This window comes from Scardinius erythrophthalmus, assembly GCF_964197995.2.
Source record: "Scardinius erythrophthalmus genome assembly, chromosome: 9".
Classification (NCBI taxonomy): Eukaryota; Metazoa; Chordata; class Actinopteri; order Cypriniformes; family Leuciscidae; genus Scardinius; species Scardinius erythrophthalmus.
Window position 1 is genome coordinate 37,168,209 of NC_138229.1, and position 72,089 is coordinate 37,240,297.

Genomic DNA, 72,089 nt, shown 5'->3' on the forward strand with positions numbered 1-72,089 from the left:
GACATCACTTTTTGAAGTAAACCTGTCAGATCAAGACACCTATAAGAGAGAACTAGAGACCAGGACCTTGTGCTTCTGGAGAGACTGGATCATTGATGTTGAAGGTATTTACAAAGGTGTTTTTTTTTTTTTTTTTTTTACATATTTTGTCCTATAAAGTTTTATACACGGCTTCTGTATTCACTATACATTTACATGTGATTAAATGTGTGATATTGCTTTTATAAAGTGGTTCATCCAACAGGTAAGTGACATTTCACACAAATATTGATAGATCTTACCTCTATCTCGGTTCCAAAAGAAGAGAGCCGTTAGAGATGTCATTGCTTGTCTTAAATAACAGTATTAATACTAAATTAGATTTCAGACACTATTGCAAATTTTGCATTTGTGCTCTGTCAATACTGAACCATTGCATTTCTCAAAACATTGCACAGTAGCATGGTTTCTCTCCTGAACGAATCACATTTTTAATGAGTTACATGGAAAATGATTACATTATTTATTTGTATATATACAATTATTTACTGAAAATGTGAATACCCACCACAAATACACTGTCAGCTTGTTTGGAATGGCACAAACAGTACAGTTGTTAGACTGAATTTCTACATGTGTTACAGATGAAGAATGTACACCATTGACGTTGGAGAATGTGCTGGAGTTTACTTCAGGGTCTTCAGCCATTCCACCCCATGGCTTTCTGCAGCAGCCCAAAATCGAATTTCTTCATGACGCACCAGAGAAAATATTTCCAGAGGCAAACACTTGCAACATTGTGTTAAAATTGCCCATCCATTACAATTACGAGTCATTCAAAACACACATGAGCAATGGCATACTGTGGGCACCAACATTTGGCGTAGCGTAGTTCAACACGTGCATTAAAGGGATACTCCACCCTCATGCCATCCTAGGTGTATGACGTTTTCCTTTCTTCAGCCAAACACAATTTGAGTAATAAATACAATTCTGACTGCTCATAGCTTTGTGATGGCACTGTTGTGATAAACAATTCAATATGAACTGCTAGGATTTTGTTAAATGTTACTCCACATGTGTTTGGCTGAAGAAAGGAAGATGTTGTACACCTAGGATGGCATGAGGGTGAGTAAATTATGGGGTAAATTTTATTCATGGTTTAACTATTCCTTTTTAAAGGGATACTCCACTTTAAGATGAAAATTCTGTCATCATAATCAAAATTCTCACCCTCATGTTGTTTCAAACCTGTATGAAATTCTTTCTTCTGCTGAACAGAAAGGAAGACATTTAGAAGAATGTCAGTAACCAGACAGTTTCTGGTCCAATTGACTTCCATAGTATATATTTTTTTCCTACAATGGAAGTCAATTGGACCAGAAACTGTCTGGTTACTGACATTCTTCTAAATGTGTTCCCTCTAGAGTGCGTTCTGACAAGGGGGGAGAAAATGTAATGGTTGCCCGCTTCATGATAAGAACCAGAGGAGCAAACAGACATTCACACATCACAGGAAGAAGTGTGCACAACCAGAGGTAGGCTTGTTAACTTGTAGCCACATGAATAGCGTTTTCCTTCGCTGAACTGTTTGAAGTTGAAGTTTTTTTTTTTTTTATGTAAGAATTGAGCGGTTGTGGAGAGATGTCTTTGACCAAGTAACAGACCTCTTGTCACATGTTACTCAGTTAGGACAGGTATCTCGCATGAAGCCCCTGTAAACACACACACACACACACAGGTATCTGACGCACATGTTACTCAGTTAGGACAGGTATCTCGCATGAAGCCCCTGTAAACACACACACACACACAGGTATCTGATGCACATGTTACTCAGTTAGGACAGGTATCTTGCATGAAGCCCCTGTAAACACACACACAGGTATCTGACGCACGTTACTCAGTTAGGACAGGTATCTCGCATGAAGCCCCTGTAAACACACACACACACACACAGGTATCTGATGCACATGTTACTCAGTTAGGACAGGTAGCGCACTGCCGCCTAGCGGTGAACTTCGAAACAGCAGCGCATTAAATACCGAATTGAGCAAAATTATGATATTGTACCGTTTGAAATATAATATATACCGGTATTTTTGCAGTACCGGTATACCGCGCATCCCTAACACACACACACAGGTATCTGATGCACATGTTACTCAGTAAGGACAGGTATCTCGCATGAAGCCCCTGTAAACACACACACACACAGGTATCTGACGCACATGTTACTCAGTAAGGACAGGTATCTCGCATGAAGCCCCTGTAAACACACACAGGTATCTGACGCACATGTTACTCAGTTAGGACAGGTATCTCGCATGAAGCCCCTGTAAACACACACACACACACACACACAGGTATCTGACGCACATGTTACTCAGTTAGGACAGGTATCTCGCATGAAGCCCCTGTAAACACACACACAGGTATCTGACGCACATGTTACTCAGTTAGGACAGGTATCTTGCATGAAGCCCCTGTAAACACACACACACACACACACACAGGTATCTGACGCACATGTTACTCAGTTAGGACAGGTATCTCGCATGAAGCCCCTGTAAACACACACACACACAGGTATCTGACGCACATGTTACTCAGTTAGGGCAGGTATCTCGCATGAAGCCCCTGTAAACACACACACAGGTATCTGACGCACGTTACTCAGTTAGGACAGGTATCTCGCATGAAGCCCCTGTAAACACACACACAGGTATCTGACGCACATGTTACTCAGTTAGGACAGGTATCTCGCATGAAGCCCCTGTAAACACACACACACACACACAGGTATCTGACGCACATGTTACTCAGTTAGGACAGGTATCTTGCATGAAGCCCCTGTAAACACACACACACACACACAGGTATCTGACGCACATGTTACTCAGTTAGGACAGGTATCTCGCATGAAGCCCCTGTAAACACACACACAGGTATCTGACGCACATGTTACTCAGTTAGGACAGGTATCTCGCATGAAGCCCCTGTAAACACACACACACAGGTATCTGACGCACATGTTACTCAGTTAGGACAGGTATCTTGCATGAAGCCCCTGTAAACACACACACACACAGGCATCTGACGCACATGTTACTCAGTTAGGACAGGTATCTTGCATGAAGCCCCTGTAAACACACACACAGGTATCTGACGCACATGTTACTCAGTTAGGACAGGTATCTCGCATGAAGCCCCTGTAAACACACACACAGGTATCTGACGCACATGTTACTCAGTTAGGACAGGTATCTCGCATGAAGCCCCTGTAAACACACACACAGGTATCTGACGCACATGTTACTCAGTTAGGACAGGTATCTCGCATGAAGCCCCTGTAAACACACACACACACACAGGTATCTGACGCACATGTTACTCAGTTAGGACAGGTATCTCGCATGAAGCCCCTGTAAACACACACACAGGTATCTGATGGACGTTACTCAGTTAGGACAGGTATCTTGCATGAAGCCCCTGTAAACACACACACAGGTATCTGACGCACATGTTACTCAGTTAGGACAGGTATCTCGCATGAAGCCCCTGTAAACACACACACAGGTATCTGACGCACATGTTACTCAGTTAGGACAGGTATCTCGCATGAAGCCCCTGTAAACACACACACACACACAGGTATCTGACGCACATGTTACTCAGTTAGGACAGGTATCTCGCATGAAGCCCCTGTAAACACACACACAGGTATCTGATGGACGTTACTCAGTTAGGACAGGTATCTTGCATGAAGCCCCTGTAAACACACACACAGGTATCTGACGCACATGTTACTCAGTTAGGACAGGTATCTCGCATGAAGCCCCTGTAAACACACACACAGGTATCTGATGGACGTTACTCAGTTAGGACAGGTATCTCGCATGAAGCCCCTGTTAACACACACACAGGTATCTGATGGACGTTACTCAGTTAGGACAGGTATCTCGCATGAAGCCCCTGTAAAAACACACACAGGTATCTGACGCACATGTTACTCAGTTAGGACAGGTATCTCGCATGAAGCCCCTGTAAAAACACACACAGGTATCTGACGCACATGTTACTCAGTTAGGACAGGTATCTCGCATGAAGCCCCTGTAAACACACACACACACACACAGGTATCTGACGCACATGTTACTCAGTTAGGACAGGTATCTCGCATGAAGCCCCTGTAAACACACACACACACACAGGTATCTGATGCACATGTTACTCAGTTAGGACAGGTATCTTGCATGAAGCCCCTGTAAACACACACACAGGTATCTGACGCACGTTACTCAGTTAGGACAGGTATCTCGCATGAAGCCCCTGTAAACACACACACACACACACAGGTATCTGATGCACATGTTACTCAGTTAGGACAGGTATCTCGCATGAAGCCCCTGTAAACACACACACACACACACACACACACACACACACACACACACACACACACACACACACACAGGTATCTGACGCACATGTTACTCAGTTAGGACAGGTATCTCGCATGAAGCCCCTGTAAACACACACACACACACAGGTATCTGATGCACATGTTACTCAGTTAGGACAGGTATCTCGCATGAAGCCCCTGTAAACACACACACACACAGGTATCTGACGCACATGTTACTCAGTTAGGACAGGTATCTTGCATGAAGCCCCTGTAAACACACACACAGGTATCTGACGCACATGTTACTCAGTTAGGACAGGTATCTCGCATGAAGCCCCTGTAAACACACACACACAGGTATCTGACGCACATGTTACTCAGTTAGGACAGGTATCTCGCATGAAGCCCCTTTAAATACACACAGGTTTCTGCACATGTATGCCATTTTAATAACTGACAGTAGCCTACATTATAGGCTTATAAGAATCATGCAATGAGTGTAAACAAGTGCAGCGCTTTTATTCATATTGTTAATAGATGGGTTGACAAATATTTCTGGTCAGTAGAGAAAGGTTAAGTTCATCCACTTTTCCTTTACTATAAGTTACAAAACAGTTTATATTATATTTTTGTTAAAAGTGTGACCGGGGATTTTGTTAAAAGTGTGACCATGGTGTATTCGAATATTTCAGATTGATTTAATGGCGCGATTGTGTAATATATTAGTGTGTGACTTTGAAATAATTCACTTTGACATGACATACATACTCAATTTGAACCTTGTTTCTATTAGCGGCAAAAAAGAAAACATCGACCGTTGGTGTATCCATAGAGACAGTATAAACAATGTATCCTCGTACACTTAGTGCGCATGACCGGTGACCTATGCAAATTCGGAATTAGAGGAACGCCTACTTTACAACGTCACAATTTTTACGCTGTACTGAAACCCCTGGAAATAAGTGAATCCCCTCTGACACACACACACATCCAGCATGCAATCTTGACATCGCAGCCTGTTCTTCTGCGCTCCCACCAAACGCGAATAGAGCGTCAAATTCGCGCGTATCCGCGTCTAGTTCGACGCTTGAACATTTTGAATCCAAAGCGAATAGGATGCGCGTATAAAGCGAGCGTTTGAAGCGAAATAGCACCAAACTATAACGTTTACACTGTGAAGTGTGAACTGTAAATCTTTGTTCTGGAGCTGAAGCTTATCGACCTTCTCAACAATAAAATTATTAATATAACCCTCCAATGCATATTTAAGGCCCTTTTGGTGACATCGAGATGATATATAATCTTTCTGTCTCTAAAAAATCATCAATTGCCTCCTGTGAAATGTCTCCGACTGTGACAGCTGCCATAGCGCCTGTTACCGAATGTTGACAGAGTGAGTGGAGGGGGCGTGGTTAGGCATTGGTCAATTAGCATACACGCGCAGGGAAAAATAAATGTAGAAATGTGGAAATACAGAAATAAATAAATGTAGAAATGTGGAAATACAGAAATAAATAAATGTAGAAATGTGGAAATACAGAAATAAATAAATGTAGGAATAAATAAATGTATAAATAAATACATATATAAATAAATAAATATATAAATACATAAATATATAAATAAATGTATAAATACATAAATAAATACATATAGAAATGCATAAATAAATAAATAAATACATGTAAAAATACAGAAATAGACATTTATATTACCAAAATGTATTTATTTTTACTATTATTTCTGCATTTATTTATTTATTTCTACTTTTATTTATTTATTTATTTATTTTTCGTTCTGTCATTTTTAGTCCTTCATAGCGTGCTGCTCACTCACCTTAATTCACAGAGCCCTGTGGTAAGATGGCCGCTGGTGATGCCGGAAGTGACTCCGCCTTAAAGTAACACTATGTAACTTTTCGACCTTCATAATATATTTCCAAGACCCTTGTGATGGTACATCGACTTACAATAGGTTGAATGACATGTCTGCCAAAGCCTAACGCGGTCTGTATAGCTTTTACTGGCACTATGTAACTTCGGGGTTCGGGTAGTAACCGAGCACAAAAAGAACTACAAAATTCGACTGCTTTACGGCATACGTCACTTCCCCCACCACTTTCTCAAATTCGCACGTGAGAGGCCAACCACCGTTTGTTTCATGCGTATGTTTTTGCCATGGCAGAAAGAGCAAAGAAACCTAAAAAGACAAAGGTTTTGTCGGAAGAGACACGAAAAAGGAAAAGGGAGAGTGACAAAATAAAAGGACGGACGAGGATCAATATTGGTCAAGCGTTTGCTCGCTGGCGTGAGCTAAAGGATGAGGAGGGGTTCCCGACCGATGCTAACTTGGCCGTCATGCTGTTGGACTAGTAAGTATATTGCTTGCATACTATCTCTATTTTTTCGAATTGTTGTCTGCCTGGCTATGTTACGGAAACTATCTGGTCCTCCATTTATCTTTATGAATCAAGTAATGCTAATAGAGGAGCGAATTATCTATCTGGTAGCTAGTAAACACTAAAATGCTAGTTTAGCATGCTATCGCTAGCATTTTCGTTTCGATTTGAGCATTGCAATCGATGACATGCAAATCGCAAATGTTTGAGCTAAAATGTTTAGTCTACTGAACATGTAGAAAGTTTGAAAGGAGGAAGTTTAGTAATATTATCATTGCCCATATGAAAAAAAAACCTGCATGCTTCATATACAGCAACCATATATCTCTACCGGTATTTGTTTTTTTGATTTTTTTATCAGCTACCAGCAACGGCAAGTGACATCGACACCTAGTAAAGCCACACATTCACAACTACCACAGCTGCTGGTGTCTAGTGTTACTGAGGATAGTGATAGGTAACGTATTTATTTTTCTGGACTGTTTAGCAAATATTTACGAATGTTGTTCATAAGTAATTTTCTTTTGTTGTTTAGAGATGACATCCCAGTCCAAGGTGTACAACCGCTGGACACACAAGAAGTGGGTGTGCTAGAAGCCAGGTGGGTTTGCCGAATAGTATGACTGATTTTTAGACTGTACTGGTGGCTTGTTGACTGGTTGTACATTTTCGTTTTCACTCGTTTATGTATGTTATACTATGGTTGTAGCATGCACTCCATGAGTATTGCAGAGGAGGAGCAGTTTGACTCTCCAGATGAAGAAGCAAGGAACGATTTGAGAAATAGCACGTAAGTCTTGCACATAAATTTGTTTGTTTTTTATATTTTATTAATATTTCATGAATATGTTCAATTCTTACTATCTGTTTATATGTGCAGCATTGACATGGATGAGCGGTGGACTAAACAAAGCTTCTGTGAAGATGGGGACAGTTCTGATGAAGATTATGTCCCTTTTCTTCAGATACGGTACGGTTGTGTAATGAAATTAGAGCTAGAACAGTATTTACAGTAATGGTAGTTATTAACTAGTCCATGTTTGTTTTTGATCTATCTGTTTATCCATATGCAGTCCTGGAGGTCAAGCTGTCATTGAACAGCTGCACGAGATCAGCGTGGATGAAGCCGTGATTGATGTTGCAATGCCTACTTTCCCAGAAGATGATGTGAGCGATATTCCAGACTCATACAAGGTTGTTTGTGAAGATGACATAGTTGGCAAGAATGCCAGTATCGTGTATCATGAAAATCTAAAGACGCTGGCCACCTACCTCCGATTGCCTATAGAGAGGTGCAGCAAATTCAACAAGGAAACAAGAACAGCATGCTCTGCTGGACCACCATTTCAAGTGAACTTGAAAACTAGGGGAACCGGAGTCATCTTAGAATGGGTAAGTCTTGTAACTTCTGCTGCTACACTATAATCTGTAATGAACATCCCCCAGCTCCATTTGTTATGTTAGACTACTGTATAAGTGTGTCATGATTTTTCAAACTGCAATTAGCAAGAATTTTAATTTTGTCTTCATGTGGAAAGTTTTTAACTTTGACAGTACTCTCCCATTATCTGCACAGTGGTGTTGATAAATGTGGCTGAGACTATTTTTATGGAATGCGGCTTCAGAGAATTTGTCAGATTAAACAGCTTGTCATAGTATATCCAAGATTTAACAACATGCCTGTATTTATGATGTGCGCTCAATGTGGGGGGATCTTTATTTACCCCCATCCATTTCTACAGATATGTCCCTTTGGACACACTTTGTGGCGGTGGAATTTGCAGCCCCTTTTGAAATACGGCATGCAGGGAGGTGATTTCATGCTGGCCATCAACATACTGCTATCCGGGAATAATTACAGGAAGATTGCCTTTCTGTTCAAGTTCATGCAAATGGGGATGGTGAATGAGTCTACCTTTTTCAAGATTCAAGACAACTACTGCATTGAACCAGTCCAACAGTTCTGGCAAGAGATAAGAGCCGATGTTCTAAACAGTTTGAAGGAAAAGGATGAAGTTGTTGTCCTAGGTGATTCTTTTATTTATTTATTTATTTTTTATTACAGTGACATGCCTCTGACTTGCCGTGAATGTCAAGAACACTTTTACAATTATAACTTTTATTTTTGTTTTGTTTACTCCATAGGTGATGGCAGAATGGATTCTCCAGGTATAATTGTGTGTGTGTGTGTGGTGGAGAGAGCACACTTGTGTGACATAGTTGGTTATGGTGCATATAGTTCACACTGTAACAACATTGGCTATCGAATCATTCGTCGTTGGTTTGAATTAACAAATTCAAATACTCTGTGTTGCTAAAAACATTTCTTCCTGAATACAAAAGCTGGTGCACTTTGAACTCGTGAGTGCAAATCAGGCTTTGGCTCCAGCTAGTCGGCGACCAATTGACTTTTACGACACTAATTTCACCTCAGAGACATTCCGAACCCCCCCCCTTTGCCCTCTCTGGACCACCGAGAGATAACGAAACTTGAAACTTTCTACACACAGACACACACACACACACAAACATCCTCCTATAGAAATATAGTTTTAATGTATGTAACTCAGATTTGGGTTTGACCTTCCTGTGTGCATGTTTTAGTAATTTGTTTGATCATATAATTATGATTTTCTAGAGGTGTGGTTTTGAAATGTATTCTTTAATCAATAGTGTTTTAGTTAGAGAAGGTTCACTAACATTCTCTGGCATTCCCTTCCCCCATGTGTTGAACTGTGTTTTATTGCCTAATGGAATGTCCAGAAACAGACATTTTTAGGAGTGGAGCAGAATTAACGTGGTAATCTTTACTCCTACTTAAATCCTACATTTTCTACTTAAATCCTAAATTTTCTATATGCATAACCACCGAAGAAATGTAAACATGGATGTAATTTCCCATCTCATAATTTTTCTTTTACGTGGTGTAGTTTGTGTATTCTGGTAAACTTTGGTAATAAGGTTAGACAAATCAGGTGTGTACCGTGTTTAGTTCCTCAAGCTTCATATCCATTTGTACCCTATAGGGTACAACACATTTTGGGTAAATCTTATTTCTAGACATGTAATGAACTTTAAAATGCTTGTAAATATGCATATCTTATGTAACTTGATTTTCTTAATCTTCATATGACGTGTGTGATATCGTTGAAATTCTCTCAATCTAACAGAGTCGAATTTCGATAGCAGAAGGAAGTAATATGCATTATTCTACACTTTTTCATATTTCGGGAGCCGAACAGCTCAAAGCTCATCTCCTCATGACTCATCCGAGTGGGCGTGGCCCCAGAGACAAAGACATTTTTCCCGCTTCAGACCTTTGGACGTTCATTGGTTGTTCGCGCGAACAGAGGCGTCAACCCATATTGTCCATCAAAGACCGACTCAGAAAATCCTCTCTCTCTCTCTCTCTCCTGCTTTTACGAACCCTCTTCTTCAGAAGACCAATGGCTCCCTTTTAGGGAGCATTCTTTCGTATTCGGACTCAGCGAAGCAAACGCAGCAAGCAACTTCAACTCAAAGAAAAGACTCTATTGAAAATCCCGCGGCCGCGCTCACCCGAAGACGCATGAGAGAACAAAGGCCCATGCGCGCGCGCCTGCCTCAGCACCACAACAGACCACATGCAAGTCTCGAAATCTAAATGCTGTTTAAGGTTGCTTTCACTTTCGCTCGCTCATCCTTTCCTACTCTCTCCTTCCTCCTCAAAAACCCAAGTCCGGACCGGCTTCGGCCTGCTTCTCTTTTCTTTTTATTTATTTCTTTTATGTTTTTCTATAGTCTAGTTTCGTTTTCCTCTTCGCCTCTGTTCATTCACGAGCTGAATGAACTTAGCCTGAATCATTCCCGGCAACTTCACCACAAAGAAAGAGACTCTTTGGAGCTCCCGCGCTCGCACGCGCGCCGGAAGACAGCACGCGCACGCCTCCCCTCAGACGACTCGCGCTGCTTTTAAAGACACGCAGAACCCTGCGGTCCTACACACCTCATACAAAGAGAACCATATGCCATGCAAGTATCGATTATTGAATTGAACTTATGATGTGATTTCTTTGTTGTGTCTTAAGGGTTACTGTCTGTGATTTTGCCATAGCCAACTGCGATCTCTGATCGCAGATTTTTGCTTTCACTTCCGATCTCGTCCCCCATCCTTCTCTCTCTCATCCACTCTCTCTTAACCCTTTTCTGGCATTCTATCTTTTTCTAACTCTGATCATTTTATTCTCTCTCACTGTTATTCGTTATCTTGTATTGTTTAACTGTATTATATGTACATAGACATATAATCCGTGTGTATTGTGTAGTTTGATATATTCCTTAGTTCGATGTATTGGTCCAATTATTAAATTCCATATGCCCTTGACTGACTCTGATTTAATTGCCCATGTTACTTAGTCCCTGAAATGTTCGATCTTAGCTATATGCTTTATCTTGTTAGGCTACGATTTAAGTAACCTAATTTTAGTCTACAAACATAGAAAGTTGTCTTTTCAAGGCCTGGAAAAGATACTCTTTCTCGTGTTTGTAAGAAGGATAATTTTCCTTGAGAATTAAGTTAATCTTACGTTCAATTCAATGTTTGCTGGACAAACAGATTGTCTGATAACTAAATTAATTCCATTAAAGTTATCCCATAACTTCGAGCTGAAATAAGACTATTTGATGTATTAATGACGAACCATAACCCGTTATGGTAATCATTCATATATCAATCTAGTTCAGCTGCGATAAATTAATTTAACTGTAATATTAATCATATTCATGATTAATTATTAAAATTCCCTATAGATCATTTGAGCTAATATTAATGTATTACCCATTGTTTTTACAACACGCTTACTAACTTTATCCTCATTCTACAGGCCACTGTGCACAATATTGCACATACACGACTATAGAGCAAGACACTCGCAACATTGTACATATTGTCTCTGTCGACATGCGGGAGACGAACAGAAATTCGGTAGATCCTGAACGTGGCAAATACAAGGCACAGGGTTTGAAGCATTCCCTAGATATTTGGCATGCAGCCAAGAACTTGGGGAAGAAGATCCGACGGGTATGCCATCTTATTTCACACACTCATTGGATAGTTGAATCTATTCATGCTGTGGCTGTGTAACATCTACATCTTTCTTTCAGGCTGGTACAGTGAGGGACCAGTCAGACCTCCTGCCTTGGATAAAGGATATTGTGAACCACTTCTGGTATTGTGCCAAACAAGCCTCTTCCGAAGAACAGTTCAAGGTATGTTTATGTGAAATGCAAAGTGGTAAACTCAAACAATGTTTTGGGTGTGTGAAAAAGGTGGGAGAAATGACATGTGTTTTTCGTTTTGTTTTTCAAGCTGAAGTGGCATGCACTCCTACATCATGTCCGCAACCAGCACACATGGTCAACAGGATGCTGTGAGCATGAACCTCTAGGGGACAGAACCCAGGAGAAACCTTGGTTAAAACAAGGTAATTGTAATGTGATTGTCATGCCATGTGTCTGACTATGCATGTACAATCAGCCTATTCAGAGTATGAATTTTTACAGGTTCGGCAGCTCACCAGGCTCTCCGCCAGTGTATAATAAGGTACAGAGAACCGCTGACACGAGAGACTGGTTTAGTCAAGCCTTTAATGGCGAAGGAAGTTAAACAACAACCGGACTTCACGCGCATGCGCCGCCTGGGTCAGCGCATCCCCGCTCTACGTCACAGAACACGTCACGATCCACGTAACACTCCACATCCTGGCGCCACCCGTTTTCCTCCGGATTCTACGCCCTCTTTTCCAGCTTGAGAAACACACAAACAGGGAAACAAAAAGGTGGAATGTGACAACACAAGATAAGATGACTGAACCATTCGTGCCGTAATACACACAGAATATCTCACGGAGCTGCATAGAACACCAATGCAACGTCTCAAAGAAAATACTTTTAAGCCAAAATAAGGATACAGGCAAAGGCAGCCCATCTACTGAAGCTCATAATCTTTCAACTTGTCAGGAGGCCGACGGAGACGAGCAGACCGCCGTGGGACCTGCACCGGGAAAGTTGATGGAGAGGCCAACTCGTGACATGGAACCTCCACAAAACAAGATGGGGACACTTGTCTATCCTCCTGACGTCCGCTACCATCAGACCCTGGAGGTGAAGCAGGCTCTGCTATCGCCAGGGGGATATCTGGATCACTTGAGGGAGCGCTAAGTGGCACTCCGCCCTCCTCTTCACACTCCTCTTCACTCTCAGATGCTGCACCGTCTTCACAATGACCTAGGACACTTGGGAAAGAGTCAACTTTATAACAATCAGATAAGCGGACCCTATAAGAAGCACGCCGCAGCTGGGAGCCTGTAAACTTGCGGATGTTGCACCACGTACCGTCAGATCTAAGCACGAGATATCGGCTTCGAGCTCGGGACTTATTGCGGTCACTATAGAGGTAAACAAGGTCGCCCGGGCTAATATCTGGTCTGGGTGCACCCCGACTTCGTGGTGCTTTTGCCTTAACACTATGGGGGTGGTTAGCGAGGCGTTGTGCATGCTGCATTGAAATCAGTTCCCGGTCACGCACTGGTAATTGCTCGAGAGAAAACTGATCACGCTGCAACAGCATTTCACGAGCGGACATACCACGAGACCGGACACGGCTATTTAACTGAGCAACAGCTACCGACAGCAACACGGGGGTGACGACCCCGCAGTGTGGTTCTAGACGTAAAATCTCGCCCTGTAGCTCCTGTATAGCCTTTTCCGCCACTGGATTTTTGTTGATATTTTTAGCATCGCCTACTTCAATGGCCAGCCTGTGTTGGGCAAGCATTGCGTCTTTGGCCAGTGCTGAGAAACCTGGTGCTGGGTCCGTTCTAACTACGGCAAAGGGGCCATCGAGCGGACGAAGGCTAATACACATACGTATGATACCATCCCGCAACGTTTCCTTCCGTTCGTCACCAATCAACAATGCAGCTGTGTAGGATGTCACACACTCACGAACGACTAGGATGAGCTGACGTTCACGTTTAAGCACGTCAGCTGCAAAGGTAGACCCGACCGTCTCAGGTGGATCGCAGCAGGACTGCTCTACTGCGAACACTGGGGACTGTGCCAGTGAAGCACATTGGTGACATCCCTTACTAGTAAGCCGGACGGCAGCCTCCAAATCCAGTGCATAGAAGTACCTGTCCATAACGAGTCTCAACTGGTGTGCCGAGGGGTGATCTAACCTAATATGCAATGACATAAGCAAACCATGCAACACTGACCTAGGAACGACGATGCACTCAGTGGTGGTCGACAGTGGTGTGTTGCGTCGTACGACTAAAAGCCCATCTCTTGCCAAGGTAACAGTGTTCAAATAACGTTTCACATCTTTAACATTAGTAACCCTCTTGGAAGGGCGCGTACCCTGCCGAAGATGCGCGTGCACTCTACGAAGGTCCGGACACTCTGCTTGAATGGACACCCACGTGGCTCTATTGGCAAAGGGTACCTTTTGAGCTCCACGCAAGATGTCAGCGACGTCAGTACGGCACACCACAGAGACCATAGATTCACGGACGAAGTTGCAAACTTGACATGAAGGACTATCACATTGAGCAGCATTACGACTAGCATAATCTGACGGGAGAATGGCAGCCCCAGCGACATGCCTAACAGAGACCTGGAAGCGGCTTGCAGTGGACAAGAAAGTGGTAACTCGCGGGCTTGCAGAGAATTCGCCCCTGCACAGCTTTTCAAAGGCCTGTACACATGGTTTACTGTCAGTGAGCACACATGCCTTCTGTGATGACTGAATAATGTATGGGCTGCAATGTTTGAGGGAGGCAGCTATAGCCAGGGCCTCAATCTCGCACGGAAGCCAATTAATCTGATTCTTACGAAGTTTAGCACTAAAATATCCAGCGATCAGCAGCTTTCCCCCCCGTGTAACGTACATTGTAGCGCCTAACCCTGGATCCCTGAGAGCACCATCAGTGACAATCCAAAGCTGATCATCAGGACGCGGTATCGTCACAGCGCAACTAGTAGATAACGCCTGCTGAGCCTTGTGAAAACACTGGAGAAGCTCATCTGACCACACAATCGCAGCCGTCGACTCACCCCCAGCGACCACATTGTCGAAGGGAGCAAGGATCGACGCACAACCCTTAAGAACACGTGCTAGGACTTTATATGCACCGATGAAGGACCGTAGGCCACGAACAGTCGCAGGGGGAGCACACGAAGCCAATGTTGCAATGCGGTGTGAACTAGCACGAATAGTACCCTGACTCCACACCCACCCCAATATGTCAGTCTGGACCGGGGCAACGACAGTCTTACTGGGAGCTAAGCACAGATTGCATGCCTGGAGAGCCACTAAGACCTTTTTCCACACTGCAAGAAGGCCCTCAAGAGTGTCAGCCCCACAATACAGGTCATCAGCAACCTTAGCCACCTGTCCCTGTTGAAGGAGATCACCGAGTACCCGACAGGTCAATTCTTCTAATGCAGTTTCTGAACCAGGCATGCCCATGGCACATCTGGCATACACCCGAACTCCTTTAAATGGCGTGACGACCCCGCAGTACTTCATGGAGGCTTTGGATAGTGGAATTTGGTAGAACGCCTTGGTGAGGTCAGTGGCGATAATATACCTCCACTGAGCAATCTGACGCAACGTGGCATCCACATTTGGCATAAGGGATGGCTGGGGTTTGCTGTAACGACCCACATCGGCGAAAGCTGTAACGAGACGGAAACCCGCCATTAGGTTTTTTGATAAGAAATGATGGGTTGACATATTCAACATCGATGTCAATGTCTTCAGGCTTTCGAAAAACGCCTAGTGATTCTAGTTCGTCGAATTGAGCCTGCAGCTCCTGTAATTGGCCCCTGGAGTACTGAGGAACTCTTCCCTTCCGTTGCGGTGGCTGGACAGGTCCCATGTTTACCCTCGCCTGGAAGGGGCCAGCAGCGCCATTATAGCCTCCAAACTGCGGATTGAAGACCTCATCAAATTTCCTATGAATCTCGTGAAATTTTTCTCTGATGTCTGCCGTCATAATACCATTGGGGTCTAATGAGATAAGGTCAGAGAATAGTGTTAAACTGGGCGAACTGGACTTGCACACAGTGGCCTGAGGAGTCTCCATTGGGGCCTGTTCAGTTAGGGGCTCCGGAACGTAGGTCATGCGAACACGGCATACATGGTCATGTTTCTTAATCCCCTGCGGTACGTCAGTCAAATTGGGAATCCTGATTTTTCCGGATACCCCTACGACTAATGATGGGGCAAACCAGTGTGTACGGCCCTCGTGCGGCTCAACAGCAAGCTTGTCGCTAATGTTTGCTAGTTCTGCTGGAAGCTCAAGTTCGACAAAATCCCCCGGCCACACAGTATGTGATGAGGTGGCACGGAGTACGTGAGCTCGCCGAATAGCATGTCTGTCTCCATACGTTTGACTGGCACCATACTCGTATGTGTCAGACCCCACACTGACCTGATGTCGAGCAGGGCGGATGGAGATGTCATTACATTCCATAAAGGGGATGCCAGCGAGAATGTCAGAATCCAGGTTCTCTACCACAAGTCCGTCGAAAAAGAGCTTGTGACCATCTCTCTGAAAGTGTGTGCGTGTCTCCCCCACTACCTTCAATGGTGAGGAGCCATCTGCCTGACGAGCTGACTGTGTACTACTATAGACTTTAAGGCCCAGTCTGCTCGCACATGCTGCCCTTATCATGTTACCTGTCGCCCCACTGTCAATGGTCAGCCTAATGGGGATGTGGCCATGGAAGGCTTCGATGCATGGTGACTGCATAATATGAACGCGCTGTACTGCCTTAAGGTTGGATGCACTGTCCTCGTTGTCGTCCTCAGACTCGCTGTCAGAGTGACTCAGTGAGCCAGCAACTTGCCGCGCCTTAGCAATGAAAGCTCTGTCAGGAGGGGGCAGAAAGGGGCACTTACTGAGAAAGTGATTGTCTGGTCTGCGAGCCTCTTTACATAGTGGGCAGGATTTCTTTAGTCGACCTAGTGAAGCCAGCTTCTGTCTTGGGGGGTTAGACACAGCCAAGCGCATTGCTCTAGCATCCTCTGAGGACTGCAGCTCGTCTAGTAATGAGCACAGGGCTTGAGATATCTCTGGTTTAATGGACGCCAGAGTGCGTGAACGTAACTCTGTGCCATTCCTCTGCTTTACAAGCTTCGGCAACTCGCTGTGTATAAGACGAAGCCAAGTGAGAACAACAAAGTTTTCTATCGTGGGGGAGAGCTCCTCATCCTCTGCGATGGGTTCACCTCCATGAGTAATACCAGAGTCTCTGCGTAGTAGATTATCCTCAACAAAAGCCATTAATCTCTGGTACAAATCCTCTGGTCCTTCATTAGACTCTAGTTTTATAGCAGAAAAATCTATAAAATGTGCACCAGTTGACTGGAATCCATAATGTAGTCTGATTGTCTGCCATATGTTATCAATGCATGTAGAGCTCTTAACAACAGTATTTCGGGAAATAACTGGGCAGTAGTTAGCGATCTGCCCCAGCATAAGCTCAAGCATGCTGACCTTTTGTTGGCGTGTGCGCCGTTGCGCCGCGGGAACATCTGCGTCCTCATCGGTAAAACCTCTGAATGGTGAAGCCCTCGTCTTTTTTTCCCAGCGCGCGCCGTCGACTAGAAACGGAGCGAACTCTGTGTCCAGAGATAAAGTGTAGACGAGGTTCTGACGCCAGTTCTCAAATGAATTTACAGTCTCAACTTTTGTGAGGCACCATTGTTTCGGTGCTCTGTGTGTATTCGCCATGCTTAAGTCTCGCGTTACACCAGCAGAGATAATCCACAACGCGGCTCGTTTATGCGCGTCGATAGTGTGAATTAATCTTGCATGAACTCACCAGGCTGTTTGGGGAGTGAGTGCGTTAAAGCTGCCACCACGCCAGTGTATAATAAGGTACAGAGAACCGCTGACACGAGAGACTGGTTTAGTCAAGCCTTTAATGGCGAAGGAAGTTAAACAACAACCGGACTTCACGCGCATGCGCCGCCTAGGTCAGCGCATCCCCGCTCCACGTCACAGAACACGTCACGATCCACGTAACACTCCACATCCTGGCGCTCACCGCTATCGTATTGGACAAGCGGTTTTTGAAGGATGTGGGGAAGTTCATTACCTTCAGGTAAGTTATTATTTCAGTTATCGGTTTTCAGATCAAAACATATTTATGTCAAGCCCTATTACAATATATAATTTCTTGGAATTATAACGTGTATGCAAAGCAGTGTCTTACACATGCCAATCTCGATGTCTGTACTGTTTGCTTGGCTGGCCTGTCAGCTTTTGGCACAAAGAAGCGATCCAAATGAAACAGGGTTCTCTTAGAGTGTGATGCTGTTTTGGTAAGTGAAAGCCAGTTTGTTTGTTTCTCACATCATACAGGACTACGTCAGATTTGGAGAATTTCCAGAATCACATCCTGATGTACGCTGGAAAACGGTTTGCCTACAGCCCAGCAGTGTATCGCACGCGGACCCTGCTGGCGGCGATCGACTACAACAGTCATAATGGTCGCCTTCCCGCGCGTAACAGAGATGGTCACAAGATGTAAGTGTTTATTATAATGCTTGTACGCTTTCCAGTACAAAACCATTTATTCAAAATAGTCAGATTTGCAAAGACAATACTGCAAACTGTGTTTTCTTTCAAGGTACAGGCGTTACTACAATAAGAAATCGAAATGTTGGAGCGTGTACGCCCTGAAGGAGAAAAAGGACTATGGGTACATTCCAGACCTGCAGAGGGCCATTGTTCGACACCGACTGAGAAGTGGAGCTGGTCTTCCAAAGAGACAGACTCTCCGGCTCGATGACCCCAGGCGCTTGGGTGTGTTGGCTGCTACATCACCACCATCCACCTCCGAACTGGTTCAGACTCACGTTACGCGTGGGGAGGGTGTCCCCCAAAGTGAGCGCTGAGTGCATTCATGGGTGGTGGTGTATCTCTATGTAATGTGTAAATAGTTATCTATGTAAATACAACAAAAATGTCCTTAATGTTTTAATTTTATTTTTATTTTTTCAAAAAATAACCTAATTTGAACTATAACAAATAAACATCACACCATAAAAAACACTTTTTACAATAAACATTCACAATAGCTGTTGCACCCAGAAATCTATTTTTTCATAAAATAACCAAACTTGAACTATAACAAATAACCATCACACCGTAAAAAAAAACACTTTTTACAATAAACATTCACAAGAGCCGACGCACCCTGAAACCAGTATACTGACCCATTGGGTCAGGAAAAGTCTCTCTGATCCTCCAGACACAACAGCTGGGAATCACCACTCTGTTTCCAACTCCAAGGCGACCATACTGCCATAGCACAAATTGCCGGTAGGCTGTGTGTCTGTATTGTCTTTGTTCAACACCGGGCTCCTGTGAATCATCAACTGCAAAGATATCATTCCAAGCTGCCCTCGCTAGCCTCAGAACACCCTCATCCAGGATGTAGTACTCCATGTAGGCCATACTACTAATGCAGTTCTGTGGGGCCTGGCGGCAGCAGAGCCTCTCCAAGTCAGTGTCCATTTCCCGGCAGTTTGTACAGATACACCAGTGTAGTCCACAGCCATCAGGTACTCTTGGCCTCTCTGTGTCTTCATGCAAGGTCAGCACATCGAACATCAGTCCTGGGAGCCTCAACATGACCTTTTGGAGGATGCGGTCCTTCTCTTGCGGTCCCAGAGAGTGGATCTGGGTCTGTATTTCTGTATTTCTCCTGTCCTGCAGATCCTGGAGTCTTCTCTGTCTGTCAGGGTCAATATCCTCCCTTCTCCCTCCTCTGCTTCTCTTCCCCCCTCTGCTTTTAGGCCTTGTATCTGCACTTGGTGAGAGTGTAAAGTCAGATGAGGCTGATGAATCCTGAAATAAATGAGAACAACCTTATTATGGTAACTGTATGAAGGTCAAACACTTGCAGGCATGAATTTAGAACTATAGTTGCTCAAAAAGCAAAAATTAGCAACATATAAGCTAAGGGTGAAGTAAGGAGATTTTTAGTAACTATAAATAATGTAGCAAAGCAGCCACTAAAACAGTGTCACCTTTGTCTGCAATATTTTTCAAATAAAATGCTCAAGATTTTCACAGACAATGCAAATGACTACTACATGCTAAACTGTTCTGCAAGTTTTTCCTTTTTTTCCTTGTGTAGACCTATCTTGCTGATATACCGTTTCAAGTTAACTGTTACACAAACTAAAAACTATATATAAAAAAATCAAGCAATGTCATTATTTAGTTTTAATTCGTTTGTGATGTCGCAATACATCTTACTTTCAAAAAATCTTGCATCATACTCTACCTTGTCTGTGGCCATTGTTGATTCCAAAGCCGGTGCTGGATAAACAGCGAGCGTGCGCGTGCGACAGTAGGATGCGGTATGCTAAATGATTTACGACAGCGGTAATGGACAATTCCACTTCCAACCTGTAGGGCGACCGCAGAGGAAAAGTTCCATAGTGTTGCTTTAAGACATCTAGCCTTTATATGATATCTATGACCAGAGGTTCCCAAACTTTTTTTGTCAGCCGAACACTCAGATTTAAAGCTAATATTTCAATATTTCCACACAAATTCGAATGTTAATGATTTTCAGATGTTAGGAACAGTCACAAGATGATATGCATGTAAACTGATGAAATTGAATCTTTTCTTTATTTTACTTGTTTAATTTTATTCGGTTTTATTTTAATATAGGGCTGTGAGTATAGGGCCTATTGATATTATTATGATAAAATTGTTTTAACTTTATAAAAATGAAGATATACAATGCATCTGGAAAGTATTCACAGCGCTTCACTTTTTCCACATTTTGTTATGTTACAGCCTTAGTCCAAAATGGATTAAATTCATTATTTTCCTCAAAATTTTACAAACAATACCCCGTAATGACAACATGAATGAAGTTTGTTTGAAATCTTTGCAAATTTATTAAAAATAAAAAGTGAAAAATTCACATTTATACCCTAATGATATTGAAAACTTATTGGCATTACTGAATGTATTGATGTCCTATTAAATGAAGATACAAAATTATTTGTCCATATTAATATAGTCGATAGAATAATGCTTCCATAAAGAAATGAGACATGGCCATTGTGTCACTATTGTCTACATGATCCATTGGGGCTTGAACTTTGATAATCGCCGCTTGTGTCTATATTGTATTTGTCATTTATAATTTCATTGAAAATAAGTGTATATGTATATATATATATATATATATATATATATATATATATATATATATATATATATATATATATATATATATATATATATAATTTTTTTTATTTTATTTTTTTATTTTTTGGTACGGTTTATAACTTATAATTTTTACACACATAATTTAGTTTGTCTGGAAAACATGTCTGGAAAACCAATTTATGCATGCTCTGTATTTTGGCTACATCTCTGTATAAGATGTTTGAGGGTCATAGCAATTCTGGAAATTCAGTAACATTAAATATGATATCCTCAATGTTTTTCAGCCCTATGATGAGCTCAGTAATATGGTCTATGATTGACCTGCATGTCTGCTCATTTAAAATCCAAGTCCATATAAAAATCCAAGTATTTTGGCTACATAGTAAAGCCATGGATGGGGACAGAGTGGACTTTATTTTTTCTTTATTTTTTTTATATTTTTTGTATTTTTTTATATTTCAACAACAAATTGGAGTAGAAAGAATTATTACATTTAAAATGTTTATATAAAATCTACATCGAATTCAGTTACCTTGATTTATACAGAAACTTAATTTTTGGTTACGATTTTAGCTAAATGAAAACATTAGTTTTTAGCCCTCCATACTGCAAGGTGGCGCCAATCCGCCATTAACTCAAAGAAGACGACGACGAAGAAGAAGAAGAAGAAGAAGAAGAAGAAGAAGAACAACAACAACGTACAAGCTCCGAAGCACAGATTGTAAATAAACGTTTAGTAAAGGTTTCTAAGTTTTACGGAGCCTTAATAAAACATAAGGTATATCGGTTTTTAAAAATTAATCATAATAAATTGTAGCTCGTGAACATGAGTGAGGAAGAACCCTGCAGAGTGAACACTGAAGAACAAAGAGGTTGGTGATCATTCTTGAGTCTCCTTTAATTACTGCTGGTAACATCAAAAACATAACATCCGATCACTAGACTTCTTTTTACAAATATGTGACCTGTGAAATAACATTAAAAAATGTACAGCTAATCTTTTTGCTAACTTTTAAGAGAAACTGTTCAAAATGGAATAACGTTACCAGCTAAAGTGGCCACCATTATCAAAAATGATATGACATTTTAATACATTCTCAATCATCTTTTATGGAATTGTGTTAAATTAAGTGTTAAATGTCCAACTAATTCAGTTATAAATAAAACTAATGAATGATGTTCAATTATTAACTTAATGTGCCATTATTATTATCTATTAATTAACAGTTAATTAAATGTAAGAAATTACATTCAATCGGTTTATTATGCATTAATGTGTTTTCATACACATTATATAGTAAGATATGTATTTTAAATCAATATCATTCGTATATACTTAGGATAATAATTAATTGACAGTTTGGGAAGACCCGATTTTGAGGGAGGACCCGATTTGTCAGGACACCTGTGCAACCAAACACAGCGAGAGATGCAGTGAAGAAAGCCGTTAAATTAATAACATTGCTGCGAGATATAGTGAGAAGCATTGAAATTCAGCGCATAATTCTCTAAGTCAGAGATATCAGATCAAACAGCGCTGACGTGGAAACCAGGAGAAATAAGAAGGCTTTCAGTCCAAAATTAAGTAAAGTTTCAAGATATAGGATATACACTTATTTAAAAATAAGAAAGGCATTAAATTACCATTGAAACCAGTAGGTGGTTACAGAGGAGCGCTTGTTAGCTATTTTCACTGCCTAATATATTTTTTTTTCACTTGTTTTTCTTTTGAATGAATATTTAGACATTATGAATGATAATAATTAAAGATAATTTTATCCACATCTCAACTCAACCTCAGTGTTTATTGTCAGCCCACCAGCGCTAGCGAATCAGGGGCTGGCGCAACTTTCTGGCTTCGGTGCTGCTGCCCTCAAATGAGAGCCATGTGAACTTAAAATAAAACTGCACATTGTAATTTCTGTAAGTTAAGTCTATTCCAAGTCATTTGTCAATAATACAGTAAAATGCGGGAAAATGTGAATAACTGCGTTGCAGGTTGATTTAAGGTGTGCCCCACTGATCTATATAATGTCATTCTATATAGATCAGTGGTATGCCCCTAAATTTTCTACTTGTGCTCCTAAAAATTTCAGTAAGGGGGTACATTGCTCCTAGTAAAAAAAATGTTAGTCTGAAGCCCTGATTGTGATATTCAGAGATATTAATAAGCTAATATACTTATCATTATTAAAGCCACTGAATTATTTGTTGGAGTGGCCAGGTATTTAGTATCTTTAGCATCCGATTTAACTTTTAAAGACAGAAAAATGATCATACTAGTATACAAATAAATGAATTAAATAAAATTACTATTACAATCTATTTTTCAGCCATTTTTTTTACTCTGACTTATTAATTGTTGGTTTAAATTAAAAATGTACATGGTTGCTGCACCTGATGAATATCAGCCACCTGACAACATTAATAATTACAGGGAATATATGGTGAATACTGAATTTTTTTTATTTCAATTACAAAAAAATAAAATACAAGTGAAGTAAAAGTAGTAAATTCATCAAAAACAGAATAAATCACATGCCATCACATTCGGAACCATTTTGTGAATGAATGACAAAGTCATGTTTTATATTGATACAAAAATAACAATCAACTTTCCATTGAGTTCACTGAGATTTTGCATTTAAAATATCAACACTATATAATAACTAGAACTACTAAACCAAACGGGTTGGCTTGAAATGTTAGTTCAGCATGGTTCAGGTGTGCATACAAAAGCAGTCCCAGTCTGCATGTTTTAGCCGTTTCTGATTGAAAACAGTTCAGCACATGTTCCAGTTTGTGCTTCTTTGACAAAATTGATACAGACTTTCAGCTGTTTGCAATGAGCAAATCAAACAAAAGTAATTGAAATAGCTCAACACAACAAATATTTCAAGTGCGTTCCCCAAATTCAACTGAAAATTCAACTTCAACTTCTGCAGTCTTAAAATTATTCAACCCCTTCATGGCAAGCATCTTTAGCACTTAGTAGAACACACTTTTGCTGTTATGACCTGCTGCAAACGAGATTTAAAACCAGGCACCAGCTTCTAAAGGAATCTTAGCCCGTTCCTCATGAGTAATGGCCTCCAGTTCAGTAATATTCTTGGGTTTGCGTGCTGCAATACCTTCTTCAAATCCCACCAGAGATTTTCTGTGGGGTTCAAGTCAGGTGACTGTGATGCCACTGTAGGATCTTCCAGGACTTCTGCAACCGAGCCTTGGTGCAATTTGAGGTATGCTTGGGATCATTGTCCTGTTGGAAGGTTCAATAGCCACGTTTCCACTGTTGGGCCAGTTTGAGCCAGGGCTTTAAACGGGATGTGCTGGGCTAATATCCTCGGACCTGTAACACAGAGCCCAAAACCATGCTGGGTTTCCACTGTCGGGCCAGAAGCTCTGCAGCGCTTCACTAAAACCCGCCCGTAACACGCCTCTCTGGAACAACGTCACACAAACCCATCATTTCATCAACAAATGGAAGTTTATCAGAAAACTAATCAGAAAGAAATCACTGGAAACTAGCGAGATCGCAAAACAAACATGATAAAAGCGTAAAATAAAAGCAATAAAAGTTTGTTTAAAGGGGACATATCATGAAAATCTGACTTTTTCTGTGTTTAAGTGCTATAATCGGGTCCCCGGTGCATCTACCAACCCAGAAAACGTGAAAAGTGACAACTCAGTAACTTTGTTTTGGTAAGCCTTTCTCTGCAAGCATGTCAAAAAATAAACCGATCAGATTTTTCTCCCCTTCTGATGTAGGAAGGGGATATTATTATAATATTACTGCCCCTTAATCTGCACGTTTCCACCCACAGCATCGCCATTTGGTTTTTGCAAGCAACAACAGTGTAACCAGTTCTAACGCAATGGCAAATGTTCGAGCAAAGCATGCAAACTGTTCTGTCGTTGCTGCACAGACGAGCACAGAACACTATTTGACCAAAAAATGTCACAGCTGTCTTATAAAGACTTCAGGGAACTTTGTCAACTTGTGTAAAAGTTAAACATGACGGTACATGCAAGTCGATGAGATGAATCAATGTAACTCCACAACAACTAGCAGGGTTGCCAACTCTCACGCATCTGGCGTGACAGTCACGCGCGTATTCAGCCTCAATCTCACGCTCTCACGCTTAACAAAGAAATCTCACGCTAAATTAGACATTCTTCTGTGCTGTATTTTTTTTTCACTCATGTGCACTAAATTTCAGAATTGCTATAAACAATTCAGTCTCTTAACTACTGGATGGACCACTAGTTATGGCGCAAATTAGTTAAAATCTCCCGGAATCTAGAGCGAGCACGCATGCGAGACAGAGACTGTGCTCCAAACCGATTAGTGATGGGCATTCCGGCTCTTTTTGACTCACAAACGGCTCTTTAAAAAATATGTTTTAACTCGCTGAAAGTCCACCGCAGAACTGTGCAACGTGAATATTCACATTTTTAATCGTCCATAACAACCCAAAAACTTGTCTGCTTGCCTTGCACATCTAATTAATGGGCAAAGGTATGACTGACTATTTTTCTTACCTTCTTTTTTATTTTTTATGTGGATGTTATTGAGCTTGTAGAAGTTTAGCTCTTGCGTTCTTCTGAACATATTGCGCTGCAATTGCCCGATGTCATTTCTGAGTCATATCAGACCATAATCTGTCTCTCTTTTAAATGCCTATTCCACGAGTGGTAGGCTACGACTGGCTGTTTTAAAATATAACTAATATCGAAAAAAAAAATAACAAAATAACCCAGGCAGTCTCATCTAAGAGACGTTTAGGCCTCCTCCAATAGTAGGCTACTGACAGCTGGGCATAGCTTGTTTGCTTAGTGGCAAACTTTTTTCATTTGACTGGTTTTTCATTTGTGTGGAAACACACACAAAAACGGCGTGTTTTTGTTCACACCCAAAAAGGGGCAAATTTCGACAAGGTATAATAAATGATCTGGGGGATATTTTGAGCTGAAATTTCACAGACACATTCTGTGGACTCTATAGATTTATATTACATCTTGTTAAAGGGGCTTAATATGTCACCTTTAAAGATTTAAAACCCAAGCATCGATGTTTTACCACAGGTTTACAGTAAAAAGTGATACATTGATCATAATGAATTAATTTGTGTAAAAATAAAGTGGTTAATAAATAAAAGTGTAATTAATAAAGTGGTTTACCATTATTTCACAAAAGAAAGCAAGTACACACGTACTTATTCAGTCATGTCTGTTTGTTTATTTGTAGTCACAGGAGTCAGGACAGTATGTTTATATCACATTTAGAAAGAATGATAATTTCTACAAATATGCCACCAAAAATATGATCTGAGGAGCTTTAGCACTCTCTTCCAATACAGTTATATTTTCAGTCAGAAAAACTTCTGTTACATACGAGAAACAGCAAACAAAACGATAGTGTAACGAAACTGCGCTATTCGTTTGAGCGGCGCTGCGCGGAACGTTTAGCGGTTTTAAATCGTGGGCCGATCTCAATCACGCTACACTGTTATTACACAGCGCGGGGAGATCCAGTGAGAAAGCGTTTGAATTCTCTAATAACATCACAGCGAGATCTAATTGGAAGCAAATTCGGCGCAGAATTCTGTTATAAACCACACGTCAGATCAAACAGCACTGAAGTGGAAACCAGGACAACCTTAAAAACTTCCACCCAACTCGAAAAAGGCAAAGCGAATAACAAACTCTGTCGCAATATTTATTGCCAAATCACCATTGTTCCATTTGTTTTAACATATTAATGGCAAAGGTGTAAATTCACTCTATAAAGCACAAACAGGGCTACCATAATATGTGAGCCACGTGTATGTACATGTTTTCATTTTTGAGAGAATAATGTTTATGCATGGTTATTGAAAAAACTAAAAACTAAAATTTCTGAAATAAGGCCACAAAACACATAGTAAATATGTGTCAATAAGACTTTTGAATAATGGATGTCCTCGCCTAGTGTTTTTTCTTCAAAATTATGTGAAAATAGTCTTGCTTTATCGTTCACATAAAACCATACATTGATTTAAATTGATGTAAAACAGGTTTTGCTTGGAAAGCCAATATGCGAGGAGGCGTGAACGAGGAGTGGTTTACAACAATGTCCCACCCACTCTGCATAATGACTCTGCATAATTAGCCATTCATTCAGGTGTGACACTGACTGAGCCACAATGCAAGGACAAAAGATATATTTAGAAGAAGACTTATATTGACCATTTAAGATTTTGCTTACATCTATCTTGTAAATATGTTTTGCCATTTTATTAAAAAGGTTACAATTACAACAATATTACAATTTCAACAATATTTCAAGTGTACTCTTTCTTTGTAAAAAAAAAAATGATTATAGGCCTACATTTTATCTATGTATTCATTACTTTCATATTTCGCCTGACTGTAACTTTGTTTTCATGAAATATTAGGGCATATTGTTAATTTGCAGTTTAATACGTTGCTTATACAAATAGCCTACATTTTATTTCAACATATTTCAGTCGATTTTTACTCATCTCAGTATAGCAATACAGCTTGCTGAAACATCATCATTCATTCACACACGCGATTTAAATTTAAACTGTCTTTGCCAGCTGTGGTAAACAGCGCGCATCTCTGCCGTTCATTCATTCATAAACAGAAACCCACGTGAAGAAATTCACGTGAGAAGGAAAAAACTTACTAGTATTCCTCAGCTCGCTCCTCGATATACCCGCACTTCTGGGGGACATTTTCCATTATTATTCCTCACAGCTGCAAGACGGTGTAAACAAGTAATGATCTGAATAAACTTGTGTTTTTTCTCGAGCTGATATGGGGGCGTTCACAGGATTGCGCGGATTGCCTCAGTCATTTGCGTTTGAATAGCGAGCGCTCTCCGTGGGCGGAGTCACATTACATCTGAATCAGATGTAATTAGCTCGACTGGAATCGCTCTCTTTTAATACAGATTTCACAAGATGAGAATATTTGTTTTTTATATAAATTACTTCATTAAAAAGAAGAGAATTAAAGCTTCATGCCTGTGTGACTGTATGCCTGTTTGACTGAGTATTCGCTGAGTTATTGTTCATTTTCGGACGCGTTTCAGAATGGACTACACTGGCAGAGAGAAGGCAGAACTCGCTTCGTGTTTATTTTTCTTTATTTGGCAAAAAGCACAGCACTTTGTTTTTATTGTGAGTATACACAAAAATAATACACATTTAACAGAATCGATTGATGTATGAAACTTGTTTTGTAAAATCAAAGTCAAAAGAGTATTTTGGGTCTCAATTCAACTCATAAGGAAAAAAGCGAGCAGATCACGCCGGCGTGATCTCCGACCTCTGAGGGTTAATTAATAAAATATATTGGAAGTAAATTCATTATGGATTATTACAAATACTTGCTTTAAAAGTACCAAGTAGTCTCTCAGTGAGAAAAAAAAGATCCGTCGATAATCATTTTATCATCGAATGGCAGCCCTCTGAATCATAATTGAATCAAATTGTGAGGTGCATAGAGATGCCCACCCCTATTATTTTATGACATATGCAGAGCTAAATATGGATATCAGACAGTCCGGTATAAAGAGAATTGACTACTGACAGATAAAATAAAAACATGATTGTGATAGCCTATATGATTTGTCTGATTTCTTCAAGCGGTCATATTTACCATGTTTACTATGGTAATGGTTAGCGCGCTTAGTCTTTTGCATCGCGTATAAATATTTCTGCCTTATATGGTGATCAGAATCCACATCGGGTCACAAACAGAAGTTATTTTAAACACTCGCTGCTGTCTGAAAGTGAGTTTTGAGTTCAAATATTTTAAAAGTCTTTAATGCTGATTATCTGGTATATGGAATCATCCGGCGCTGCCGTCTCCAGACTCAGGTAAACTCCACCTCTGTTCATGATCACTCCTCTAGCCCGAGTTGGCCCACTTTGGACCAAGGTATTCGGCGCGCCAAAAAACCCTGGTCGCTGGTCCAGAGGAAGCCCCGACGAGGCCCAATCAACCCCCGGAAGAGACAGTGGAAATGCGGCGGGCCCTAGCACGCACTAGCACGCCCGCTTTTGGCCCGACAGTGGAAACGTGGCTAATGACGCCCAAGCTTTAGCTTCCTCATTGATGGCATGATGTTTTCTCCAAGGATTTCCTGACACTTTAGTGAATCCATCTTGCCTTCCACACGTTCCAGGTTTCCAGTGCCGGAGGATGCAAAGCAGCCGCAGAGCATCACAGAGCCCCACCATGTTTATCTGTAGGCAGTTTTCTTTTCAGCATATGCTTTATTCTTCTTCCTCCAGACATACCGCTGATCCATAGGGCCGAAAAGATACAGTTTTGTTTCATCGCTCCACAGAACAGAATCCCAAAACCCAATTTTTTTTTGCATATCCAATTAAAATCCGATCAGATTTAGCAAGTGTGCATGGCAATTTGTTTTTACAAATCTGTTTCAAGCTACATTCATAAGTGTTTTGAAATCCTTTTCAAATCGCATTTCTGAAAATCCATTTCTGTCTGACTGCTCTGATCGGATTTTGCGTGGTTTATGTGAATTTCTCACGGCACGTAAAACATAAACGTCAGACGTTGTTATAGGAAACATGCTAAAAGTCGCTATCGAAACAAGAATGTATTGCAAAGTGCAGGACAAGCAGAAAATGACAACAAAACGGAGACATGTTTGTAAACTGACTGAGACAACAGCGTGGAAAAAGCAGACAACATCTCTATTGCAAACCCCTCCATGTTGCGGTTGTTGTTGTATTTGCCGTATTCCTACCAATCCGACGTCATTGCCTTAGAAACCAATGCAGATATTTTCCCAGAAAACGAAAGAGCTGCATGGACACAGAAATCGGATCTGAACAGTTGCAATACACAGTGTGGACGTCAATAATTTTAGGTCAAATTCCAATCGGATATACAAATAATAGGATTTGGACGGACTGTGTGAATGTAGCAATAGTTCTTTTGCTTTCTTTTTGTATCCTGTTCCTTGTTTGTGAAGGGCAATGATATCTTCTCTAAACTTTTTGGCCCATTCTTTTGACTAAGCCATATTTCTAACATGCTGTCAAACGTGACACTCAACAAACCTAGCCACTTCAGACATTTCATGTGTTCTAGCTCAAGCACACCTGGTGTAACTAATGAAGCCCTTGATTAGTTGCATCAGGTTTACTTGAGACAACACTTGTTTTGCACAAGTGTGCTGTCGAGGGATTCTATTCAGATGGTTGAATCATTTTGAGACTGCAGAAGTCATTATCATCTATTATTATTATTTATTATATTAAAAGTTGAATTTTCATTTGAATTTTGGAAAACCATTTGTTGTGTTGAGCTATTTCAATTACTTTTGTTTGATTTGTTCATTGCAAACATCTGAAAGTCTGTAAATTTTGCCAATAAACCTGATTTGCAGTGGGGGTTGGATCATTTAGATTACAACTGGATATATATAATTGTACATTGAACAGGCGTCTACTTGGATGCCTGTATTAGCTTTTGCTATGCTAGCAAGTTCAAACATGTATTTTTTTTTATACAATAAAGAGGTTTATGATAAAATAGCATTTCCCTAGTTTTACATTGGTTGTACCACCTGACATGGAAAGGAACCAACCTACCCATTACTTAAAAGTAGCTATTTTTATCTATTTGTATTCAAAAGAGATCTACAAACCTTTTCACTCTGAAAGGATCAACTGGGGTCCTCTGGTTGATTCAATCATGTTTACTGTTATTTGACCTTTTCACTTCATAATAAAATACTAATTTTTGCAGTTTTGCCACCCTGGCATTTGAGAACATCCAAATTGAAGGACACTTTTTTTCTGTTTTTTCAACAGCTTTAAAACTACTGATATTTATTAAAGTTGTTTATGGTAAAGGTTTCAAACATAAAATTATGCCATAGTATTTTATTTTGAATTTCTTATTAAAACAGCATTTTAAATAGTTTTCTTAGTCTGTTCATTTGTGCGGATGGTTGTACCACCTAACGGTTTAGAGGTTTAAGATGCCAAAAATAATATTTATTATTTGATGTACTGAAAATGTATTCAAACTAAATAGGTTTTATAGAATAAAGTGTAGTACCACGGTGAAAAAAAAAAAATCCTAATATTAAGCAGTCCAAACAAAACTTACAGACTTACAAATGAATGAGAATAGAGTTATGAGAAGGCTCAGAACTCGTTATTAAATTTGTTAAACAGTGTAGATTTTACTACATGGCAGCAGCACAAAAACCTGCATCTTACCTTATGATACTCAAATGTAGTTTGGTGCTCAGGAGTAATGCTGATTAATGCTCTATATTAAGTCTCTGGGTGAACATGCACAAGTGTAAGACCTCGGTTGAAATCGCGTTGAAGCGCCGGTACGCAAGAAAAAGTGAGGTTACGCTACTGATTAAAATATATAGAAGTGCCTGTACTGTGAAGTGCCAGTACTACCGGCCCACTTCGAGCACTGATTAACTTGAAAATTAAACCTACTAAATTAATTTGTCAATTACTCTTATTTCATTCTGTTTGCCGTTAGTCTCTTTAATAAAATTTTTACATTTAAATGTGTTCACTTTAGGTCTGATGGAGGTGAAAGAGGAATGTCAAGAAATAAATGAAGCAGAGGAGAAACATCAGTATCCGGAACCTCACAATTTTAAACCTGAAGGAGAATCTTTGACTTTTGTGAATTACTATTTTCAGTTTTTGAAAAAAAGATCTCAAAGAAAAGAGGTACAACATTCTTTCACATGCAATCAGTGTGGAAAGAGCTTCATTCGTAAACAACTTCTTGTTGACCACATACGAATTCACTTAGGGTTGGAGCCCTTCACATGTGATCAGTGTGGAGAGAGTTTTGTGCGTAAAGCACTCTTGAATGATCACATGAGAATCCACACTGGACAGAACCCTTTCGCATGCCTTCAATGTGGAAAGAGTTTCTCTAATGAGGGAGACCTTAAGCTTCACAAGGAAATTCATATTGGAGTGAAACCTTACAGCTGTGATCAGTGTGGAAAGAGTTTCAGACGTAAAGGACTTCTCAACGATCACATGAGAGTTCACACTGGAGAAAAACCTTATTTATGTGCGCAGTGTGGAAAGAGTTTCATTCGTAAAGCACTCCTAAATGATCACATGCGAAGTCACACCGGAGAGAAGCCTTACAGATGCTCTCAGTGTGGGAAGGGTTTCTCACTTAGAGGAAACCTTTATTGTCACGTGAGAATTCACACCGGAGAGAAGCCTTACAAATGTGATCAATGCGGGAAGAGTTTCACATTGAAAGGAAAACTTAAGCATCACTATAGAATTCACACTGGAGCGACACCTTTCACTTGCAATCAGTGTGGGAAGAATTTCTCACAGTCAGACAGCCTTACGTATCATCTGCGCTCTCATGCTGGAATAAAGCCATTTATATGTGATCAGTGCGGTAAAGCATTTATTTTGGGATCACGTTTAAAACAACACATGAACGTTCATGCAAATGAGAGGCCTTACATTTGTTCTGTTTGTGGAAAGACTTTTTCACGTCTGGACTGTTTTAAAATGCACCATAAAGTTCATACTGGAGTGAAATCTCATGTGTGCTCTGAGTGTGGGAATAGCTTCGGCAGAGCCGGCGACTTGAAAATTCACCAAAGAATCCATACTGGGGAAAAACCGCACAGGTGTTCACATTGTGACAAGAGTTTCAATCAGCTAGGGCAGCTGAAAATACATGAGCGAGTGCACACTGGAGAGAAGCCGTACGAGTGTCCTTCATGTGGAAAGAGTTTCAGCTCATCAAGTACTCGACAGATTCATGTAAAGAAGCATTGTCCAAAATTGTCAAAGTGAGCCATCTGATCTACAACAATGAGCAGATGATGAGTGAAGATGAGGAGTTTCATTCAACGAATATTTGCTTTAAAAAAATCATCTGTATTGGTGAATATTTTGCTTGTTTAACAAATAGGAAAAAAATTATTAGTGGAGCAAAACTGATCTAATTAAAGTTATTTTGATCATACTGATATTTCCACAGTGTCGTCTATTGCAGTTTCCCAAACCTTCTCCTAAAGTTTTATTGCACTACATTTTTTTTAATAGTTTCTCTGGTCTGATACACCCATTTCAAGTCTTGCAGTCTTCACTAATGGGCTGATGAGCAAATCGGGTGTATACAAAGATGTACAAAATTGCAGTGTTGGAAAAATGTGACTGCTTATGACTTCTGAATCCTTAATTACAGTTCCTTAAAACTATGCACACACACACGAATTTTTGCCCAGTGCACACTTAAAAGATTCAGTGGGTCTCATTCTCTAAAAACTGTGTGGATTATTTTGTGTGCAAGCACAGGAGAAGTTAAAAAAAAATCTGTTTCACAAAAAAAAAAAAAAAAAAAATTCACACCGTGTGTATGCACGTGAATTTCTTCTTAACCTTGCTCTAAGGTTATATATTTTTATATAACAACCCACATCATCTCCATATAAGGGCTTTCCACACAAACTTTACAGACATTCATTATTATCATCAATACAATCTATTGAATCATGGGGTGTACTTAGTTCTTCACACATGGCTTCTCCATTTGGGCCTAGTTTTTGTTAAAGGCCCACTTCAGTGCCTTGAAACGCGCACCATTGTTCAATGTGTTGATGTAATATCCACTGAAACAGTAAGACTGGCCGGGACTTATCGCACAGCTCCTCCCCTTTTTTAAAACATCCAATAGCGTTTAGTTTATATACCATTTCTCCTCCTAATCTCCCCCATATGATCTTAAAATATAGTAGTATTCTGTGCAAAATCCAATATGTTTTCTGGACCGGAGCAGACTGTGTGATTCGCTTGACACTAATGTGAAACCAGACTTTATTCGCCCCAATGGTAAGCATATTTACACTGTCTGAATCGTTTCAGTGGTGTAGTCCTAAAACGAAAAGTGGTATACTATTACCCCTAACAAACCACAACACACACACACACACACACAAAATAGAAGTCACAAATGTTTGTTTATTAGTAATATGTAAATTATTATTTATATTTAAATCTGTATGCTTTGCTTATTAAATTACAGTATGTTCCAAAAACATATTTTGTGTTGTTATTGATTTACATTGCCGTGACTGTGGGTCATGTGCAGTGCGATGTCGTCTTGCCCAGGACTTTCAGGGCCTGAATTTCATTTTGGAAAATGGGGGGGAAATCCCCCCTTAGGTGATTCTTATGGGGGGGAATTTTTAATTTGAGGGGGGAGTTTAGACTTTTTTTTTAATTACATTTATCTCGCCTAAATGTATGCTTAGCCTACTCATTGCATTTTTACAATGGGGTCATTTTGTTCTTAAGAATTTACACAACTCAAGGAAGCTTGATTTCAATCTTTGAATTAAATTGAAAAAAGTAGCACAAATAAATACAATAGAATAAAGATATCAATAAAGAGAAATAAAGAGAAAAGTTTTTGCTTAGGTCTAAAACTAGTAGGCTATTCAGAAATACTACAGAGACTGAATAAAGTAGCCTAATCAAATGTAAAATAACACTGGGTAGTATTTTAGTCCTGACTAAATTAAATTCATAGGCTATTAATCCTGATTCCTTAAAATGAAAGCTATGTTTTGTTGTTTTGACAAACAAATTAATGACAGACACATATGGCTGCTGTCCCTTTAAGAGCTAGTGCACGGATCCTGTTTTCATTATACGGTCACGTGCGATTTATGCTTATTTAAGACATAACCGACTGTGTTTAGATTAGAGGATACTCTCCAAGACCGAAATTGACATCATTTTCTTATGTTTTTGACTGTTAAAGCGATTTATAATCCACGAAAAATAACTTTTGTTACCCGCGAGCTGTTTGTGAGGCTGCTTTACTCTATGTATGTGTGCAGAGAAAAAAGCATCTCTCAGACAGCGCGCAAGTACCGAAGAGTTTAAAATCGCGTGACTGTTTAAACTGGTGAGACTTGAAAAGACGTGCAAATGGTAAACTTTAGTTACTCGTGATGCAATGCTGGCCCGATCGACTCCCGAAACGCGAGAGTGTATTTCCGCCGCCTGCTGCGCGCTAAACGATTGCATTGTGCAACCCAGGGCCGGCCCGAGGCATAAGCGAACTAAGCGGCTGCTTGGGGCCCCCTCGCCACCAGGGGGCCCCCCAAGCGAGTTTTTTTTTTTTTTTTTTTTTTTTTTTTTACTTATTAATTAACTTAAACAAAAGACATAAATGAATGGATGGATTAATAATTCAAGACAAGAAAATTCTGATTTCAGTACTGCCTACAACTGGTGCTGTGACTGCCAGTGTTTGAGTCATGCGCATAACCTCGCGTGCACAGACAATTCGTGCGCAAAGTCACGGTAATGATAAGCCATGTCACAAAAAATGTATTTGATCAATGATTTATCCTTTAAGTTTAATGATATTCACAACAGAACAAGGATAAAAAATAACTATAAACAAGCCAAAACGAATTAATTTAAAGCGAAAGTGAAAGCGGCGTTGGGCTCACGTATCTCTCTCATTAGAATCAAAATGTTTCAGCATTCGCGATGGATTTGGATGGCAAACTTTTCTTTATTATAGGCTTATTTGTACTTCACCCACGTTCCAATATCGAAGAAAAAAATAATTGTGCTTGAAATCCAATCGAGGGGAAAAATTATTCTCTTCACATGCGCAAAAATGTGCTTGGAAACATCACAGTGGAGCGGTGCTTACGCTGCGCAGCGCTGAATGGTACGAATTAGGCTACTACTGACTATTTAAACAGAGCAGTGTAATTTTTATATGTTAGGTTGACTATTTTTTTATTATATTTTATTACGGCTATAACGAACAGGCTGCGATATCATTGCAATGGTATGTTGTGTGTGTGTGTGTGTGTGTGTGTGTGTGTGTGTGTGTGTGTGTGTGTGTGAGGCGCGGACGCGATCGAACAGTGGAAACAAAAACATACTCCGTCATGTTCATACAAGACATCATTCAAACTGCAAAGTGTTGCAAAAATGTTGGAGGATATTTTGCAAATTATTATTTTTTATATGTTTTGTGACAATTTGTTTTCAGAAGTTTCAAAGAGTTAGTAAAAGAGTAAAGAAGAAGTTAAAACATTTTTATTTAAGTATATCTATTTTTTATTAAGTATTTATTTTGTATTAATACATAACCTCATTGTATTAATTTATAATGTAACATTATAGAGTGACATTGTGTCAATAATCGTCAAGCACAGGTGACTCCGCGTGGTTGGAGGGGGCCCCCAAATCAAATTCTGCTTAGGGCCCCCAAAAGGCTCGGGCCGGCACTGGTGCAACCCATTTTGAGAGACGCGAGATAGAAGACGCAGCGCCGCTGAATCACTCACGCTGTTTGTGAAATTGCGTCTCGCAGACAGTTTTAAAATGACTGATTTGATTTTCCATCTGCGTGGATTAATTTACTAATACAACCTGAACCTACATGCTAAAGTGAATCAATGTTTGCGGGAATTTCCCGCATTATAAATGGGAGACCTGCGGGAATGATAAAAAATATGCGCAATACCCGCAATCCCGCACCGAAATTCAAGCCCTGACTTTATATAGTTTTCTGGGTTAAACAGTGAAATTGGTGGGCCACTGAGGTTGATCATCATCAAATTTGAAACAAGAAGCACAGACCTCTTCTTAGTCACAATGGAATTCATAACACTGAAACCTCTTTCGCACTCTGCAGTGGTTAACAGGAAAGGTCTGCAAGCAGTTCAAGAGGTTTCAAATCCTGAGATTTAGTTTAGAGAGATTCAGTTAAGTCTCTCATTCCCACAATGGCTTTGTTAGGGCAAAAATTAAAACATGCACAGAGCCTATGAATCTCTGCTTCACCATAATAAATGCCAGGCTCTGATGGCCACCTGTTTGTGTCCAGAATGCTCAGATCTTTGAGAATGTCTTCTTCAAAAGGAAGACGTTTCTATAGACTTTCAATTTACAAGAGTGTTGATGGACTTGATCTTACACTGTAAAAAAAATCTGTAAAAATCCGGTACAGTGTACCATATTAATTTGAAGGAATTTTCCGTTTTTGTCTTTTACAGGTCTTTTACCTGTATTTTGAATTACTTTGCATTGCATTATTGCATTGTGGGAGCAAGAACCTCAGTCGGCACGAAATGCGTAGAGTCAAACGCCATTACATACAAGGATCACCGTTACATTTCAGTCAGATTTCGAAGAAGGATAAACCTCGTGCTACTGTGGTAAAACTTAAGATTTACATTTTGTTTTTGTTCTTTTTTATATGTTTTGCCACATAACCTGGTTTGGTAACGCTAGCAGTGGTTAAATTGGGCCGGGGCTCTCCGGCACATAGCCTGCTCGTTTGCAGTCAGTTGCTTATTGGAAATTATGTCACATAAAATTTGATGAAAGTGATGCTTTTGAAAACATATTTCTGATTATAAATGAAAGATTTTGAAATGGCATGTCTATTTAGTCTCGGCGGAGCTGAGAACAATCGTGACACGGCCGTAGTCTTGTTCAGCTGCTTAATCTCGTTGTCAGTCGACCATGATCGCTTACCGCTCGCGCATGCCATGCGCATAGGTAGGCTACTTCTCAGAACTCCGACACGGATAAATGTACGCAGCAATAATGAATGTTCCTGGGAGATCCGTTGTTGCACGGGATGTGGAAGCGCGCAAAAGTTCCAGAACCTTCTAACGTTACTGCCTTGAAAAAAAAAAAAACGAGCTGCTGGCCGCCGCTGCAGCAGCAGATCAATTTTGTCAAGTTCAGCACAATGTTGGTTGTATAAACAGTGCCCTGCATTGAAAGACAAGGTAATGAAAATATATTTGGCACATTGTATGGGTCACTATATCATAACAAGGTAATACAATGTGTAATCAAGCGTTTTATATTTAATATGAGGAAAATAGGCTACACATGACATGCCGTAGACGTGACACAAAAAATCTTTAACTTTTAGGTGGCGAAATATTTTTTTTGTAATTCTGTGAATTACACTGCAAACCACAGTAACTACCCTCCGGATGAAGAAGGGTTGGCTCTCCACAGAACATAACATATTCATTTTATTTTATTTTTCATGTTCGCATATGAGGAAAAAACAATGTTACATACGTGAGCGCTGAAAGCGGCACTAAAAGAAAAAACTTTCACTGAGACCTCAAACAGAAAGCACAAAGCCTTTCTTTAAAATGAATTTCGTTTTGTATTAATTGTATCTTAATTTTAATCAATGTTTCATATATTTCATTTAAATATAGGCTGGTAGCCTATATAGACAATATAATCACGACACGGACGCGCCGGCGAGTGAACTGGACTCTCGTAAGGGAGCCTACTTGCCTGACAGACCTGATAAATATATCTATAGAAAGCTTGGAAGGTCTTCTTTTAAACATGACAATTCAAAACGAAAGAAATCAGACCGCTGCTTGTGTAATCCGAAATGTGCATTTCTCTCTGGCGCGTTCACTACTGCGAAGATTGCGAGGATAGCATCGTCAACTTCATCTATGCAGGGCACTGACACAGAAAACACTTGTTTATTAATAAACAATTAAAATGTCTCCTTGCTATATTTTACATATTCATAATCATTACTTTTGCTGGTTCTTTGTGACAGCTTTTATGTGCTTTATTGGCAGCGCCACCCTCACATGAACGCGTCACCACCGCATCAGCACCGAAAACAGGACATTTTTTTCAATCCCTGTTTTGGCAGGGGAAAAACTGATCAGAAAATGTTACGAAACGTTGTAGAAATCTAGTGGAGTAGAAAGTATAATAATTACTGCAAAATGTAACGAAGTAAAAGTCAAAAGTATGCACTATTGATTCTACTTAGGCCTACAGAAACGAAGTAAGCTATTTGTACTTCGTTTCATTCCACCACTGCTGATTAACAGTAATGTAAATGCTAAATGTCCTAATACCTGTTGATACTACAACAATGCAAATATGCTCTTAACCTTGCAGTTTTTCACAGATTATGTAAGACTCAATTTATCCATTTCTTTTGCACAAAACTCTCCAGAAAATGCCATTTAATAGTTTATTTTTCAAAAAAAAATTCCCGGGGGGGCATACCCCCAGACCCCCCTAGGGAGAGCCCCCCCACATAATAAATCCCAATTTAAACCCTGAACGCTAGTATTGCATTTTAGGTGCTATAAATCTAGCTCATTTGTTAGATCCATTGCGTTTACCGTTTTGCAAGTCCTTGCACAATTATGTAGAATTGGTTCAGATTTAGTTGATATTTGTGAATGTATATGTTACTGTGCCCTTTATTTATTGAATTATTAACTTGTATTTGTTGGTGGTGTCGTTTATTAAGAATTGTTCCGTACCAAGCATGTATGTCCTAACATAGTAGCCTTAGCTGTAGCAAATGAATTGCAATATTTTTTTTTTTTGACAGTTAGGGCCTTCATCGTACTACTAATGAAATGTAAGTTGTCGGTACAACCGTTTTTTTTTTTTTTTATATTGACCGATCATGAATCGGTCATTCAGATGAGGCTGTGGTTTATAGCAGTTAACGTTAGCTTAGCGCAGTTTTTAAACGAAGCGTGCTACGGATGATTGGTGCGCGATTAGATAAGGCAATTTTATCGTTATGTTGACTTGCAGTGTTTGTGAATTTAAATGCGTTTCATTGTCTGAATATCTGAAGCATCTGAATATCTGTGTGGCCATAATAGATTGTGGAAGAAAGTTTTCCTCATTCAACTGCTTTGCTGTTCATATGCCACGAACACATCCAGACAGGAGGGCCACACAAACTTGGAACCGGAATGTGTCTGTTCAATTAAAGTGTTCAATGAGTTTGTGCAGTGCAGAATATGCAGATGTTAAAGGGCTTGTGTCTCACTTGAGTAGCCACATACTCTGTGTCTCACAGAGTAGCCAGGGGCTGACTGTACCTTGTCCTTTTGATGGATGTTCTAAGACTTTTAATGTAAAGACATCCTTTACATCTCATATTTCCAGATATCATAGAAGGTGGGATGTCACCCAGATAACACCTGTTCATCTATGTGAAGTTGCAGAACAGTCTTCTCCAGGTGAGAGAGCACATGATGTTGATAGCGTACCTGAAGAAATTGATGTGATTAATACAGACCAAAGTAACAATGAAGTGCAAGATGCCTACACAAACAGTCTAGCTCTGTTTTACTTGGGTTTGTAGGCAAAGCAATTAGTTCCAGCCTCCACAATTACAAAGATAGCAAATGAAATGAAAATTCTTCAGGATATTCAACAGGAATGTACAATTGATGTGCTGTCTCGGGATCTTGAACAGTATGGTGTTTCTGCAGAGATCTTAAGATGTCTTTGGGAAAGTGCATATAAGCAGAGTCCTATGCACAAGGCCTTACATGCTAATGGTCCTTTAAATGCCCATCATAGACGGCTGCAGTATTACAAAACACACTATAACTTTGTTCAGCCTGTTGAAGTCACACTTGATTACAATGATAGAGGCCAGAAGAGGCCTCATTATATTCCAATACTGAAAAGCCTCAGTGCACTGCTTAAAGAGTGCAGTGCAACTCAGCAGAGCTTCAACCATCTTCATGTTGAAGATGGTACACTCTGTGATTTCACTGATGGGCATGCCATTAGATCGAATGCCATGTTTGTGTCAGACCCAGACTCATTAAAGATGATGCTTTTTCAAGACTCTTTTGAGGTGGCTAATCCTCTGGGATCTGACAAGCAAAAGCACAAAGTTTTAGCTGTCTACTTCACTCTGGGAAATTTCTATCCACACAACCGATCAACTGTTGATCAAATACAGCTGCCACTACTCTGTATAGAGAAAGACTGTAACTATTTTGGAGTGGACAGAATTTTCAGTAAGCTTATGTCAGACTTGTGTGAGCTGGAGGTAAAGGGCATATCTGATGAGGGAAAGATATATACCGGCACTGTTGCATGCATAATGGGAGATAACCTGGGCTCCCACATGATTGGTGGGTTTACAGAAACTTTCAGCACTGCTGAGTATTTCTGTAGATACTATCTAATGACAAGAAATGAATTTCACTCAAACCCTCTCACAGTTGTCACTCAGAGAGATCCTGGTGATTCTAATGAGTCTGTGCAGTTTTTGAAGAGACACCCTGAAGTGACCATGCATCAGGGCATTAAACACAACAGTGTTTTCAACAAATTGTCTAACTTCCACGTGTCACCCTGGATTACCACCCTGCCTAGCACATGAATTGTTTGAGGGTGTTGTTGATTATGACCTAGCGATGTGCTTGCACTACTTAATTAAAATGAAAATGTGGTTCAGTTACGAGTCACTAAATGACAGACTCAGATCATTTCCTGGTGAAAACAGAAACAAGTCAAATGCTCTACCCAACAAAGGAGCAAAGCTTGGAGGCCATGCGGCCCAAAACAGGTGGCTATTGAGGTTCTTGCCTCTTCTGGTGCATGACCGAATTGCAGATGCTGAAAATGCTTGGCAACTGGTACTACTACTGAGTGAGACTGTTGAATTTGTCTGTGCACATAGACTTTCAGTCTCAGATTGCTTACATGAAAGTGCTGATCGAAGAATATGTGGAAATGAGGCAACGGTTATTTCCACATGTAAATCTCAGACCTAAACACCACTATCTGCTTCACTATGCTGACTTGACTTTACAGTTTGGTCCACTTATACATACTTGGACCATGCGCTTCGAAAGTAAGCATAGCTATTTCAAAAGGTACATCAGGTCAAGTCAAAACTTCAAAAATGTGACTTAAGGTGATGATACACAGGGCAACTTTTTGAGCAATGTTGCTGGGCAATGTTGCTGTCAATGGGCAACCAGATGAGACACAGGGCCCACGACTGATCTAAATAATCCAGATAGAAATTGATTGCCCATTTTCAATGGGAAAGTGCCCAAGCAACAATCGCTTGGCAAGATTGCCCAGCAACATTGCTCAAAAAGTTGCCCTGTGTATCATTACCTTAAAGGAGAACTTCGGTCAATTTTAACATTGAGCGAATTTTTTTGTACATTTGGAGTGCTGTCAATACAGAGAACAACGACAAAAATCGGTGTTGCCTACACCGAGTTATTCTATTTTTAAAATTTGCACCCTGTTGACTTCAATGGGGCAATGTTTAAACCTGCTTTTAGCCTCTTAACATCCTTGATGTGTCATTACAAGTGCCCAGAAAATGTGAGTGATTCCTTCAGAGTGAACACGAGTGAATCTGACTGCAGTAGATGTGAAAGATATGTATAAAAATGATGTTATTTAAGCCAGCGCAAATACCTGTGTTTACATCCTGTTTTCGGTTGAAGTCCAAAGTAGTCGATTGCCGAGTTCACGCGCGTGATCATAGGTAACTAAACCTATGCGCGTGTTCTCCTTTAAGTCCCTTGCAGACAGACATCAGTTGTTCCTAGCATATCAGAGTGGTGGCAATTTATTTAGCCCACAGGTTCAAGTTTCAGACTCCACTAGCTTTTATCCAGAGCTCTATGATAGTAGCATAAGAGAAGCAGTTGCAGACTTTGGACTTACATCAATTAACTCAGTTGTCACAAATAAAGTCCAAGTTAGAGGCAATTCGTACGCAAATGGTATGCATGTCTTACATAAATACACCAAAAGACAGCTACAGTTAGGGCAAATAGCTAGTATTTTCATCAAAGGTCTTACTGTTGCTGCGTGGAAAAACTGCCAGCTGGCTGTGTGAGCTTGGAGTGTACAAAAGCGATAAAAACAGTTCCGATAAGCTCATCTGTAAAAATCTTGACAAGCTTAGTGATTACACTTCACTTTCTTTTTACCACAGAGGTGCAAGGCTACTTCTCCCACTTAAACATATGCCACTATGGAGCTTGTGAATGATATAGTTGGGAAAGCTATGCCATCACTCAGCAATGATCTCATGGATTCACTTATGGCTAGACTGGAGTTGATTGGAGTAAACAGTGTAGATGACCTTAGCTTTGTCAAGATTGAGGACGTCGATGGAATTCTGCCACCAATTCAGTGTAGAAGACTAATTCAAGCTTTTAATTCAGGTGAGTTTTTAGATTTCTAACCCTAATCTAGTGCTGTCAGCAAATGTTATACATTTTTTATTTAATAAAGTTTAATAAGTGTAAAAATTGATACTATTAAAATTGATTGAATGCTTTTTATTCATGTAATCTTAAATTAATTGTGACAGCATTAACCTAATCTTTTTTGCACTGCTTCAGTATCCGATAAGTAATGGGTTACAATTTAAACACTGACCTTACATTTATTTGTGTTGTTCATTTAAGCTAATTTGATTTTACTTGTATCTCATTAATATCATTATTAAAAATAAATCTGCTCCAAATCTTGGTATATTATTTTGATCAGAACTAAAGTGATTAGAGCTTTAGAGATTAGAGGCCATGACATGTATTTGCATGTACCATAGACTGTATTGTTATAGCTTAAATAATGTCCATTGCTCATGTTGTTAATTTTTGGTTATGTATGTTATGCGTAGGGTCACAAGCTGGACTCCGATTCTACACATCCTCGTCAGGATATCCATGTGCCCCCAACTATCCATGTTCCACAACCCATGAGGTATATGTTGTACCATGGCACAAAATGCCCTCAAACCTCATACTTGTCCTAAGTGGAAAGAAAAGGCCAAAGCCCAGTGAGAGAAGAGAGCTAGTTTGCATCGTCATTGATGATCTACTCCATAAAGAGAATGGAAGGCCTGGAAGAGCAAAGCTGCGGGACATTGCAAAGCAGAATGTAGACAAATATCCCTGCTCTTTCCAAGACAGAGAGCTCAGTGGAACAAAAGTCATTGGAACAGGATTTGATGCTCTCTTTATACAGCTTGAAAACAGAGTTGAAAATGTTCAGAGACACTTAACCATCCACTCAACCAGCAGAGGATGGAGATGCGGTGTGGGGAAAATCCACACATTCAGATCGTTATAGATGTGTGGAGTGGCAGGCTGCTATTGAAGGTACAGATGAACTAAAATCTAAACAAGATGATTTGAAAAGTGCCTTTAGCTTAAAGTGCCATGATCTTCAGGAGTCAGTGAAACATATTGCATCCAGCGTGCAACCATCAACAAAGGAAGCACTGTAAAAACTGTAATGGAAGAGTGGCCTTTCCTTTTTGAAGCCGTTCTCCTGTTTGATCACACATGTACAGTCGTTGGCTTTCCGGTGTAAACGAAGCTGCCTGAGGAATTAACAAAAAAAGGAAATACCATCAAATAATTCCTTAATTCAAATGGGATGAAGATTGAACTTTGTGATGATCCAGTACAGCTGATCTCAGACCTTTACTGCCAAAACGAGGTGGGTTTACACATTTATTTATTTATGATTGCTTGTATATTTAAACCACAGATCTGTGTTTATCTTCCCCCTCTAGTCATTTCTTTACCATTTTTGGCTGAACTATTCCTTCATATTGTCTCCCAACCCCCCCCACCCCACACCCCGCACCCCGCACCCGGCACAGGACGTAATTGCTGCTGGACGAAGCAGACGAAGCATGCCAAGCTGTATCCCTCTGTATTATCATTGGTTTGTATTCTGTAATTTAATTAACACTTTTTAATTAATCATTGGCAAAATGAAATATAGTTGAGTCTTTCATTCAATTAGTTGCAAAGGTAAACAATGAGTCCGCACACCAGAAAATGCTCCTTAGCGATTTTAATGGTTGCTCACCACGTGTAGACATGAAACAAGTGGGGAGACACACCTCCATATATACAGCCATGCATGATCACATGATCACATACATCCATGATTAATCACATGACCAATCAAGTGAAAATGCAATTACATCAGGAAAACAGATAAAAAATATATACCAACATTTATAATACAAAAATATAATAGAAATATATTAAGTGGCTAAGAGAAGGCCTGCAAGTGCTTAAAACATAGCCTAGAAAGTTTTTAAAAATGTCTCTACCACTGTAGGCAGTAGTGATAGATGAGCAAGAATGTAGATACATAAGGGATACCACAAAGGTATTGTGTTACATATATTATATATCAAGTCAGCAACACGATAACACAACATTTACAATCTTTACTAAATTACAGGAGTTATTTACAGAAATGGCCTCAGGTCAAAATCTTCATTCTTCTCTTTTGAGTAACAGACAGTTTACATCTCCTCCACGGGAGGGCTGTTTCACAAGTTCAATGCCGCAATATCTGAGAGAGGAAACGTTATGAGAGGCTTGTGAAAAATGCACCGCTACTGGGCTTTTGATGTCATGGTTACGAATATTTGATCTGTGTTCTGAGATTCTTGTTTTCAGTGGCCTGGTCGTTTTACCAACATAGGCCAAGCCGCACGGGCATTTAAGTAAATAGATAACATTCTTTGTGTTACAGGTGATCACACCTTTGATGTCATAGAGTTTTCCAGTGCGTGGGTGATTAAAGGTGGTAGTTTTATGTGTGAAGTAACATTGAGGGCAGTTGCCACATCTGTAATTCCCAAAGGGAATAGACTGCAAAAAAATGTGGTGGAGTCAATGGCAATAGAAGGGCAGTAGAATTCTTTTTAAATCAGCGCTCTAGCTGCACCCCAAGCACTTCCTGTATTGTGGACCTCATTGAAATTGTTCTCACATCTAACTATTTTCTTTCTGGCTTTGACTTTTACCTCCAGGTGTCAGGCACGAGCATGGGAGCTAAAATGGCCCCAAGTTTTGCATCCCTATACTGCGGACTCCTTGAAAAGGAAATCATCCTGAATCAACTATGCAACCCACACCTACCCTCAATTTCCAACTGGAGGAGGTATATAGATGATATTTTTTTCATTTGGACCGGTTCTGAGAGTTCCATGAGTTTATCAACGCTAACAGTTGCCATTTGAAATTTACAATGGAATATTACAAGCACAGGATGAACTTTTTAGACATCCTTGTTTACAGAGACTTGAATAGACTGTGATCCAACCTGTACCGAAAAAGCACTGACAGAAATTCTATTCTTCATGGACAATCTTTTCACCCTATTCCTCTCAAGAGGAGTCTGCCTTTGTCTCAGTTCAGTCGCATTCGCCGGATCTGTAGTTCTGATAGTGATTTCCAAGCCCAGGCAGCTGATTTAGAAAAACGTTTTCAACAGAGACAATACAAACATGAATGGATTACCCAAGAACGTAATCGCTTTGAAAATATATCGCAAACTGATTGTCTAAGCAACATCAGATCCAGAACTTCTGAGTCTAGAGTTAACTGTATTGTTCAATACTCACCTCTTGGCAGAGATTTCGAATCCATCATTAAAAAACATTGGCACATTATTGACTCTGATCCAGCACTTAAATGCTTCACCACATCACCCCGCATTGTGTACAAGAGAGCACCTAATCTCAAAAACATGTTGGTGAGAGCTCATCTTCCTCCATTGACTCCACCACATTTTTTGCAGTCCATTCACTTTGGGAATTACAGATGTGGCAACTGCCCTCAATGTAACTTCACACATAAAACTACCACCTTTAATCACCCACGCACTGGAAAACTCTATGACATCAAAGATGTGATCACCTGTAACACAAAGAATGTTATCTATTTACTTAAATGCCCGTGCGGCTTGGCCTATGTTGGTAAAACGACCAGGCCACTGAAAACAAGAATCTCAGAACACAGATCAAATATTCGTAACCATAGTCACGTTTCCACTGTCGGGCCAGGGCCGGGCCGTGCTAGTGCGTGCCATGGCCAGTCGCGTTTCCACTGTCACTTCCGGGGCTTGATCGGGGCTTACTCGGGGCCAACGGCCAGGATTTCTGGCCCGTCGAATACCTTGGGCCAAAGCGGGCCAGCTCTGGCTAGAGGAGTGGTTACGAACAGAGGCGGAGTTCGCCTGAGTCTGGAGACGGCAGCGCCGGATGATTCTGTCAGCATTAAAGACTTTTAAAATAATTTAACTCGTGTTCATGTTTGAATGCCTTCTGTTTGTGATGCAAAAGACTATGCGCGCTAACCATTACCATAGTAAACATAGTAAACGCTTGAAGATACGCATAGTAAAAAAAAACATAGTGAACGCTTGAAGAAATAAGACCAATCATAAAGGCTAGCACAGTCATATTTTTATTTGATCTGTCAAGTAGCCTACGTCTCGTCTCTTTATACCGGACTATCATAAAATAAAGCAACTTTTTTTTCGGGAGCTTCCTCTGTTTCTCTGACTGAAAATATCTGTATGGGAGTCGAGAGAGTGCTAAAGCTCCTCAGGTCGTATTTTTGGTGGCATATATTTGTAGAAATTATCATTCTTTCTAAATGTGATGTAAATATGTCCTGTAACTACCAGATTGAAACAGACGCGACTGAAGAAGTGTCCTCTTTCTTTTGTGAAATAGACCTAACGGTAATTTATTTCTGAGTGACTAATGTGCAATTTTGACATAAATTAATTCATTATGATCAATGTATCACTTTTTATTGTAAACCTGTGGTAAAACATCGATGCTTGGGTTTTAAATATTCAAGTAAACAACAAAAATGCCAGCAAACGGACGCTTTTATCATGTTTGTTTTCAACGCTATTTCCAGTGATTTCGGATTATTTTTCTGATAAAACCTCCATTTGTTGGTAAAATGATGGGTTAGTGTGACGTTGTTCCAGAGAGGCGTGTTATGGGCATGTTTTAGTGAAGCGCTGTGGAGCTTCTGGCCCGACAGTGGAAACGCAGGCCCGGTGCTATTAGCCCTAGGCTATTAGCCCGGCACGGCCCATTTAAAGCCCTGGCTCGCACTGGCCCGACAGTGGAAACGCGGCTCATGACATCAAAAGCCCAGTAGCGGTGCATTTTTCACAAGCCTCTCATAACGTTTCCTCTCTCAGATATTGTGGCATTGAACTTGTGAAACAGCCCTCCCGTGGAGGAGATGTAAACTGTCTGTTACTCAAAAGAGAAGCATTCTGGATCTATACCCTGGACACTTTAGCTCCAAAAGGGTTGAATGAAGATTTTGACCTTAGGCCATTTCTGTAAATAACTCCTGTAATTGTGTAAAGATTGTAAATGTTGTGTTATCGTTTTGCTGACTTGATATATGTTATCAATAACACAATACCTTTGTGGTATCCCTTATGTATCTACATTCTTGCTCATCTATCACTACTGCCTACAGTGGTAGAGACATTTTTAAAAACTTTCTAGGCTATGTTTTAAGCACTTGCAGGCCTTCTCTTAGCCACTTAATATATTTCTAATATATTTTTGTATTATAAATGTTGGTATATATATATATTTTTTTTATCTGTTTTCCTGATGTAATTGCATTTTCACTTGATTGGTCATGTGATTAATCATGGATGTATGTGATCATGTGATCATGCATGGCTGTATATATGGAGGTGTGTCTCCCCACTTGTTTCATGTCTGATGAAGGGCTTGGGCCCGAAACGTTACACGTGGTGAGCAACCATTAAAATCGCTAAGGAGCATTTTCTGGTGTGCGGACTCATTGTTTACCTTTACAACTACTTGTCTGCCCAGCACCCAGTTTTATTGTTTTGGCTGTACCTTTGAACTCTATTTCATTCAATTAGTATCATGTAGGAACGAACTATGTGACTTTTAAAATTGTTTAAAGGGGTCATATAATGCCATTTTTGTACAAGCTAATATGATTCTTTAGGGTCTAAATTAAAAGTTTGTAATATACTTTAATTAAAAATTCTCATTAGTATTGTAAGAAAACACTAATTTTACCTGGTCAAAAACAGCTCTGTTTTCAGCACGCCGTCTAAGTGCATGTGTCTTTAAATGATAATGAGCTTTGCTCACCCCGCCCCTCTGTTCTGTGCGTACACCGTTTAACACAATAACACAATAACCATAACGCGTTGTTCATTATAAACGTGGGATTATGAATTATATTGAGAACGACGTACATAGAAAACATACCGTAATGTACCCTGAGTGTAAACAGCCGCATTCATCGTGAAGCGTGCAGCAAGCGATTTGCAAAGATTAATATAAATATTAATATAAAGGTTATAAAACGTTACACTCACTTCAGTTTTTCTGGAGGTGCAGCAGGAACACGAATATTTGGTACCGATCCTTTTTTCAGGAGCAGCTTCTTAACAAAACCAGCTTTATACTGACCCTCGTTTGTAAAGCAGTCTGGTGAAATGATTCGCGCAAACATGAAAGCATTGACATTGATCGTGGGGAATATTCCCTTCGAAAACAAACTCAGCCACTGCGTCTTCAGCGGATTTAGGAACATCAAAATGACTACTGTTGTGTTCCTTATTACGCCCAAGAGCAGAACACCACAATCGCTTAGAAGCCATTCTGCTCATAGACAGTGCTCCAGCGTATCAGCAATGACCACGCGGACTATGGTGACAGACAGCTCGCTCACGAGCGAGGGCGGGTCTGTGTTGAAACGCTGCTGTCAATCAACAATCGTGGGAGGGGCGTCGATTTTGTGACGTCACAAAATCGAACGGCTTGATTTGAGAGAGGGGAAAACATATAAGAAGATTAAAAAAAAAAACACTAGATGGATTTTTATCATTATATGATGGTTGTGTACAGGCACTGCCAACACACATTTCAGTACAATCAACTTGTAAAAGTGCATGTACCATTATATGACCCCTTTAAAATGTTATCAGTCTTACAGATCAGATCCCATGGACTGCGTGCATAACAAACACACTGGCTTTGCTTTGTGGTCAGACAAAATAAGTCACATGTGAGAAGAAAAATTGAATTTGAGCCAGATTTACGTGCAGGTTACTTTGAACGTAGACTGAAACTACAAGACCACTTAAAACCAATATAGTGTTTTGTTTTGTTTTCTCCTTTTTTTCAGTACCTGTATGCTGTCTAATGTGATGGACGATTCAAGATTGCTGTGGATCAGGAAATCGTTAATGATCACATCACCTCCCCCGTTGTGGCCCTGAGCTTCATTTCTTTAAGAGTTTTCCTGGGAATAAATCCTGAACGAGGGTCAAAAGCTGAGATGAAGGGAACAAAATACTTTCCTCCAAGACTGGGGTTTTGTTTCTCAAAGCTCATAATGGAATTTGGACTGAACAGTAGTTTTGCTCAAATTGGCTCATGGAAAAAGGTAATAACCCAAACGCAAACACATGAAGCCATGTGTCCCACTTCATGCTCTTCTCTCAAGGACAAATGGAACATTTTAAAGGTGACAATAGTCTTGTTATAGACAAGTCTAGAAATTATTATTATTGAGGGCAACGTTGGTGCTGTGGTATTTATTTTTTTTTTTTTTGATGGTTGTGAATCTCTTAAAATTCACTTGTTTTGAATGTTATCTTTGTTACCACTCTTTGGTGTTACATCATTATTATACAGATAAATTGTTTTAATTGTCTTTTGCTCTTAAAAAGCAAAAAATAATAATAATAATTTTTACACTTTTTAATATAAAAACAAACATTGTTTATTTAATTTTTTATTCATTTGTTTATAAATGGTTTTGACTTTCAATTGGTTCTTGATAATTTCCTAATGAATTTTTACTTTTTGACAGTGCAAACCTACTATTATACACATACATGTGTATATGATGATGTGTGGTAATGTGTGATGATGTGTGACTCTACTGCAAACAAAATCTACCTTCGGGTATAAATAAAGTAACTTGAACTTGAACTTGAACATGCTCTTATTTCATTGTCTTTTGTTGTTTAAAGCAAAAAAAGTATTCAACACAAGTACTCTATCGCACATTAAATTAATTGTCTTGCAAATAACAAATGAGATAAGTTAACGTTAATGTTATGTTTACGTTAGACTTTTTATTGTCTTGTTTTTGTTTTAGACGACACACACAACACATTACTCATATGTGTGGTTTGGGCGTAACGTGAAATAAACCAATCAGAGCGTCATCTCACATTCCCTTTAAAAGCAGGCGTGCTTGTTCCATGGCGGATTGCTACCATAACGGCGGATTTGCCAGGCGCACGCCAGGAGTGGTTCACAGCCGAGGAGACCGACGTTCACAGTCAGCACTTGGAATTTTTGTAGGAAAACAAGGCCAGTTTTTTTTTTTTTTTTTTTTTTGCTTACAACCAGTCAGCCTGTTTTACACATGTGGAAAATTAATTGCTTGGTCACTGATGCATGGAGGCATAGGCATTAAAGCCCTTCATCCGGCTTTATATGTGTCGATGTCTGGACAGGAAGGGCAGTTGGATAGGTTTGATTTGCAAGACTTGTCAGAGAATGAAGTGCAGTTGAAGTTGCAACCGGTAGCCTATTATCACCTATATAATTAACCTGAGGAACAATTAAATGGTAATGTAATATTGTCTAAAACTGGTCTTTTTAGATCCAGCAGTGCAAAAGTGTGGGAGACCTAATTTCACTGAAGGAATTTCTTGGTGACTGGATTGCAGATTGTGGGATACCCTGGATCTACAATGCTGGCCTTTCTGAAATGCCCAGAGTTTACAGCCTGGTCATTAAACACTTCATTTATCTTAAGCCAGTATGAAAGTCTAATGTAGTCATCAATCCTAAAACAATTTTATAACAGTGCAGTTAAAATTGAAATAAACACCTTTATTTTGTTTGTTTGTCTGTTTGTTTGTTACCCCAGGTCTGCAAGCATGATTTCACAGTTCAAGGCAGGAATGAATTCATGTGGATCCATTTGGCAGACAGTGGAAAACAACTGGATGGTCTTCAAGCCTCTGTTTACTAACACACAGAAACCACAGTCAAGAAGTGAGTTTAAAGACCTCCTTGTTGTGAACTGGAGTGATGAAGGCAGCAACCACAGACAGACTGAAGAGGATACCATTTTTGCTTGGGAATGTTCACTCAAGAGCATTCAAGGTAGGTTGTAATATAATTGATTTATTTTGATCTATAATGTTGGTTTATGAGCTTAGTAGTTATTTCACTTGGGCCTGGTTTCACAGGTACTGGTTTTGACAGATCTTCTGACATTCATGACTGGTGCTGATGCTACCCCTCCTCTTGGCTTTCCCAAAAAAGCTGAAATTTACTTTTACACACAAGAAGAGGGATCCTGGAGACATCAACGTGCTCAGTGGTGCTTTTCCTTCCAAGAGGGGTACTTGATGAATCAGAGTTAGAAAACCTGCTGATATATGCACTAAAAGGCTCAGTTGACTTTGGGAAAATTTAGATCTGGTTCGTTCAACTTCGGAAGACAAAAAGGCCATAGTTCACATTTAATTGAATTTCATTTTTCATAGTTTTAGCTGTGCCAGCCAACAGTTCCAAAATATCGTATTTAGTGACTGATTGTCACTAAACATAATTTCAATAGTTGTTTATTGTTAAACATTTGTCTATTAAATACTATGTCAAAATGTTTTGAAACTTGCATTATAAAATTACATTTTGTAACTGAATTCTTGTGTCGTTTGTTTAGAATATTATTATGTGTAGTGTGATGATAGATAGTTAAAAACAAATTAGTGTAGTGCTGTATTCCATAGTTTCCGTCATCTGGTAAAGGATCCAGCATTGTTCGAAGATTATCAGGCCATCACAGTTCCAGAAAGCACTTTTAGAGTTAGTGTTGCAGATCACTAACTCTAAAAGTGCTTTCTGGAACTGTGATGGCCCGTGTGTCATTATCATATTCTTCTACAAAGTCAGTTCCATAGTCTTGTATGTCAGATGCAGTAAGGACAAGGTTTGGCTCAATAATTAAACCAGAATTCCACAATGCCAGTGGACTCATGGCACCCTCTGTTCTCAGACTGTGATAATTCCATTGTCTGACAAACTCATCACAGGAACGCTGAATTCTCTCAAGAAAGACGTAATGCAAGGACCATAAGTGCATCTCATTATCTGGGAGTAGAATGTCCACATACTCCATGTACTGAAACAGCTGCCTATAAAACCCTGTTCACATCCCCCGAGAGACATTCAATCCTTTGGTTATGCACACTTCTTCCCACAACAAAACTTCCTTGGTCTGTGTCTCTTCTTTCTATCATATACTGCGCAACATATACATTTTCCATACCTCTGTCTCCCCGTACTCTTACAGGAAAACCAAATTGAGAGACACCATTTTGAAAAAATGACAGTACTGTGTTGGCACTATTGTTTGTGGCACATCTCAAATAAATAACCGTTCTGCTGACTCCATCGATGCAGCCGTGAAAGACAAATCTCCATGCAATCAGTTTGTGGTTGGAGTCAATATGCCTTGAGGAGAAAGAAAAAGAGGTTTAGTGGTATTTAGTGGTTTAGAGGTATTGTGTAGAAATAGCTCTTTAAGGTAATGATTGCAGGTAATTATTTTACCTCCTATAATTGTGCAATTCAAGCTACTAATATAACTGTAAACAACAATTTTTAAGCAACTTTTATTATTAAACAAAAAATCATTTGTGCAATCTGTCAGTGATGTTGATAAATGACATTGAAACAAATACACTGCAATTGGAACAATTTAATTCTTACTAATTGTCAGAATCAGTGTTATAATATTGCATTGTTCAGTTTACATACCATAAATCAGTGGTTCCCAAGCTTTTTGCAGCATGCACCCTTTTCTAGTGTTTGACACCTGTCAAGCACCCCCCAACACCTTACTCTGGCTAAACTTAACATTTTTAATTGCAATAACTAAATACAAATATTCACTGTAAATTAGAAAACATTTTAAAAAATCAGTTATAAATACAAAAAATTACTATAACCTTTTTGTGTGTGTGAGATGGATGGGCCTGCATGTTTGCACACAGATCATCAAAATTCGGGGTAATGGATTACAGTTTTACTCTCAAATCATTCTCGGCATCTAGTCTTTGTCGATGTTTTGTTTTCAACAATGTTAGTGCAGAAAAGCCTACCTCACACAAGTATGTGGTTGCAAAGGGCATCAACCCTTTGAAATCCACCAGTGACTTATTTTTAAAAAGTATGTTGTGTCTCCCATCAGATGATAACTCCAGTAACTTTTCTTGCTCTTGAAATGAGAGATGTGGGATTGGAGGAGTGACATCAAAAGGATTGCGAATCCATGTCTGAGGGAAGTAAGTCCGCAGATTTTGGCTGAGCTGGTTGAGATGTTCAATTATGAGGCCTTTGACGCAATAACTTAGCACAGATTCCCGGGATTGCAAAAATTCAGATAGAAGAGGAAAGCACTCGGTGGAGTTTGTATTTATCCAGTTGGCCCAGAAAACAAGCTTTTTAATAAGTGCTTCAACTTTGTCCTGGGTGTTGAAAACGGTGGTACTAAGACCCTGCAGACTTAAATTAAGTTCATTCAGAGTAGAAAATATGTCTGCTAGATATGCCAGCTTCTAAAGCCAGATGTTGTCTTGCAAGCATGAAGACAAGTGAAACGGGTTGTGAACAAAAAATTCCTGAACTTCACATCTGAGCTAAAAAATTCTTGCCAAAACCTTTCCACGTGATAACCAGCGCACTTCTGTGTGCAGTAGAAGTGTTTCATGCTCGCTGCCCATTTCGTTGCATATAAGGAATGTTGAGCTAAAACTTCACATACACACTTGGGGACATTAGAGACTTATTTTACATCTTGTGAAAAGGGCATTATACCACCCCTTTAAACTAAGACATTCAGATATGACATGAATAATTAAGACACAGACACATGTGTAGGGTTTTACACAATTATGTTCATCACATAAATATCTGATGCATCTAATGCTTAAATATCACTCTATTATTCACTTGTTCCGCTGAGTTTCAGAGTTGTACTCTGGCATTGACAATACAGAACTGGACCGTTTGGTGATGGAAATTCAAAGGGAGCACCCACGGTGTGGGTACCGTATGATGAGAGCTTTTCTCCAAGCAAGTGGACATTTGATTCAGTGTAAGTTTGTTTTTGTTTACATACTTGAAGGCTGATTTATACTTCTGTGTCGGACCTATGGCAGACCTGCATAGCCTCTATGACAGGGGTCACCAAACTCGTCCTGCAGGGCCGCTGTCCTGCAGAGTTTAGCTCCAACCAGGTCCAACACACTTGCCTGAAAGTTTCTAGTATGCCTAGTGAGACCTTGATTAGCTGGTTCAGGGGCCTGTTTCAGAAAGGAGGTTCAACCAACTCTGAGTTAAAACTTGAACTCTGAGTTGACTTACCCTGAGATGGGAAACTCTGAGTTTTCGGTAACAGAACAGCTGAAATGAGTTAGTTCAATCAACTCTGAGTTGACCTACTCTGAGTTAAGCGCGTGCACCACAACTATAAAAAGCCATTATCAATGGAGCACAGATATTATGAGTCACCATGGCAACAGCGCCAGACAAAAAGAGGTCTGCATATTTCTCAGCAGAACTGAATGAACTTCTGCAAGCTGAGAGTATGAACATTATTACTGTAATTTTACAGTATTAGAACATTTATACTGTAATTTAATTAAAGGGATTACTCTTAATTCTTATGTAATTTAAAGTAAAATCTGATGTAATTGCATTAGACTATAGAACAATTCTGTATATTTAACATACATTTTTAAAAGGTATATTTTTAATGTAACTTTCTCACTCTACACACTTTGGTCAATTCAAGAATAATTCATGCAATTGTATAATGTTTATTTGAAAGCAATAAAAGTGCAGTTTCTTGTCTCTCCTTGTATTGTTCAAGTGGTTGAGGTTGATATGGGATTTAGTAATAAGTAGACCAATACTTTCTAAAGATAGTCATTATTACATTATCTAATTACACTGTTGAAGATGTCATTTGTAGTTAGTAATACAATTAACTTACCCAACTGTTATAATATCAGAGGTGAAACTGGAAGAACAGTATGTTATTCAACCTAATTTTAATTTTCATGTGGTGCAATCCTGCAGGTGTTAAAAAAACATGGCAGCAGCTGAAAATTAAATATAAATACATAATTCAATCAGGTAAGGCTTGAGCATATCATGGGTGAAGGCTACCTGACTTTACAAACATTTGACATATTAAATAACTAAAGCATCCAGTGTCTAGCAGTGCAGCAGCATTTTCGACTGAGGGAATTCCTGGAGGGACTTCAGAGCCAGTCACTCCCGAAGATCCAAGGGCCTTCATAAAATGTAGAGGTTTACATATGTGTTATTTTTTAGATAGGCTATTTTTTATATTTCCATTTATTTCACTTTGGGTTGGGTTTTTCGTTGGTCCCAACAGATTCTGATGGTAATATCTGTCTTTTGGAGCCTCCTGTCCCAACAGAACCCCAGGCAGTTGTAAGTCGCCTACTCAATACACCAGGAATTAAATAGTGTTATAAATTGTACTCGACCAAATGCTCATCTTCACAGGACGATGAGGATAAAGAGTTTCTGCTGCCACAGAGAGGCCTACAGAGGTAATGTTAACGTTATGTGTCTACACATCAAACAATCTACATTTTTATGTGGAGTAGCCTATAGAATCAAAGTTTAAATCTAAGTATAAACGGGTATTCTTATCTCTCCCCGCACACCCAGAGTGTGGAAGAACAGCAGGAGGACGGTCCATCAACTTCTGTTGCACAGATGAACACATTTCAGTGATTTCCAGTAAATGCCACAGTTTAATTCTGTAGAATTTGTTTAGAACTACATTATGTAACTCTAATCTACTACTGTATTTTCAGTTGCCAGTTAAGGAGTTATACAGACTTCATCTTATAAAAAAAAATAATAGAAAAAAAAACAGCAGTAAAAATAGCAATATTTTATTTATTAATAAAAGATTAATTTTATTAATAAAAATGTACTGAAAGAATGAATGAGGTGTTTAAACACCACTTCCACTTTAAAAAAGGGGAGGAGGCCGAAAGAAACTCTGGGTTTACTGAAGAAAACCTGCTCCCAACCAGGTTAGGTTCAGAGAGTAAGTTACCATGGTAACTGACTCTCTGAGTATAAGTTACCTCTCTTTCAGAAACAGGCTTGACTTACTCTGCTTTCTCAGGTTTGACATACCTCACATTCTGAAACAGAAAACCCAGAGTTTCCCTCATTTCAGGGTTAACATACTCAGAGTTTTCACTTAACCTCCTTTCTGAAACAGGCCCCAGGAGTGTTTAATTGGGACAGCAGCCCTCCAGGACCGAGTTTGGTGACCCCTGCTCTACGAGGTGCCCTACGTGGCTGTTTGCATTTATAGCTCTGCTTTGGTGTGTTTGTATTGTTCTGCAAGTATACAGCCAAACCAGTGGTGTCAACTACAGGAGTGAAGCGCATCATAAGCAGATATTTGTTTACTTTATGACTAATTGTTATTTAGGTAAATGTTTATTTGGATTCATGTTTTATGAGCTTTTCTTTCTATGTATTTGTGTGTATTCAGCCTTTGCACTTTCATTACCAGCAATCAGGCACTATTACATTTAGTATAATCCTGGGGAGGGTCTTTGGTTCTGACCAATCACAGCACTTGCATTCTGCGTAAATGCAATGTATAGTTATATTATGGAGAGGTGTAACCATCGTAGCTACACAGAGCATACGGCTTTGGTCCAATGTAGAAGTATAAACCAGCCTTCAATCTACACTCACAAGATAGCTAATAAGATATATGGTGTGTACACACAAACATAGTCCAGTTCAATTCTGGAAGATATGAAAACCATTAGTCATTTTTTTTTTTTTTTTTTTATCTCAGTAACTCTCTTTTTGAAATTCTTGTATTTACTTTGCATCACGTAGAAGTGATTTTACCCAACTCACATTAACTTTAAGCAAACGCAACATTACAAAAATCACAATAATATCTCATCATCTGAAGTTTCACTACACATAACTTCGAGCCCTGGCTAACCGGACTCTTCATTGCAGACAGTACTCAATTCCTGCTTCGAATTGCATGTGGCATATAGATGGAAATCATAAATTAATAACGTAATTCGATTTTTTGGATGGCACCCAACTGGGATTGTCAAATGTTTTGATGCCAAGGACCCCCAAATATTATGATCTCCTTGTGAGGGACCTACATATTTTCATTTACTACACATTTATACTGTGAGACAATAATATTAAGCATTATATTGTAAATGACAACATTGTTGTTATAATTATATTCATTATTAAATTACAAGACAGATTTATAAGGATGGTGATAGAAAAAGTCATGGGAATTTTCTAGTCAAAATGTGTACAAACTCTGATGTTCTTTTCTTGTCTGTCATCCTCTTTGTCTAAAATCAGCTGGCGATTCGTGATCCATGGAGGTATTGATGGGTTTAGTTGTCTTGTAGTGTATCTGAATGCTGCTACTAACAATAATGCCACCACTGTTCTGGATGCTTTCCATGGTGCTGTTAGCCAGTATGGGTTGTCATCTCGTGTTTGTTCAGATAAAGGAGGAGAAAACATTGAGGTGGCTCAATTTATGGTACAGAACCGTGGAGAAAACGTCTCGGGTTACGAATGTAACCTATGTTCCCTGAGAACAGGGAACGAGACAATACGTCATCTCGACGCTATGGGGAACGCCTCAGGCGTGACAGGTGTCTGAAATCAAATATCAACTCACAGCAATCATGTTGACCGGCGACAGCCCGTGCATCATCAACTTGAATGATGAGCGCGCGACCTGGATGTATAAAAGGGGAGCCTTGCACACATGACAACATCCTATCGTCTGAAGGGACTGTTGCAGGCAGGCCCCGAAGCATGGCAGGGAGACGTATTGTCTCGTTCCCTGTTCTCAGGGAACATAGGTTACAATCGTAACCCGAGACGTTCCCTTTCGAAGGGAACTCGACAATACGTCATCTCGACGCTATGGGGAACGATATACCAACTCCACCATGCTGAGGGGAGTGCATGCCCAAAGGCAGTGACAACTGTCCGAACCAATAATTCAGAAAACACTGAAACCACTCACCCTTAGGTCACATCGGGCTGTCAGTGACAGCACTCCCTACCGGTCATAGCCCAAGCTAATGAACCAAGAAACCGCCAGAACATAGTTAATGGGGGGTATATCTAGGCCAGCTCAAAGGCTTAGGACCACAGCTTCCAATAGAAGGGGTCACTTCTAGGGAGTGTGGCTAGGGGACCCAAGGGACCCCCAGCCAGTCACTATTCAGGGGAGCGTGCCACCTGAAATACCACCAGGCTGGCCTGGTGATCTATACTAAGACACACAGTCTGGACAAACAGTTTGGACAAACGCAGCGCGAGCCGATCTTATACTACACAACGCTAAGAGATCCAGTAAAGAAAGCATTTGAACTCGCCACTAAAGTAATAACATCGCTGCGAGATCTAGTGAGAAACATTCACATTTCTCCGTTATTAACGGATCAAACAGCGCTGACGTGGAAACCAGGAAGAAACATTGTGACATGAATAGTGTCCACAGATCTGCAATATTCGCCATGGATTTACTGTAGTAACACTAACTGCAACTTTGGAAGTTTGGCAGGAATAGTAGGCTATAATGCTTTCAAGTAACATTAAATGTCGGATTTATTTCAACATTATGAATAACATCCCAGTCAGCAAATTACCTTTGGCACAGATGTGGGCCAGATAAACAGCTGAGCTGTGGCCCAGATTAGTTTGTGTTTGCCGGCCCAGATATGGCCCACATCTCCTTTGCCAGAACTGAACCAAAGGACTGCCATAACTCCACCAAGCATGAGCCAAATACTACAAATTCATGTGGCCCATGTGTGGGCCTGGTATGCAACTTTAGTATGGTTGAGTTCTGTTAAAATCTAACGGCCCTTATGTGGCCCACATGCAGCTGACAGTATTTAAAATCTTAACTCACAGGTAAATTAAACACTCAACAACAAATGTACTCAAAACTATTTATTTTGACAAGCATTTAAATAATTACAGCTAAAGCGTTGTACTTAATTACAGCAGTATTCAGTTGAAAACATTTCATAAAAATAAATATAATTACAGCAAGAGTTGAATAATAACAGTAGTATTCAGTTGAAAACATTTATCAAAATAAATATAATTACAGCAACAGAGTTGAATTTAATAATTACAGTAGTATTCAGTTGAAAACATTTAAGAAAACATAATTACAGCTACTCAGTTGTACTTATTTTAAGTAGAATTCAGTTGAAAACATTCAAGAATACAAATTAATAATATAAATAGCATTCAAAGCTATTTTTTTACACCAAAGTTCAAAACACTCGATCAAAGCTTGTATTAATGTTATGTTTAATTAGTCCAATGAGAGTAATACAAATAAATCACAGTTGGTAAAGAGAACTTTAAAGAGAAATTGAGAAAGTTAAAGCAAACTTGAAAGGTAAAGAGTTGAGAAGTGTGTTGATGTGCAGAGAAGTCCCCAATGAGGGTCGGCAATGTGTTGACCTTTTCCAGTAAGGGGATTCTGCCTGACTTCACCTGCAATAAAGAAGAATTTAAATAATGTTAGCAGCAATACAACCTGGAAGCTAGAGCTGCAGGATAATAAAAAAAATCATTAATATCCTTTAATATTTTAATTGCAATTATTAACAAATTAAACACCTCTGAATTACCAGTGTATGAAAGTTTTTTTTCCAGTAAATTTTCAAAAGGAATTGCAAATTGTATTTTTCAATATGTGGGCCAGAATTATACCGTAATTCCTTATGACAAATTATTTCGATTTTTAGAATACTTTTGCACCAACCGGTTAAAATTTACAGCACTGCATGTATTCTGCTTCTTTAAAAAAAAAAAAAGACATGCACACTCTAATGTAAAAACACACCAACACAGATAGCATTAATGTCATGTTTTAGTCCGAAGACAGAGTCTACAAAAATAAGTGTTTTTACTAACACAAAATAAACTCAAGATAATCTGCAATGATGCGAGACAATTTGGAAGCAGAAACACACAAACAATAATGGGCCAAGTACTGAATGCAAGGAGGAACATAAAGGGTTAGTTCGCCCAAAAATGAAAATTCTATCTGTAATTACCCTCAAGTTTTTCCAACTTCTGGGTTGTACGTCAGAGCGTAGACTCACTATTGGCCGACGCTGGTCATGTGTGGGATGCTGGCCAGTCGTGAGCCTACGTTCTGACGTACAACACAGAAGCGCTGTGCTGTTACACTACGTTGAATAAAGTCTTTATTTTAGCTTGTTTTGCGCACAAAAAGTAATTTCGACACTTGATAAACTTAAGGTTCAGTTCTTGGACTATTTTAACAATGTCTTTACTAACTTTCTGGGCTGGCAAGTTTCAATAACAGAGAAGCCTATGGAGGAGTGAGACAGCTCTCAGATTTCATCATAAATATCTTAATTTGTGTTCCGAAGATGAACGAAGGTCTTACGGGGGTGGAACAACATGGGTGACTAATTACTGACAGAATTTTCATTTTTGGGTAAACTAACCTTTTAAATACACAGTGATAATGAACTAAATACAGATAGTTGTAGGCATGCGCTGGTATGAGACTTTGACAGAATGATAATCTTATATTGTGATTAAAGCTTTAAAATGTATGATTGAAACAATATGATTCGCAATATATAAAAAATAACTTTCTTTAAAAACAAAACATAAAACTTCTAAATAAAAAAATGCAGTCACTTAAGTGAGCCACGGATGTGATCAGGTAATGACAAAAAAAGTTGTTTGGTTCGATACTGAGATAACAGAAATAAAAATACAATGTTCTGTAAAGCGGTTTTGAAAAGTTGTGAATTGTGCAAAGTGCAATACAAATAAAAGTGACTTCTAAAAAAGGTCTCACCAATGACAACTTCCTTTACGACCAGGCGTTGGACACCAATCTTCCCATTGACTTCTCTCCAATTCATAACGTGCCACAGCAGTTGTAAAAGTGCCTTTCAGCACTCTCCACATGGTGTTATCCAGGTCAAAGCCACCAACCAGACCCACATAGGTAATCTGATAGGAAAAAAAACATTGTGTAAGTGGTTGAAATATGCATTTAAATAAATGAAAGTGCTTTTATATTCAAAAATGAACTATAAACTATTATTTACTCCATCTGAAACCATATTTTCTAGGTTTTTAATATGGAAATTATTGTCATTGCCCCACCCATACCACACATTAGGGCTGGGTGGTATGACAGTATACCATAGCATGGTATATAAACTATATCGTGAGAAATTAGAGTAATTATAAAAATGTCCTGCCTCCTCCAAGCTTTATAATGGCAGTGAATGGCTGCTCAATTAATTGATAGTTAACAGAAATACAGCAATTCATTGTTTGTTCATGTTAGTTCACAGTGCACACTAAAGTTAACAAGTACAATTTTTTATATTGAATGTGTTAGTAAATGTTGAAATTAACATTAACACATATTAATATATGCAGTAGAAGTGCAGTTCATTATTAGTTCATGTTAATGTTCAGGTATTGTATCGAAAGTCATAATTTTGGTATTGTGACTTGATCACAATGAGAAAAAGTCTTGGTTGAATATCATTTCAGAGTTAAATAAAGATACATACAATAATGCACACGTATTAATGTGTTTATTCTTGGCATTTTTATATTATTATGATTAGTTGAATGATTGTGAACACAAATTAGGATTTAGGTTTTCTGACAAACAGTAACACCGACATTGGACCGCGTCGCCTTAATTCACAAATAGGCTACTACACAATGACAAACTATACTATTTTATTGTGTACGACAGTGAGCTGTTGATTTATAAACAAAAACATCTTAATTTAAAACGGCAAACTAGCGAACTGCTATAGCCTAAGTTAACGGTTAAGTTACATTAAACTTTATTGTAAATTATAGCAGTAAACTGAGGAAAATATTAGCTAGTTCAACCCCTTCCTCGATGGAACGAATAACTAAACGCATAATAACATGCAATATTGACACATAATGCTGCATATTTCATTTATATGACTTTAAAATGCCAAAACATCACTTACCTGAATGTACACAGTCGTGAGGAAAGCAGAGTAAAAGGCGTCAGCTGGCCAGCGTCGCAGTCAAACTCGCGCCGTAGTCTCACTCCACCAATAGGAGGGAAGATGCATAGCAACCTGAGGTGTGGAACGGCGGATGTTTGCCGCACTTGATTTCAGGATTCCTGTGTTTTTCCACGTATAAGCCAAATGTTTACCACAAGTCGGTGTTTCTCACTGTGTGCCATAGCTCAACCACATATGGTCCTCATGTGTTCGTTGTTATCTGGACCATATACCTCAAAATCAGTTGTGAACCAAGAGAGCATTTCCCGCAGATTTTAAAGTTATGGCAAAACAAATATGGCTACGATTTGGCCCATATCTGTTCAGCCATGCCACATCTAGGCCATATGTGCCAGATAATACCCACATGTGGCCCACGTGTAATTGCTATCTGGGATTGCTGCCCTCAAATGTTAATCTGAACTAAAATAAACATTTGTTTATAAGCACAAAATATTACATATAATTTTTTCCAAGGAGCTGTTTTGTTTTATATGCTCCTAAGAAGAGTCAATTATAGCTCCATCATTGCTCAAAGAAATAAAAATTCATACTTTATGATGTTAGTTCTAATAAAAAAAGAATAAAAAAAAAATCAAGGAAATTTCTCTGGCATTTCTTTCTTTTTGCTGTATCGAAAACGTACCGAACCGTGACACAGGTGTATCGTATTGAACTGAACCATGAATTTTGTGAACCTTTACACCCTACACTGTTTATTTTCTGGCCTTGAGTAGGACAATAAAGTTGAAATTTAATTTCAAATGGTTCTCAAGCAGAGAGAAGAGAAACATTTCCCATTCTAAGCACTGAAAGCAGTGATTTATGCTTTCTTTTTTAGGTTTGAAAAAGCCATATCCAATACCCTGTTCCATTCAATTTTATTTTATTTAATGACATTTATGTCAAAGATACAGGAGAGTGTTAAGTGATAATACACACATAGCAGCCAATAAAATCTGTTGTTCAATATCTGACTGCTTGACTCATGACTGATGAAAATTTTGCCTTGTTGTGTGCAGTAGAATTTTGATGCATCGCAATGCATCGTAGAATCGAATTGAATCGAATCGTTACCTGGTGAATCGTAATCGAATCGAATCGTGAGGGCAGTGCCAATGCACACCCCTAATGGCCAGATTGTTGATACTGTCCATTTCGTTCAGATTCAATTCATTCTGGCTTTCCAGCTATGATTTATACAAAATGTGAAAATGTAAGACTTAAACTTGTTAAAATGTATATTTTTCCACATGAAAAAATACATAAGACAGAGACAAAAGACAGAGTATACATACAAGGGACACAACTTCAATCACATCTGTATCAGGACAGTCCTTCAATTCCAGAATTGGATTATCATCCTTACTGCCACTTAAAAGGGGGAAGAAAGCAGCACTAAGCCCTGAGTAGAGTGGACCTCCATTAATAAATGAATGTCCAATCATTCTTCCCACAACTCTGAACAGGTCACCATCCAAAAGTGCTCTAGATGTCGAAGGAACCTTGTGATCATCTTCTCCGTTGAATAAAAGTGTTTTGCCACAGTTATCTGGTCAATTCATAGCAAGAAAAATGCACTCAGATGACCATTCTTAATAAACCCTTCTATTAGCTATGCTCATACTTATTAAAAAATAATAAATTCTGTATTTGCCTACCTTTTGTATTACCCTAACTAAAGTGGAGGTCAAAGAAATGGTATGTCCAAGATACGTTCAACTGTTCAAATTGTATACTAACTTTATGAACACCTTTTAATGTAGTTAACAAGTTAACTGAGGTTCGGGAGCAAGGCCACGCCTCAACTAATCAGCTCGTTCCCCGTCTGTATATTTACACTGAACCCACCTTCACCACACCGTTTGTCTCAGTTTCTCGACCCCACCCACCCCTCCCCTTCCAACTCATCCATCCATCCATCCCACTTCCCCCCCGACCCCAATATCTACCATCCCCCATTTTACTTCCACAGGCTACATCCAGGGGGTTCTTCAAGTAATCCAGCTTACTACCTACCGAAACGAAGCCCCCACTCTGAGTCTCCCTGGACTAGACTCCCTGATCAGCCAGACGGAGAACCATAACATCCTTTCCCGTTTTTTTGGCCAAAATGAGCACTTTTCGTACAGACGCTCTATAGTCACGTAAGAGTGTGATCGTCAAATACACTCCACAGTCCAGACCCCGAGTTAAAGTTGGCAACTCTAGGCCTAACCATTTGACGACAGACCCCTTGTCTCTTCTCTTTCTGCCAACTTAACCCGTGTCCAACCACTTCGATCCGGAGGCGTCATGCTTAAGCTGGACGATGGTCTTTCTGAAGGGGCAGCATTTGCACTTTGTCGCTCTATTGCTTGGGCAGCTTCTCAGAGAAGCTGTGGAACTGACTTGTCCATGTTCTCTTACTTGAACCTTCTTGACCTTCTGTGTAATACCCTGACAACGCAACTCAAGCCCCGCCTTGATGCAGTGATTGACAGGGCGGGAGGGGGCGGAGACGTGATCGGCTCGGAATGCATTTTCAATGTGCACATTGAATTTTGCTACATTCATTGCGGAACATTTAATGAAACTGCAATCGCATGTGTCTTGACTGTGAGTGTAAATGCAATTAAGAAAAATATCATTTGAATGATCATTTTGCCACAGTTTTTGCTTGAACATGTTACACATATCTAATCATTTCTGTAATACATTTTCTTTTTAATTTTGCTACTTATAAAGCATTAAAATAGTATTCAATTTACATATTAAAACTAGTGTATGAAATGGCAAATGTAAATTATGTAATTTAATTTACCATTTGTGCAACGTTTGGTGCAAAATGAAATGGAAAATGTAAATAGAATGCATTGCCATTTTACATATTGCATTGTCATTTTGCATATTACATTTCAAATTGAATATTGCTACCAATATACTTCCATACTATCGAAGCTGTTGGTGTTTCCATTCACCAGCAAACAGAAGTTCACCATTGCTGAAGGTGGTGCTGGACATAGATATCATATAATAAAGGCTAGATGTAACTGCCTGTCGCCAGTTTATTTCTGTATTAGCACTTTTACTATTTTGTTTCTTCTGAATTGAATGTTAAGAGTAAGACGGAACTAATTATTGGTTCCGCCCAGAGGTTTCCGGCCGGGCGCTTTTGAGCGACGCACGGAGAAAAACTTTACGGCGAAAGAGACTGATTATTCCGCTGTTGTCGTGTTTAAGTGCATAAATTTACAAGAAAATAGACAGAAGAAGATACGGGAGATCTGAAAGGATGTTTAGCACCTCTTTGTGATAAGCAGCAATGAGGTTTGTTAACTGTTTATTTTGCTATAAGGGTGTTTGTGTTGACATAGGTTTTTCATGTGCCATTTTTTCTGATGTATAACATATAAAGTGTCTAGCTGTATATGGGCTGGATTATAACACAATATGTTGAGACATGCATTAGCATTATTTTGTTAATTCATTTATTTATTTTCTTTAAACCAGTTCTCACGGGTTGACCAACATTAAAGCCCTGTAAACCAAGACCTCTTGCCTCATGCCTGTCACTGGGGGAGCTACAGTGAGAACTCATCTGCTCTGCATGAGTAGACGAGGAAGACAGTACCAAAGAGCCGTGATCCATGGACAAGAAGGGACATCTATACATCCAAGAGTGTGCATCTGCCCCTGACATTTACACATCTGCAGCATCCACAGAATAATCCAGGTGCCTTACCACGAATCCAGCTGAAGCCAAGAAGCTTAAATATTTTCCACAAGAGACTGTGACATATTTTTGCCTTCATATTCATACGGTATAGTTGCGTGCATGTTTAAGTGTTAACTAAGCTGCAAGTAAGAGACTTGAAATGAAAATGTTCTGCATAATAGACTGAATTTTGCATTTCACAAATATTGATTTGTGTGAAATAGAAGTGAATATTTTCTAAAAACTAATACTAGTGGTAAAAAGTTTATAAATGTGAATAGCTATTGAGAAGTGAATCACTTAGTTTCTTGCCAAATTACATTTAACCCAAAATTAAGTACACCAAGTAACAATGTCAGAGCCTAGTCATACATCTAGCAGAAAGCAGGTTAGTGCAGGTAAAAATATAGAGCAGCAGTGCATAGACATGCAACCTCAGGCCACTAAAGGCACAAGAGCTGATGACCACACTTCCTCACAAGAACCACGAAGGAGCCAAAGAGTCCGAAAATTAACGGAAAAGGGCCAAGAACTGTACAGTGAGCAAATAAGAAGATTTGCTCACCGTTTCACTGTGAGCTATGAGGAGTGGAAGGCTATCGCTAAGGACGCCAAGCAAGCCCTAAGTGGACAATGCTCTAACAACCTGCTACATGAATACATCAGCAAAGTAAGCGTAGCCTCAAAGAATCTGAACATTGCTTATGAAGAGTTGAGGCACATAGACAACCCTGATCAGGACACACGTCGCAGAATTGACACCTGTGATGCAGTAACCAGGAAGATCATCCAAAGTGTAAAAGATCGTTTGGAGACAGCAGATAACGGTGGAGGAAATGAAGAACAAGGCCACAGGGCGACATCGTCTATATTCAGGTCTGTAGTCTCAGACAAGAAAAGTGTCAAATCCCAATTCACTAAGTCCTCTCATGCTCAAGGCAGCTCCAGACATTCAAGTCGGATTTCTGCTAGCAGACAAGATGCCGCTGCTGAAGTTGCTGCCAATGAAGCTACTCTAGAAGTACTACTAGAACAAGAGTGTTGCATTGAGGAATTGGAAAAGCTTGAAGCTGAAGCTGCAGAGAGACAAAAGGTGCTAGATGCAAAGCGCAGACAACTGGAGCGACTAGAGACAGTTAAAAGGTTAAAAGCTGCTAAGGCACGTCAGCGAGTGTATGATCAGAGTGAGTGCTCAGATGAAGAAATAAGCAGTCTACTCCATCAAAGTGTCTGTATTAAGGAAAGGGAAGAAGCGAAACATGAAAATAATCTGTTGCAGCACCATTCCTCACCACAAGACTGGGCACACTCAAAGCAAGATGACAGCACAGCAGCTCTTGTTAGAGCACTTGCAGAGTCCATAAGTGCAGGTCGTCTTCCGATACCTGAACCAACAATATTCAGTGGCGACCCACTCAGATTCAATGACTGGAAGGTTTCGTTTCAGACACTCATTGATCGGAAAAACATTCCAACTGAAGAAAAGATATATTACTTGCGAAAGTATGTGGGTGGACCTGCTAAAAAGGCTATAGAGAGCTACTTCCTGCTTGGTTCAGAGTCAGCCTATCACGCAGCATGGAGGATCCTCGAGGAAAGATATGGGAATCCATTCCTCATAGCCAAAGCCTTCAGAGACAAGCTCGAGGGATGGCCCAAGATAAGCTCCAAAAGCAGTATCGAACTTCAAGAATTTGCTGATTTCCTTCGGAGCTGTGAGGCTGCTATGACTCAGATCAGAGGCCTCAATGTACTTAATGACTGCAATGAGAACCAGAAGTTACTTGCAAAACCTCCAGACTGGCTGACCTCGAGATGGAACAGAAAGGTAATAGAAGTCGAGGAAGAAAGTCACACATTCCCAAGCTTCCAGCAGTTTGTAGAGTTTCTCTCACGTGAAGCTAAGATTGCAAATAACCCAATAACATCTTTCCATGCTCTGAAACCTGTTGAAGATAAGCAGATCAAGGTTTTAAAGAACAGAGCTGTTGGAGCTAAAGTACTAGCAACTAACTCAGATGAAAAGGCTTCCTCCACAAGCTGTTTCTTTTGTGAGAAGTCAGGTCACAGTCTACACAAGTGTTGGAAATTTATGGATAAGACCATCTCTGAGCGAATCAAGTTTGTTCAAGGGATGAAGTTGTGCTTTGGCTGTCTGAAGCCTGGCCATCGCTCAAAAGAGTGTGAAAATAGGAAGATCTGCGATACTTGTGAGAAAGGACATCCAACCTGCCTACACGATAATCGCAGCAAAGAAAGAGGAATGTCAACAAGGACTGGTAGGGAAATGGAGCGTGACAAGTCAAGAGAAGGAACAACAGATTGTTCACAAGAAAAGATGACAAGAACACCACGCGAGGTAACATCTAACAGAGTTATCCAGAACGTTAAAAGCACCCATACATCCTCAGTCATTTCTGTGTGGTTGTCAACTACAAGTAAGCCAAATCATGAAGTACTTGTGTACGCTCTCCTCGATACACAGAGTGACACGACCTTCATCCTTGAAGAGACAGCAAAGGTGCTTCACACTAAAGATGAACCAGTCCAGTTAAAGCTCTCCATGATGACTTCAAGAAATACAGTGGTGCCTAGCAGAAAGCTGACTGATCTACAAATAAGAGGATTCTACTCGGATAAGATAATCTCTCTGCCAGTAACTTACTCAAGAGAATTCATCCCTGCAAACAGAGATCATATTCCCACACCAGAGACTGCCAAGTCATGGTCTCACCTTGAGCACATTGCAGATGAAATTGCTCCCCTACAGAGCTGTGATGTCGGCCTACTAATTGGCTACAACTGTCCTCAAGCTCTTGTACCAAGACAAGTGGTTGCTGGAGAAGAAAGTGAGCCCTTTGCTCAGAGAACAGACCTGGGTTGGAGTATAGTTGGTTATGGCAACCCATGTCTTGACTTTGGAGATGCTTTTGGAACAAGTCACCAGGTCATTGTGAAGCAAGTGATATCAGTTCTTCCAAATCTCCCAAGTGAAGTGCACTATGTCTATAGAACACAGATCAAGGAAGTAATCCTTCCAACAGACGTCATCAAGGTGTTGGAATCTGATTTTGTAGAAAGGGCTTCGAAAGATGAACACCTTTCTCAAGAGGATCTTCAGTTCATGTCAATTATGGAAAGTGGCATCAGACTCAAGGAAGACGGTCACTATGAAATGCCACTTCCCTTCAAGAAAGGAAGACTAAACTTACCAGATAACAAGATATGTGGCATCCACCGTCTCAGATGTCTGGAGAAAAAGTTAAAGGGAAATGAGCGGTACTACACAGACTATAAGGCCTTCATGGATGAGACAATAGCTCGTGGAGATGCCGAGCTTGTCCCTGAAGAAGATGTCAGCAAGACTCCAGCGTGGTACGTTCCCCACCATGGGGTGTATCATCCCCAAAAGCCTGGTAAGATCCGTGTCGTTTTTGACTGCTCCGTAAGGTTTCAAGGGACATCCCTGAATGACCATCTCCTGACTGGCCCAGAGTTAACGAACACCTTGGTGGGAGTTTTGTGTCGGTTCAGAAAGGGTTGTGTGGCAATTATGTGTGACATAGAATGTATGTTCCACCAGTTCCATGTTAAGAAAGAGGACCAAGATTATCTCAGATTCTTGTGGTGGAAGGATGGAGATCTTAAAGCCCAGCCCTCCATTTATCGAATGAAAGTCCACTTGTTCGGTGCAGCTTCATCGCCTGGATGTGCTAACTATGGCCTGAAGCATCTTGCCGCTCAAGGACAAGAACGCTTTAGAGAAGAGACCGTCAGGTTCATACAGAAGAACTTCTACGTCGATGATGGATTGACAAGCGTAGAATCTGAAGACCAAGCAATCCAATTAGTGAAGGAAGCAAGAGAGCTTTGTCGCACAGGCAAACTTCGATTGCACAAGTTTATCTCCAACAGCCAAGAAGTCTTAGCCACAATTCCTGAGGAAGAGTGTGCTAAAGCTGTCAAGGATTTGACCATGATGTTGGGAGAACCACTGATGGAAAGAGCACTGGGGGTACAGTGGTGTGTGACTTCTGATGAGCTGCAGTTCAGAGTGGTTGTCAAAGAAAATCCACTTACACGCAGAGGGGTCCTGTCCACAGTTGCCTCTGTGTATGACCCACTTGGATTTGTGGCACCCTTCATCCTGGTAGGAAAGCAGATCCTGCAGCAGATGTGTCGTGATAAGCTCAGTTGGGATGATCCTTTGTCTGATGACCTTCGACCCCTGTGGGAGTCTTGGGTGCAAGATCTAAAAAACTTGGCTGAGGTGAGAGTCCAAAGATGCTATCTGCCATCAGGCTTCAAGGTCCAGCATTATGAGCTCCACCACTTCTCTGACGCCAGCGTGTCAGGCTATGGAGAGTGCTCGTATCTAAGAGCAGTCAGTACATCAGGTGAGGTCCACTGCTCCTTAGTCATGGGAAAGTCAAGAGTTGCCCCTACTAAAGTCATGACTATACCAAGACTCGAGCTGTCAGCAGCAGTGGTAGCAGTCCGGACCAGTGACATGCTTAAGAAAGAACTAGAAATAGACTGCCAACAAGAATGTTTCTGGACTGATTCAAAGGTTGTACTTGGGTACATCAGTAATGAAGCCAGAAGATTTCATGTTTTTGTAGCAAATAGAGTTGAGCGCATCAAACTAAGTACAGAGGCCGGACAATGGAGATATGTAGCTTCAGAAGACAACCCAGCTGACCACGCCTCAAGGGGTGTCACGGCAAAACAACTCACAGCTTCTAACTGGTTCACAGGTCCAGACTTTCTTTGGCAGAAAGAGTTACCAACTGGAGTTGTCATGGTGGGAGAGATCGAGAGCAGTGACCCAGAGGTCAAGAAAGCTCAGGTTCATGACACTCAGGCAAAAGAAGCAAAAACACTTCTAGAGCGTCTACACAAGTTCTCAGACTGGGCAAGATTGGTGAAAGCTGTTGCCAGACTCAAGCGCCGTGCTAAGGAAATCAAAGGTCTCAAGCCAAAGTCCTGTGAGGCCTCGAGCTTGGAGGAAAGGAAAGAGGCGGAGCTGACCATAATCAAGATGGTGCAGGAAGCAACTTTCTCTCAAGAAATTCAACGCCTTAGACATCATAAGGAGACAAAGCTCAAAGACAAAGCCAACCAGCTGCACAAACTATGTCCGTTCCTAGATGATCAAGGTGTAATCAGAGTAGGAGGCCGCTTAGCTCATGCTGCCCTACATCCACACGTGAGGCATCCAGCAATCCTTCCTAGAGACAGTCATGTTTCTGTATTGCTCGTCAAGCACTATCATGAAAGAGTGTACCATCAAGGTCGAGGAATGACTATTAATGAACTCCGAGCCAATGGCATATGGATCTTGGGTTGCAGCAAGCTTGTTTCATCCCATATTCACAAGTGCACAAGTTGCAGAAAGTTTCGA

At 39.9% G+C, this 72,089-nt stretch overlaps 1 protein-coding gene across 1 annotated transcript; it reads left to right on the plus strand.

Moving 5' to 3' along the window:
* The first annotated feature begins 21,642 nt into the window (after positions 1-21,642).
* On the plus strand, positions 21,643-34,140 carry LOC308695519 (uncharacterized protein). Its single transcript, XM_081373691.1, has 2 exons — positions 21,643-21,909; positions 31,637-34,140. Exons 1-2 carry the CDS (start codon positions 21,864-21,866, stop codon positions 32,899-32,901), a joined length of 1,311 nt encoding a protein of 436 aa, XP_081229817.1. The 5' UTR covers positions 21,643-21,863; the 3' UTR covers positions 32,902-34,140.
* Positions 34,141-72,089: the final 37,949 nt, after the last annotated feature.

What these genes read in the sequence shown, in the direction of transcription:
- LOC308695519 (XM_081373691.1), top strand. Translation starts at nt 21,864, where the DNA reads ATGAGTGAGGAAGAACCCTGCAGAGTGAACACTGAAGAACAAAGAG. An exon ending in GAACACTGAAGAACAAAGAG is followed by an intron (nt 21,910 to 31,636) that starts GTTGGTGATCAT and finishes TGTTCACTTTAG; the next exon opens with GTCTGATGGAGGTGAAAGAG.